This window comes from Panicum virgatum, chromosome 6K (assembly GCF_016808335.1).
Source record: "Panicum virgatum strain AP13 chromosome 6K, P.virgatum_v5, whole genome shotgun sequence".
Classification (NCBI taxonomy): Eukaryota; Viridiplantae; Streptophyta; class Magnoliopsida; order Poales; family Poaceae; genus Panicum; species Panicum virgatum.
Window position 1 is genome coordinate 7,457,118 of NC_053141.1, and position 70,165 is coordinate 7,527,282.

At 45.6% G+C, this 70,165-nt stretch overlaps 6 protein-coding genes and 1 pseudogene across 7 annotated transcripts; 3 read left to right on the forward strand and 4 right to left on the reverse strand.

The window, feature by feature from the left end:
* Nucleotides 1-10,836: 10,836 nt before the first annotated feature.
* Nucleotides 10,837-11,480, forward strand: LOC120713885 (transcription initiation factor TFIID subunit 4-like). Its single transcript, XM_039999851.1, has one exon. It carries the CDS (start codon nt 10,891-10,893, stop codon nt 11,359-11,361), a length of 471 nt encoding a protein of 156 aa, XP_039855785.1. The 5' UTR covers nt 10,837-10,890; the 3' UTR covers nt 11,362-11,480.
* A 6,848-nt stretch (nt 11,481-18,328) lies between these two features.
* On the forward strand, nt 18,329-23,075 carry LOC120713190. Its single transcript, XM_039999195.1, has 6 exons — nt 18,329-18,569; nt 19,173-19,243; nt 21,026-21,646; nt 21,744-21,911; nt 22,252-22,786; nt 22,873-23,075. Exons 1-6 carry the CDS (start codon nt 18,329-18,331, stop codon nt 23,073-23,075), a joined length of 1,839 nt encoding a protein of 612 aa, XP_039855129.1.
* Nucleotides 23,076-23,220: 145 nt separating this feature from the next.
* LOC120713886 lies at nt 23,221-24,788 on the forward strand. Of its 2 annotated transcripts, XM_039999852.1 has the most exons (6): nt 23,221-23,353; nt 23,459-23,557; nt 23,665-23,817; nt 23,918-24,030; nt 24,123-24,195; nt 24,364-24,788. In XM_039999852.1, exons 1-6 carry the CDS (start codon nt 23,258-23,260, stop codon nt 24,589-24,591), a joined length of 762 nt encoding a protein of 253 aa, XP_039855786.1. In that variant the 5' UTR covers nt 23,221-23,257; the 3' UTR covers nt 24,592-24,788. The 2 variants fall into 2 exon arrangements, with proteins under 2 accessions (XP_039855786.1, XP_039855787.1); XM_039999853.1 differs by lacking the exon at nt 23,665-23,817.
* A 798-nt stretch (nt 24,789-25,586) lies between these two features.
* On the reverse strand, nt 25,587-28,800 carry LOC120713191 (protein FAR1-RELATED SEQUENCE 9-like). The gene is made up of 8 exons (XM_039999196.1): nt 28,720-28,800; nt 28,448-28,558; nt 28,289-28,372; nt 28,134-28,199; nt 27,915-28,004; nt 27,638-27,807; nt 26,697-27,373; nt 25,587-26,569 (listed from the first exon to the last, which is right to left on the reverse strand). Exons 1-8 carry the CDS (start codon nt 28,798-28,800, stop codon nt 25,587-25,589), a joined length of 2,262 nt encoding a protein of 753 aa, XP_039855130.1.
* Nucleotides 28,801-35,362: 6,562 nt separating this feature from the next.
* LOC120713887 lies at nt 35,363-37,475 on the reverse strand (annotated as a pseudogene).
* Nucleotides 37,476-43,183: 5,708 nt separating this feature from the next.
* On the reverse strand, nt 43,184-44,962 carry LOC120711528 (anthocyanin 5-aromatic acyltransferase-like). The gene is made up of 2 exons (XM_039997085.1): nt 44,942-44,962; nt 43,184-44,674 (listed from the first exon to the last, which is right to left on the reverse strand). Exon 2 carries the CDS (start codon nt 44,660-44,662, stop codon nt 43,940-43,942), a length of 723 nt encoding a protein of 240 aa, XP_039853019.1. The 5' UTR covers nt 44,663-44,674; nt 44,942-44,962; the 3' UTR covers nt 43,184-43,939.
* Nucleotides 44,963-51,147: 6,185 nt separating this feature from the next.
* LOC120711527 (phenolic glucoside malonyltransferase 1-like) lies at nt 51,148-56,929 on the reverse strand. The gene is made up of 2 exons (XM_039997084.1): nt 55,881-56,929; nt 51,148-52,068 (listed from the first exon to the last, which is right to left on the reverse strand). The coding sequence occupies exons 1-2, from the start codon at nt 56,619-56,621 to the stop codon at nt 51,334-51,336; spliced, it is 1,476 nt and encodes a 491-aa protein (XP_039853018.1). The 5' UTR covers nt 56,622-56,929; the 3' UTR covers nt 51,148-51,333.
* Between the last annotated feature and the right edge of the window lie 13,236 nt (nt 56,930-70,165).

Below are 70,165 nucleotides of genomic sequence, written 5' to 3' on the forward strand. Positions count from 1 at the left end.
TGAAATAAGTAACTTATTAAACAGAACTACTTCCTCATGTTTAACATTCTATTCATTGATTAGTCATGTTCCTCTCTAAGTTGTTTGCTAGAAACAATACATGTATCATGAGTTTCTACTACCTCATTGTGTCTAATAAGTAACTCATTATTTGAGGTCTTAAGCTTAGCATATTCATTTTCAAAAACTTTGTATTTAGATTTGTACTTCTTGATCACTTGTTGGTACTCATCTAGGATGATTTGCACTTCATTAGGAGATAAACCATGTTCACTTTCATCACCAGAGGAGTTGTCATCATCGGTCACCTTAGAGTTACCTCTTGCCATGAGACACATGGGTGGTGGAGGTAGAGATGGCTCATCATCACCATTATCATACATGGCAATTCTCTCTATTTTCTTCTTGGATTCATCATTACTTGAATTATCACTAGAGGATTCCCCATCGGTGATCCACTCACCAAGAAAAGCCTTGATGTCTTCCTTTCTCTTGAAAGACCTCTTCTTCTTGAAGTCCTTCTTCTCATGATTTTTCTTTGAGTGCTTGTTTTGATTGTCATCATCATCTTGCTTCTTGTTGAGCTTTGAGGGTTCCGGACAATCATAGGAGAGATGCCCATATTTGCCACAATTGTAGCATATTTTCTTGGCATTGTCATTACTTCTTCGGGTACGGAATTTGTTCTTCTTTGGATCATAGTTGTACCGTTTCTTGTTTAATCTTGACATCATCTTAGAGGTCTTCCTCATGAGAAGTGCAAGCTCAACATCACCATCCTCATCACTTGAATTTTCACTAGCCTCATCACCACTTGAGCTTGGTGAGGGAGCCTTGCACTTATTCTTCTTCTTGGACTTGTGATCACTCTTAGCTTTGAGTGCAAGATCCTTCTTGGCTTGTGGAGAATCAACTTCTCCCAAGAGGAACATCTCATGAGATCGAATTCTTCCAACCACTTCACCCACTTCAAGTATTGAGAGATCTTTCTTATAGAGTAATGATGTGATAATGTTGTACTTGGGCTTGTGGAGTAAGTGAAGGATCTTCCGGATGATGTCACTATTAGACAAAGGAGAAATTTTAAGAGCGTTAATGTCCTCAACAATCACATTCAATCTAGCATATATTTGTTCAACTAGCTCATTTAGGAACATTTTGAAATCATTAAATTTTTCCTTAAGTACTTAATACTTCTCCTCACGAAACTTTGTAGACCCAACATGAATGGTCTCAAGCTCTTTCTAAATTTTGTGAGCAATTTTCTTGCTATGCGCACGAGCAAATATCTCCTCGTTAAGAGTATCAAACAAAGCATTCTTGACTCTAGCATGATATTTGATTTGGTCTTCATTCCAAACACCAACAATGGGTTTTTCAGTGACCTCCTAACAGATGGTATGAAGAGCCTCAAGGTAACCCGCCATGCAAGCTTTCCAATAGCTATAATTTCTCCCATTAGCTTGAGTGGTCCACTACTCCCCGGGGCCATCTCTAGGAGTCTAAGCCTATTAAAGAGAGCCTAAGCTCTGATACCAATTGAAAGGATCGAGGTCCAAGAAGAGGGGGCTGAATTGGGACTTTTTTAAATTTCTACCGAGTCCTTAACCTAGACTAGTATTGTCCAATCTACAAATTTGAACCCTGTTGACTACAGCACACTAGCAAGAGATTCTTAAGAAGAAAAACACATTAACATGTTCATCTTGCCTAGGGGGAATCACACTAGCATGTAAAAGTTCTAGACAAGAGATCAAACTATCATGCTATTGTCCTAGTCAAACAAACAAGCAAAGAAGAGCAAGATCATAAAAAGAGAAATTAATTGCTTGAATGTAAATGCGAAGGACACGAGACAACCGGATTTTTTCCCGTGGTATCGAGGAGTTGACGCTCCCCCCTAATCCATGTTGGAGCACACACACAAGGGTATTGCTCCCTTGCTTCACCAAGGAGCAAGTGATCATTAAGAATGCTCATTCTCCATCTCCGAAATGGCGAGCTTCACACCGTGTACAAGCTTCTTGTCTTGGGGCTCCCACAAACTCCAAGAGCTCACCAAGAACCTCCCGATCACCAAAACCGTCTAGGTGCCGTCAAATACCAAGAGTAACAAGCTCCTAAGCGTTCACTTGACCTACACTCAGTTGGTCCTAGCTGAAGCACACTTGCTACACTTGCAAAGGTTGATTTCTTCAAGGTTGGAACACAATTAATGCTCTAGATCTTCATCTCATTGCTCAAAGCGCTCACTTAACTTTTCAAGGGTGGTCTCAGGTATTCAATGCATCAAAGGCAGCTTAAATGAGCCAGGGGTGCCCTTATATAGAGTGGAGAGAGTCACATAGCCGTTGGAAGACCACTGCAAAAAAATCGTGACCATCGGAAGAACCGATGGGGCTAAAGTTGATGGCGTCGGTTCAACCGGTCTCTCTGTGTCCAAATAGTAGCCATTGGGGGTTCTGACACAGTATCCAGGCTTGCGTCATTTGCACCGGTGCAAGCTCCGAAGGGGCGTTGGTTCAACCGGTGCTGAAGAAGTTCTTACGTCCATTCAAACAAGCTCTCTAGAATATAGTACATACAATGCACCGATGATTGTTTCTGAAGCGTCGGTTCAACCGGCGCTGAAGACGATTTGAGGTCCACCAAACATACTCTCTGGAACAAAGTACATCTATTACACCGGTGCTTTGTTTGGGACCATCAGTTCAACCGGTGCTATAGAGTATGTTGACTTGATCTCTGCTTGCATCCAAAAGAGATAGACCGACAGGGCGTCAGTTCTTCCACCAAGCGTCGGATGCACCGATGCTAAGGCATCGGTTAAATCGGTGCTAATGTTTTTCTTTGTTTTCAGCTGAATTGACTTGGAGTTGAACGTAACTTCGATTGTTTCTTCTTCCAAGTATTTTGTTGACTTTTTTTACTATTTGAGCTGTTTTTGAGCGAGTGTGCAAGATTTCTAAGACCAACTCAATCTTTAGTCAAGTTACTAACTGAAGAATCTCTCTTAATAGTACGGTCAAGAACTAAAAACTATAAACCCTAACTAAATCAAGTGTCCTTCATCTCCTTGTGACACTTAAGACTAGAAAGGTCCTTAATCTTTGAAATTTAGTTCTTGGCGCGCATGATTGTTTCGAATTGAGGGGTCTCCTTTCACATTTCATATGAGACTCAATCATTGATTTTTCCGTCAAAACACACGTTAGTCACATAAAGATAGTCATTAATCACCGAAACTTACCATTATCACCTATCGACCTAGATGCACTTCAAATCTGAACCCGTTATATCTGAAATCCGCAAATATCGGACCCGAACCAGCCCCGTTGGCATCCGTGCTGCGGCCGATCATCGAGTGACTAGTAAAATTAAATTTTAATTAATATTTGTGGGGTCTCGTCTTTAATCTGCTTCTTTAGGATCACATAGATTTGTTTATTTATTCTAATATTAAATACCTTCCCTCATAAATTATAATTTTCTAATTAACACTGGGACAATTTTTCCAACTTGCTTGGGACAAAAGGCTACGCTATTGTTGTTGTAGGGACCATTTGGTACGGTTTCACCTAAACAGCTTCATTGGTGAAGCCAAAACCAGTGAAGCCAAAAAAAAAATAGTTTTGCCTGACTTTTAGTTCATTTTAGCACGGATTTATAAAACAGCTTGACCTATATTGTTCCAATTTGTGAGAAACAAGTGAAGCTAAAGCTAAAATAGTCATGCCAAATAGACCCGTAGTTCGTCCAAAATATTGGTCTTAATAATTTTTCATACAAAAACAGTTTTCTTTTAGTGGTCATACAAAATCAGTTTTTTTTAGCACATCATACAAAATCAGTTAACAAGTTTGTTTGTGCTTGCGTTAGCAGAGGGAGGCCCACTGCAGGGTGCAGCCCACCGCGGCTCAGCTGGGCGAGCGGCCCAGGAGCGGGCTCTGGCGGCCCAGGCGGGGATTGGCCTTGCGGCCCAGGAGCAAGAGCAGGTGGCCCAGGCGGGTTTGAGCCACTCGCCCTAGGCCCATCGGGCAGCGGGAGACAGCCCAGGTGGACAGGCGGCCGAGCGAGCAGTTCAGGCCTCTGGCAGGCAGCCCACTCACGGTTTGCTCTTTTTCTTCCTTATTAAGCCATTTAATTCCTTCTCATTAGCTTGTGTTAATCTCTAATGTTTAGTTTTTTTGCATGCTTACTTAGCTTTTATTAATTAGCTTTTGTTCCCGCTAATTTTTGCTAGATCATTGCATGTTTAATTGGCTCGTGCTATTTTTTTAAATTATTTGTCTTGCATGCTTAGAGGACCCTTTTGTGGTGATTAGTTTTAATCTTTTTTATGAGTCTCTTGATTGGCCTTTTGTTACACTTTGCTTCCGCTTGATTTTGAGCTTTACTAATCTCTATTTGAATCTTTGCATGCTTAGTTGAGTGAAGCTTTTGTGATAGTGTTGCTCAAGTAAATTGCCTTGTGTTTGCTTCCGCTTAGTCTGGAGCTTTCGACGTTTTGATTAATCTTTGCTTCCATTTTGCTCAAGGCTATGAGATCTCGTCCTAAAGATCAACAAATCTTGAGAATTCGAGGGGAGATCAAGAAGGATTGGGGTTTTCTCAAAAAAATCAAGAACTCCAATTCTGAAGAGCTAGCGATTCCAGAAGGTTTGGCACGAGGCTAGAAGCAGAGGAACCACTACAAAGAGCTCATGGAATCGTCGCAATCGTGTGCACCAAAAACTAAACCAAAATCCATCACAAACGGTCACAAAAACAACGAGATTGGATCGATTCAAAAGCCCAGAGGGCACATGGAGGATGGGGCCTCCTTTCCCAATCAAATCCAATAAAAACTCTCACAGATCCATCGACTAATTCTACTCTAAAGAGAAGAACAGAGGGAGGGAGACACAGGGGCGGCGGCCTGGAGAACAGAGGAGTCCACGAATAGATTACAAAAGCCGCCATTAACCTAACACAAGTGAAGGGGTATTTATACCCACGGGACCGGTCAGACCGGTATGCTGGACCGGTCAGACCGGTTGGTTAGACCAGTCAAACCGGTGCCAGGGATCGGTCAGACCGGTTGGCCTGCAGCACCCCCTGTACACGATCTCATCTGACGCCCAAGGTTCTTTCTTCGAAACGAAGTCTTCTCCGCGATGCCGCAATCTTGATGAAGATCAGGTCCGCGGTTTTGAAGGGTCCGCGAAACCCGGGTAGGTGGCCGGTTTTGAGAAAACCGCCAAAACCTCACGCGCGGGAAGATTCCCGCCTCCACGCCGTGACCCTAGACGCCGTTCCCGCCTCGGCCTTCTGACGGCCCTAGACGCCGCCCGACGCCCGTCACCTCCTCGCCCACAGCGAGGCCCTAGACGCCGTCGATGCCTTCGTGGCCTTGAGCTTGCTGAAAAGCTCATTCACGGTCAGAGTCTCATAGCCTGCAGACTCAATGATCGTGTTCATCTTGAGATCCCACACAAAGCGGTCAAGTGCGTAGAGCAACTTGAGAGCCTTCTCGTGCTCTGTGTACTCAAGGGCACCAGCAGATCTGTTCGCATTGACTTTTTTCACAATCGACTGAAAACGACTGAACATCAAGTCAATGCTCTCACCCGGCTCCTGTGTGAAGTTCTCGTACTCACGCCGGTGAGTCTCGAACAGTCTGGCCTTCACCTGAGGTGTACCCTCGTGGTAGTTCTCAAGGCACGTCCAAATTTTGTGGGCTTCCTGAAAACCCTGGACGCGTGAGAACTCCGCACGAGAAACGCCAGCGAACAAGGCATTGACAGCCTTGGTGTTAGCCTCGTGCTGGGTCACCTGGAGAGGTGTGGTCCGAACAGCAAGTACCTCGTAAAGCTGGTTCGTGGTAATTTCCCAGACATCGGCTCCCATGCTCTGCAGGAAGGCTCTCATGCGAACCTTCCAGTAGGCATAATCCTCGCCGGAAAACACCGGGATCTTACCAAGACTCGCCATGGTCGCCGAGTGGTTTTCGAACCGGTTAAGGTACTGAAAACCTCAACCGAGCTTTGATACCAATTGAGGGACCGAAGCCGGCGACCAGAGGGGGGGTGAATGGGAGCCGATCAAAATTTCTTCCAAAATTCAAACCGTTGGCCTATATCCCGAAAATCACCCAAGCCCTCAAGCGTTCTGGCCAAAGTTTGGTATAGCTATGGAAAAGCTAAACCAACACAAAAGGCCTCGAATGTGCGAGTGAAAACACGAAGCAAATCGGAAGCGAATCGAGAGAAACCGCAGAACTGATCTGCCAGGACTGGTCTGACCGGTGCACTGGACCGGTCTGACCGGTCGCGGCTGTTCAAAAACTAGCAGACCGGTCTGACCGGTCTTGCCTACCGGTCTGACCGGTGGCACCCAGAAAACCCCCGAAAACTTGGATTCAAACGATGAATCTCAACCAAACGACCACGAAAATCGATGAAACTTGGGGGATAGCTTCGCCCCTACCCCGTGAACATATCCCTAAGAGATCTCGTCCTAAAGATCAACAAATCTTGAGAATTCGTGGGGAGATCAAGAAGGATTGGGGTTTTCTAAAAAAATCAAGAACTCCAATTCTGAAGAGCTAGCGATTCCAGAAGGTTTGGCACGAGGCTAGAAGCAGAGGAACCACTACAAAGAGCTCATGGAATCGTCGCAATCGTGTGCACCAAAAACTAAACCAAAATCCATCACAAACGGTCACAAAAACGACGAGATTGGATCGATTCAAAAGCCCAGAGGGCACAAGGAGGATGGGGCCTCCTTTCCCAATCAAATCCAATACAAACTCTCACAAATCCATGGACTAATTCTACTCTAAAGAGAAGAACGGAGGGAGGGAGACACAGGGGCGGCGGCCTGGAGAACAGAGGAGTCCACGAATAGATTACAAAAGCCGCCATTAACCTAACACAAGTGAAGGGGTATTTATACCCGCGGGACCGGTCAAACCGGTATGCTGGACCGGTCAGACCGGTTGGTTAGACCGGTCAGACCGGTGCCAGGGACCGGTCAGACCGGTTGGCCTGCAGCACCCCCTGTACACGATCTCATCTGACGGCCGAGGTTCTTTCTTCGAAACGAAGTCTTCTCCTCGATGCCGCCATCTTGATGAAGATCTGGTCCGCGGTTTTGAAGGGTCCGTGAAACCCGGGTAGGTGGCCGGTTTTGAGAAAACCGCCAAAACCTCACGCGCGGGGAGATTCCCGCCTCCACGCCGTGGCCCTAGACGCCGTTCCCGCCTCGGCCTTCTGACGGCCCTAGACGCCGCCCGACGCCCGTCACCTCCTCGCCCGCAGCGAGGCCCTAGACGCCGTCGACGCCCGTCGCCTCCGTCAGTCCCGAGACCGACGCCCGTGCCTCCACGACTTGGCGTCTTCAACCGCCGTCCGCCTCCTTGGTTTTGTGGCGCAAACCAAGAAACCCGCCTTCCGTCGCCGCTTGCGCCCTCGATCCAGGAGTGGACGCCACAGCTGCCGCCAGGTCCGAGCTGCGGTCCCGGCTGCCCTTCACCGCCGTCCACCGCACGGTCCATCGGCCACAGCACCTCCACGGCAGCTCCCCGTCGACTCTCGATGCCCGTGTACCTGCAATCCAAAGACCAAGCGCACGATCACACCGCACGGTTGACAATTCACTCATCACAAGCAAGGTAGAGTACTCACATTCCTCAGAGAGGCTCTCGTCCTCCTCCTAAAGGGCACGACGACCCTGCCAAGAAGAAGCCCTAGGAAGGCAGCGGCGGCAATGGTGGGAAGCACAACTAATGGCGGCGCTAGCTTCTGATCTTCTTCAACCTTCAACACTGTACCGTAAAGTAGAGTAGCCTTGTAAGAAAGCAAAGCGTCCAACAAATGGTGTTAGATTAGTCGGGCCAAAACAAAACGTTTGTTAGACACTAGGTGTAACTGCTACATATACTAGCTAGGCTACATGTGTCAGTGATCAAAAGAAGCTTTATTTGATCTGTAAAATAATGTAAGCATCCTATCATTTTTGTCCTTGTATGTAGCTCAATGCAATCAAGCATCGTTTTTGTCTCTAGAATGGTCCTCCTCATGAAAGCACTTAATTTGACGACTAAGTATTGGTAAAAAAAATTTAAAATGTCCGATTCTTAATTTGTGTTCGAGTCTTATATTTTGAGCTTGCAGCTTGGTGGTTGAGCTCAAGAGCTGAGAGCTAGCTGGCCGGGGCTCGAACCCTGGTACTGCATGCCTTCAAGCAAAGGCTGGAACTTCGGCCCTTTTCTCTAAAAGGGTTTTATATTTTGAGAAGATGAGGTGCTATATATCATGGTTGAATGAATATACAGTAAAAATAAGTGCGTAAAGTTGGTTATTACGGGAAATTAGGAGCCACACATGTGACCAGCAGTCAAGGTGTCACACACTCATATTTTTCAAAACCGTATATCTAAATCAAAATCCGACAGCAATATTGTGTTCCTTGCGATGAGATCTTCAAAACAAAATCACGTTTAGATTCTTTTTTTGGAACATTTCTTGAATGTGGAATAGATTTTTTGAAGCTAGAACAATTGTTTCACCAATATAAAAAATATTTAGTCTTATGTGATAGTTTGACTGTCAATCACGCATAATATTTACGACCTCAGCCCACTAAGCGTTGAGAAACTTTGTTGTTGGGCCATCCGTTCCTTTTGCACCTCTTTGCGGCCCACTCTCACTCAGTTCATCCTTTAGGCTTGCTAATTTATTGAGACTAGGGTGTCAAGATCCTGATCCAAATCATAGAATCTTGCGATACAACGATCCAATCATGATGATAGGAAAAATCTAACCGACGACGAGTCGCGCTACAGCGCTACCGCGCGACTCATCAGCCCAGCAGGCCGTCGACCTTTTCCACCCATGCATGCCGTGAGTTATCCTGGTCCTACACGGGGTGACACAATATAGACTGTGCATGCGGCCCACGCCTCGCGTCCTCCCTCTCTCCTTGCACGCATTTTTATTGAACGATGCTTGTGCATAAAATATTTTATCTTCTCCATATTACTTTCGTTTGGAGAACCGATTACACCGTTGTATTCTACGCGACGAGACGAACAAAACTAGACCCTACTTGTATATGTTTTGACGATCTTTGTGAACTGGTAGCAACTTATGTGACGATTTGCTCTCTTTCTATAGTAATTTATATGTATATCAGCTTACGGAAGTAACAACTTATGTGCATAACAACTTTTATTTTGTGTCAACTTATATGTATAAGTGTATTGATAGAATTTGTCTGTAGTAACTTATATCTTATATGTGTGGCAACTCATGTGTACAATAGATAGATTTTGTTTTTTGCAACTTTTATTTAAATGGATGACAACTTTTATTTTTATAGCAATTTGTATATAAATTTATGTGTATGACAACTTACTATTTTTTCACTATTTATGTGTATGTGTATGACATTTTGTGTTTGTGACAACTTATGTACGTGACAGATTCTATTTTTGTGACAACTTATGCTTATGACAGATTATGCTTTTGTGGCAATTTATATATAGTTTTTGTGACATTTATCTTATATGTATGGAAACTTATATATGTATATTGTAGTAACTATTTCAATAATATCAAACTCAAATTTACATATAAGTTGCTACTAGTGCAAAACATTTTTAAAATATATACAAGTGAGATCTAGTTTTGTTCGTCTTGTTACATAGAACACAACGGTGCAAACAGTATTTAAAATGGAGATCATATGAACAAGATAAAATATTTTTTATGAACAAATTGCATGTTACAAAAGTTTCATGGACATGCTATATATATGAGTGGGAGAGTGAGCGAGTAAGGTCTGAGAAAGACGCGCGAGGTGGAAAGGATTATGGACAGTTCCATACGGAGAAGCAGTGGAGGGTGTCGCGCGCGACATCTGCACGACCTGTCGCGCGTTAACAGGGTCCATGATGATATCTTTAGTATCCTAATTTTAGTATTCTTTCGATCCTACACGAGAGTTTTGTATGATCCTACAAAATAGGTAGGGTCTTAGTTGATTCCAATTCTAACAAAAGCTTTAAAATAACCCCAAATTAAAATGCGGTTTGAAAATGGCATGAGTACTACTCAGGTTTACAAAATTCTACTAAATTATCAAAAACAATAGGAGAAAGTCTAAATTACTCCCCTCAACTATAGCCAAAGTCTGAATAACCCCCTATAGGATGATCTTACGATCCGATTGTCATACAATTTGACACTGTCAGGCAAAAGAGTTCCTATACTCTGGAATTTGGAACTGATCCTGACAGTCTTTGTTGAAACCACCACGCTAATCTCCAACCCAACCCACAGCAAATTAACTCTGATCCTTGCCATCGTTGGACGCAGCGAGCACGTATATATATGCTGACTAGATCAACAACAATACGACGCAGCGTGCACACGGTACGGCAGATGGATTTTGATGCGAGCGGGAGACGGCCGGGCGCATCAGTGATCATGCATGTCAAAGTGCCGTTTCTGAACCGGTCACTCCAACACCAGGTCACCAGCCAGTGGTTTTGAACCGGTGATAGACACGCATCATGCAGAATTCAACCTGAATCTTGAACTGATGACCCGTTCGGGAAAAAAACAAACGAAAATCTTGAGTTGACCTCGTACATCCGTGCCATGCATCGATCGAGTTCTCCGTGTCTGAACGCACGTGCAGCGCAGGTGACTTTTGCAGCCGTTAAAAGTCAAACGCGACGTGTCCGGCTGTCCCTCTCGCGCTCCGTCGTCCTCTCCGATCATCCGTTACAAATAGGGGCTCGCCATTGGCAGCTGCATGCATCCATGCATCCACTCATCGACACACAAGGGCATCCAATCCCGACCAGAACGAACCACCCAGAGCTCCACCGATCTTGAAGCCATGGCGGCGTCGTCGTCGTCTTCGCGCACCCTCCCGCTCCAGCTCCTGCGGTACGGGACGCCGTCCTCGTCCCGCGTTGGGCTCCGGGCGCACCACCCACCTTCTCCGCCTTCCGTCCGCCTGCGGGCGGCGAGAGGACCGAGGCCCATCGCGGCGGCGGCAGCTTCGCACCACGACTACGCATCAGGATGCGGCGCCGGCGACGACGACGGCATCGCTGCCGCCACGAGTGTAGGGCTGCTGCACCAAGTGGACGAAGACGCTGCTGCGGCGGCCGGGCTGCGGGCGGCGAGGCCCGTAGGCTGCGCTCCGCAGCCTCCCAAGGGGCGCGCCGGCAAGCCCAAGGAAGGCGGCGGCGGGAAGGTTCACGCCGCGCCGACGTCATCGGCGGCGAAGCGAGCACCACGAGCACCGGCGCCGGCAGGTTTGCCCAAGGAAGGATCCGGCGGACAGGGTGGAAAGGTCCACTAATTAACGACAAGGCAAGCAACCAATTGGACGGACTAGATCATATAATAATTAGTGGCTACTAGCACAAGTTTAATTTTCTTTTTTTGTATAAAGCTGAAATGGAATATGAGATTGGAATAAGAATTCCGAGAGGAAATTGGACGTTTAACAAGACGGCGCACATACGATTTATGACTTGAAGTTCTCATGCTCACTGGAAGAGAATGGAATAAAAAAGAAAAGTGAACACTAAACAGACACTCAACATGCATGCTTGATTCGAATTCTATATATAGGGATTCATCTCTAACATTACAAGTAAGTATATATCCTATATACTCAGATCACTTCGATGATCGATCAATTTGCAAGACATAAACTAGGTGCATGCTCTGTAATCTGTACCACAATGCAAGCATATGATCTACCAGGATGGTGACAATATGCCACCTAATTAAGCAGGTGTATTCTACCGCCTCGAACGTCTTAGTTGCTCAAGCTGAAGTTGCATATGTGGATATATCATTGAAGGGGCTGTCAGGCTGAAGCCTTACCGCTTCTTCCTCCCCCGACGCTCGCGTCGCCCCCGCGTGGGCGACTCGAGCAGCGCGGAACCACCAGCCGCCGCCCCCGACGTCCCCTCTCGCCGGGCCGCCGCCGAAGCGAGCCACCGGAAGCCCGTGCTGCTCGCGATGAGGACGGCGGCGGGGTCTCTTCATCGTCCTTCAGTGGTTCCGGGCGGACGCGGCTGCCTGAGCCGTTTGAGGGGGCTCACTAGTGCAGGCCCCCCGCAACGGCGGAGCCCGGATCCGGTGGCTGCATGGCCGGGTGGGTGCGAGATGAGGCGGCGGAGACGTCCCGGCCGGCTCGCTGGAGTGGGCGGCGCCCCGCGACGACGAGGCCCGCGGGCCACGGATCCGGCACTGCAACGGCCGGATCCGGTGGTTGCACGGCCGCGCGCAGGGGCTTGGCCGGGTGCGTGCAGGCTACAGGCCCTGGCTTCGGTGCGAGTTGCAGCGGTGGCACCGGTGGCCTCGAGGCGGCAGACGGCGGCACACGCCTTGTGGGCTGCTGGCGGCAAGGTTTTAAATCTCCGGCTATACCTTCCGCTATCTCCGGCTATAGCTGTTTTAGAAAGATTTAGCTAAGTTTTTTCATGTATAATTTAGCTCTTAACTGCCGCCATAGCACGCTATAGCCGGCTATAGCCTATTTTTGGACATAGATAGCTAAATGGCTTAGCCTGCTATTTAAAACATTGGCTGGCGGTAATGTCGGCACACACGGCGGCGGGTGCCTGAGCCGGAGTTGATGGTCTTCGACAGACTCGACGTACGGCGGTGTTACGCGTGCGGCGGAGCCATGCCCAGCTCTATAGGTTGTCTGATCGGATAGGGTGACGGCCGATGCAGCTATGCGGCTGCTGCGTGCAGCCGGCGCGTCGAAGCCCTTCTGAAGAGCTCCTACAGAGTGGCGGGACAACGGCGACGGTGGTGCTGGTTGGGTGGAGGCCCAGCTTTTTGGTCAACAACCGGCTAGAGGACTTCTTGGGCGAAAGCCATGGCAATGGTGACATCGATTGGCGCCACCTTCCCTGTTGAGAGCAACGTATTCCCCTCTAGCTCTTTCATCCAAGGGTGAAAACCCTGTGACAGTGGCGCCATCGGCGTCACTCCCTTCCTGAAGGCGTCGCGTTTGGATTTCTGTCGTGGCTTCGAAGTCTCCTTTGGCGGTTGCGCTTTGCTTCTCGGCGCCTGGTTGACGCGTGGTGGCGGGTCTTGCAACCTGAAGTCGGAGCTGCTGCATCGGGAATGTGGCTTGGCAACGATGACACGCGGCGAGACTCCTGTCCATGGAAGGCTGGGGCTCCACTAGGGGTTGCAACAGCTGGGGGCAAGGCGTGGGCCTGTGTTTGGAAGTCGGAGCTGCTCTTCACTGGGTGCTTGAGCTTGACAACGATGATCGGTTGCGGGCTTTTACTTTGGAGCAGTTGGTGGATGATCCGTAGGTGGCCTGCTTTGGGAAGTCGGAGCTGCTAGTATCATTGCTTCCATGCTCGGCAACGGTGACTCATGGCAGTGTGTTGTGTTATGCCCAGCAGTGTCGCGTGGGTTGGTTAGCCTCTGGGGTGCTGTTTGGCATCCCGTCGGCTAACTTTCTTGTATATATTAATTTCTTTCATCTTAATTGAGCGGCAGAACTCCTACTTTTGTTTCAAAAAATATATATCATTGAAATGTGAGCCAATTTGGATCCGTTTGGACCTCTTGGTTTTTCTAGCACGAAGTGTAGAAGTCATTGCTTAAGGGGCTGTTTGGTTGGGAGCCCTCCCACGCCATGCCACAGGTGTGGCCGCCATGCAAATTTTGAGCACTGTTTGGTTGACGAGACAAATTAGGCTGCCACAGTTTTTGCAGAGTTAAAACTCGCCACACTCTGTGGCGGTCGATTTGCTCGCCACAAGCTGTGGCGCCGCCGCATATACGGTGGCAAATGATAGCTACCAACTAAACAGCCCCTAAATATAATTATGTTTATCAATTATATATAATGTTGTACTCTCCATTGTCAATACTAAATGATGAAAATGGATGTGGATATGGACTAGTTGTTTGCACTGAACACAAAGCTTACACTAGTATTTAAAATAGACGATTAATTCCTTAATTCCAAACAATGAATACAATTCCAAGATCTTCATTAATTCTTTCTCTAAACAAGGGGTCTAGATCCATCTCCACTATGTTGTGTCCATGATTATATCAATTCCACATTGCTGACCTTTGTTTTATTAATGTAACATAAATCGTATTTCAAACTTAATAATGAAACATTATTCTTGGTTCATATCCCGTTTTTCAATTTATCATATACATAAATAATTATATTACCCAAAAAGTTTATACCCGGCATTCATAAAACATATGATACATACTTTTTTGAACTAGACATTAAAGTCATCAAAAGTGTGTCATTATTTTTCATCAAGACTTCGCGTGTGTGGTTAATATAAAGAGAGCTAGCATTGTCAGCACGCATTGTCAACTCCCTTTGCATATTGGTTTCACCTATTATCACTCAAAGTTTGAACGAGCACAAATCTTTAATCTTGTTGTATCTATTTTACTACTCACGTGACAACAGTGACACCAACCAGACACACTACTAATTAGGATTTATGTTGGCTTCTATGGTTTATGCCCTATTTATAGGAACACAAGGGCCATTCTCATTGTTGGCTAAGTCCATCCTTTTGAACCATTAGCTACAAAGGCCCTGTTTGGTTCCTTGCGCTAGGGAGTACTAGGAAAAATTGACCGCTAATTACGGTGTTAAATAAAGTCAGTTTACAAAACCAACTCCAGAACCCCTGCGCTAGGAACCCTGAAGAATCTAATGAGGTCTTTGACCGCGTGATTAGAAGATGGTACTGTAGCATCACTGTATCCAATCATTAATTAATTACTGTCATTAGATTTGTCGCGAAAAATTATACACATCTCTAAAAAGGTTTTGCAAATAGACTTCATATAGCACTCCATGCATACGAGATTTTTTTTCTCGGCTTGTGTGCGCTAGGAAAACCAAACAAGGCCAAAATATCTTGTAATTAAGTAGAAGTCTTTTAGTAGACACACTGTTTATGGTAGAGTTTCATATATTGCCATGGATATCCATAGTATGAATTTGTAATCCATGTTCTTTGTTCTGTATGTCCTTGTAGAAAAATTATCAGAAATATTTAAAATAATTTCAAATAACTATATATATATATGCATATTGCATAATTAACTCGCAATGCATAGCATGCAATTAGTACTTTTCAAGGAATAACATAATTATTTAGCATGGGATAGTCCTCGCCAAAAAAAATGGCATGTGCGTGTATGAAGTTTTCGAGCCACCAAACCGGCGCTGTCTGGTCGGGCCCACATGCGAAAGGAACGGAGACGACTACACTGATGACGTCTGACCCATTCAACACATTTGCTGATGAGCCGCTGATCCCAGTCAGTCCACGACCACAGCCAGTAGCCCAGTGTACCTACTAGCTAGGTGTGAATAGGTAGCACACGCGTAAGCTTTGACTTGAGACTTTTCTTCTTCTTCTTTTTGAAATCAGACTTGAGACTTTTCTTCATGCATGCAAGATACTATACGAGTACATTCCTGGCTGTGTCTGAACATATAACTTGAACTTGCATTAGTTAGTCAAAGTCAACAAGGGAGCTGAGGCCCCCTTGTGCTGCATGCTCACTGCTCCCATCCCCATCGATCGGTTGCTGTATAAGTAGAGCTCGAGCATCCGCTGCAGGCGTCGGCGCATCCTTCAGATCCATCCATCGCCAGAGACGAGGCGTCGAGGTGAGAGGGATCATCGATTCATCGATCAGTGGTTCAACACGATCGAGAGACCGACCGATCGTCCCATCACCGAGAGATTGAGCCATCATCTAGCTAGCTGCCAGCTCGACCGAGGCCGAGCAAGCCGCACGGCCGCCATGGCGTCGCCGCCGTCTGCGCCGGCTAGCTCGCTGCCGCGGCATCAACTGCTACGGAACGTGCCGTCCAGCATCGGCGTCGTGCTCAACCGCCCTGCTGCGCCACCGCCACTGACCATCGGTCTGGCGAGGATGCCGCGAGGAGTGGATGAGGCGGCGAGAAGAGGCGCCGGCGTTCCTTCTCCCTAGGGAGGCCCGCCCGGTTACCTAGCACCAGGGCTGGCTCTATAATTTTAAGGGCCCCTCGGCGACGAAGAAGATAAGGGCCCGTTTAATAAATTTCTAGTGTCAAAATCACAATATATAGTATCAATAATAAAATATTGCATGTTGAATGTTGAGAAAGTACTAATAAAACAGTATATAAGGGCTGGCTCTATATAGTATGGTAGCATTGAATTAGAAATTTATAACCCTATAATCGTTGAGTGTTGAGAAAATAAGAAAAATATTGCGAAAGTACTAATCGTCGATCGATCATGGTTGTTGATGTGTTGCTTACTGTGATGGTGTTGCTGCCTTGCCCGTCGCTGCTCGCTGAGACTGTGCTGCGGAGAAGAATTAAATGAGATCGCAGCATTCTCTCTAGTCCTCTCCTCTTGACGATTTGCTTGTCGCAGTCCGTAGGGATGCGCACGCATGGCAGGGCCTCGGCGTCTCGCACTTGCGTCTTATGGCGCCCGGCGCCCGGCGGCAAAAAACCAAGCGACGGTACCCTGAAAAACCGGGAGCAGCAGCCTCCCTCGCCCTCACGTCACGTTATGGCCTATATGGGCTTATGGTCTCATGTAGTCATGTTCGTGGGCTGCTCAGGAAGGCAGGTTTGAGTGTTTGCCATAATGAGCTTTCAATTAATTATCTATACTAATACTACTAGTTACATGTATAATCTTGGGCCCCCTAGCTCGATGGGCCCCCGGCGGAAGGCAGCGGCGGGAAAGTCCATGCCACGCCGGCGACGGCGACGCCGATGGCACTCGTGGTGGTGCGACTGCGAGGACCCGTTCGTCCCAGTTCACCGGAAGAAGGCGGCGGCGAACGTGGTGGGATCCTACATGCTGCTGATTCTTGATTACTCCATGATTTCTTCAATTTTGTTGTGTGAAATGACTTGGAAGTTCAGACTAAATTGTCTGAATTTCACTCGGCAGAGAATCCAAAGCAATTATGCGAAACACCCCTCTATATGCATGTTGAGCATTTGGTCTGTCAAAATTTCAAGCATGCAGCTTTGTGTCCCATCTAGTGCGAGCTGAAATTAACTGAGCCGTCTCTAGTGGTTCGATTTGCAAATGGTGCTCTTAGCAGATAAGAGATCAAAAATAAGAACATGAAAAAAAGGCAGACAACGTAACTTTTTTATGTACCAGAAATAATACTGCCACGTTAGGTCAAAACCAACTTTGAACTGGTATAAAGGGGTAATTTATCCTTGGCTGATGAAGGTACTAGGTCTAAGGCGGCAAAATGGATTTTAAAACAAATATCAATTTAAGTTAGTTGGACACTAAATTTGATCTGGTGGCCCGGCCCAGTCCAATTGCAGGTCAAATTTTATCCAGGTTTCTGCTCTCTTTTGAGAAAGGAATTCTTCCAATAGGCCCCAAAATGGGTTGGCCGTTTCTTCCAATACTGGGGCAATTTCTTCCACAGCGTCGCCCCCCGAAGCAAGCAGACAGAGACAGGGCAAACATGTAAGTTTTAGATTTAATCTCACATTAAAAATTGATGGTAGATGAGCACAACATATAAGCTGTCGTTAACCCTCACCATCAACCTAGTCTTGATCAGGATTCACAATGTCGGCCGAAATTTCGCGACATACCAGATATTTCGATTTTATCGGTGGGTCCGAAAGATATTTTATCGGCCAAAATTGATTTTTAAATATTTTTTCATTAAAAAATAAATAAAAAATAAAAAATCCCGATATTTTGGTTTTATCAGCGGGGTCTAGTTTTTTTCTATCGGAATAAAAAACCCCGGTCCTAATGTCTTTTGGGTTGAGGAGCTGCAGTAGAGACACTACTCCTCCATCATCTAATATGAGGGGTATTCTCTTTTTTTTCAAAAAATAAGGTATTTTCTTTTTTCTTAAAAAATATAGGATATCCTGTCATTTTTATGACAGATTAAGAAGGTAAGGAAATGACACATGTACCCCTATATATTTAATGCTTGTTTGGCTGTGACTTTGCTGATTTCATAGTCGGCTGAAAATAATTAGTTTTCAAAATACCCTAAGATACCCTTATAGTTTGTATAAATTTTGAACCTTGACTACTGATTTCTTCTTCCTTTTTTCTCAGATTTTGTTTGTCGTGTCATCTCATCAATGGGCTCACCCAACCATCTGTCTGTCTCTATCCTGCCGTTGCCGCATAAATATTCGTGCACTGCACCTGCAAGGCCAAGGCTGCGGGCCTGCAGCTGCCCCGGGCAGCCACCGCCCCCTCGCTCGCTTGCCAGCGCAGCGAAACGCAGCCATGGCTGCCGCAGCCTCCCCGGCGCGCGCCCTCCTGCTCCTGCTGCAGCCGCGCCGTCAGCTTCTGCCGCTGCGCTTCGCCACGGCGCCGCACGGCCTGGCGGCTCGCCGCTGCTTCTTGCTCCTGCAGCAGCAGCAGCCGCGCCGCTGCTGGGCCGCCGGTGTTGCTCCCTCCCGCAGCGGCTCTGGCAGCTGCGGCGACGGCCACCCGCAGCCGCAGGCGCCTATCGTCACTCCCGAGGGTGCTCCTGCTCCTCCTCTTGATGAGGGGGAGGCGGCGTGCGGGTGCAGCGGCGGCGAGAAGGCAGCCGCAGGCGCGCGGGACGACGACAAGGGAGCGGCTGCGCAGGAGGCGCCGGCGCGGGCGGCTGCGGCGGCGGGAAGGAGAAGGCCGTCGTCGTCCGCTACTCCCAAGCGCCGCCTCGGCGCCACGACGAGGCAAGGCGGCCGCGCGGCTCCGGCGAAGCCCAAGGGGGATAAGGGAGGGCGAGGAGGGCCCCCGCCGCGGGGCGGTGGTGGTCGTCCCAAGGAAGGGAGCGGCGGCGGCGGAGTACACCACTAATCGTAGTCGTCGTCTTAGCTTAGGGAGACGAGAGAGGATTGAAGAGAAGACGCCAACCATGTACTCCGTAAAGAAGATCATCAAGTAGTAAAAGAGTAAAACTAGCTAGCTCCTGGGATTAGATCGCGAGCCACTAGCCCACCAGTACATTTTCTGTCTGGATCAGATGGGATCCCTCAGATTCCAAGATGTTCTTGTACTAGCTACATGCATAAAATTCACGGGGTGGGCTGGGAGTCGGCAAGATGATTAAAATCTTGACTGTATAAGTGTGTGTATCCAGAAATGATTTCACCAATGCAAATGCCAATCGAGAAAGCCTCAAACCTGCAACTGCAACTGATCAATGAGCTGGTATTGCCGATAATGGCCGGAAACAGATTTACTTATAGTATACAGTATACTAGTGTTGCCGAGTGAGGCAGATGGGATTCGTCAGCAAGCAGACAGGACAAACAGGTAGGGCTGATGGCGTCAGGTGAGGCTGCTAGCTGACCTGATGGAGAGAATCCCACCTGGAGTGGGTGGAGAACTACTACGGGCATTGAATATACTCGGCGTGAGAGTTAGTGGCCGAGTTAATCTTCCTCTGGTCCAAGCGTCCCTCCCGCTGACTGCTCTCGATCCGCTGCTGTTCTGATATTGATGGAGCGAGATCGATCGGCCGATGAGACGATGATGAGAGCGAGGACGACGGTGGTTCAGGCCGTAGCTAGCGCTTGTCTGCATCGCCTTGGGTCCTTGTCATCCTGCAGGAATTCATCAATCCCCCCGTGTCTCCCTGACCTCGCGCTACGCATGTGCAGGAGCAGGTGTCAGTCTTGTTGCACTTGCACCGGCTTTGCTGTTCTGGCCACACACACGTACATTATATTGATCTCGATCGATCAAGCAACTGCTGCGCTCAATTTACGGACCGAACTTAATGGAGAAGAAGCGGGACGAGAAAGGAAGGCCGGGCGGCGTCGGAGGTGTAAGGCCTCGCTTGTTTTTTTCGGTTTAAGTCATAGGTGCGTCACATCACATATTTAAATAATAATTAAAAGTATTAAATTAGGGTTTTAGATATATCTGTTAAGTATAACTAATGCACAATTAGTGAATGATTATTGTAACAATTAGTGGTCATATTTTAGACTAATTAAATTTAATAGATTTGTCTCGTGATTAAGTCACCATATATGAAATTAATTTTATATTAAATTAGCATGGCGGATGTGGGCAACAATTCGACGTGACACGGTCCACGGACCACGGCCACGGACGCTGCTGATCCCGGTGATGCCAGGTGCGGCACGCCGTGTCTATTCATCGCGCGCGCTTCTGCGCTCCAATCCATCGCAGAAGGGCTTTCCGTCCGCGCGCCGTTAGTCACCGTTGAGCCTCCCCGTGGCCCTTTAACCTCTCGCGGGCCATTAACCAGGTTGGCCCTTTTTTTTAACCCGGTCGTCGTTCTATCTCGATTCATCCGCCGCCCCCTCCCCCATTCCGGGTCCGCTGTTAGGGTTTCTCTTCTGGTGAATTTCCATTTCCTCTGCGCGTCTTCATGGTGGCACTTGATCTCTTTGCAGCATCTTTCTAGGTTCGTTCCCAGCTTCTCTTGGCTGTTCCCTTTGTTCTTCTTCTCTAGGTCAAGTCCCAGGGAGACGACTTTGTTCCGATTCATTTCTTCGTCTGCTAGTCCAATTTATTTTGAGTCGTGCCATTCTTAGTTCAAGTGCAAATCAAGTCGTCTCCCTCTTTGAATGCAAGTTTTATGTTTATTAGCTAGAGCTATCATCTGGATCCCGTACTTCTTTTTGCTTAGGATTGTTTTTTCTCATACATGTAATTAGTTGAAAATCTTCGCCCCAATCCCCTTATTTTTGTGTATCCAATTAGAGATCTCCTTTTTTTGATTTTACATGTATGTAGTTAGGTTGCTGTGTTACAAACATCCCCCATGTGCAGTTTGAGAATGTCTGGGTAAACACCCCCTTGTGCAGAGTGATTGTATGGGTTACAAATATTCATGTGTTACAAAGAATTCATGCGAGTAATATTTTTAACTTTTTTCATGTGTTTACAGTTTACTAACATAGTTTTTCTTATATCATATTTCTAATTTATTCCAAGGTTTTTCCATTTTATTTTTAGGGTGTTTTGTCTAGTATGACAATAGCTATGGATCGTGTCAAGTATCGCTTCTCTACCCAACGTTTTCAAAAAGTCATAGATTCTCTTTCAGAAGATCAGAAAGGTTTCTTGGCGAAGAATGGTTTTGAAAAGTTTCTAGGTTTTCGCAAGTTCACATTGCCTATGCCTTTCCTTGAATGGGTCATGGGGCAGGTTGTTACTGATCTCTCCCAATTCAAGCACATATTGAAATCTTTCAAGTTCACAAGATACATGGTTCAACAAATAATTGGAATACCTTCTGGAGAGATCCCGATCATTCTGCATTCTGGTGGTGTCAAAATTTCTGACAAACTTTCCATCCGTGATGCTGTTCGTAACCTTCTCGATCAACATGATGATGAATCATTTATTAAATGGTTCATGCTTGTTGCTCTTTCTACCATCATTTGCCCTTCTACTCAGAACTTTGTTAACATCAACTATCTTCCATATCTCTTGGATGTTTCCCAAATCAACACTTTTGATTGGAGCACTCATGTGCTGAACTACATTTTATCTGAGGTTAAAAAATACCAAGGTTTCATCTCTTCAAAAGATGATGGGAAGATATACGTTGGCTCTTGCCTCCCACTCCTTGCTGTAAGTTTTTTATTTTCATTTCTTACTGTTTTTTCCCAGTCTGGTTCACACTCTTCTTTTACCTGTTCTACATCATAAAATCTTCTTATTCCTGCAGATTGCCTACATGGATTTCATCGACTTCAGCCATGAATATGCCAATCATCACAATTTTTGCTATGATGTTCCAAGAATTTGTAATGTTAGATCAGAGGACTTCCTTTTCGCTGCCAATGTGGATAGAAATCTATCAAACCCAGGTCGCCCTTCGTATGGAATTCTTGAGGTAAGCGACATACATTCTTTATTCTCGATGGTAATCGGTCATATGATTATTACATTACTTCAGTTTTTGTTTTACACCTACACACTGCCAACCTCTTATTATTCATAGATAGTTTTTTATTTATTCAATTGTTTATGCAGTTTCATAGTCTGATATCTTCACCATACTTCGAAGAGCCTCTTACTGATGGACCTATTGAACATGATTATTCTATAAGCTCAGATTTTTTTTTCCAGCCTCACATCATGAATCTGTTGCCCCTTTTCAAGTGAGTTTTTCCCCCTTTTCATATGTCCCCTTTTTTATGTCCAGTTTTATTGATTTATATCATTTTTCGTAGATCATCCCAAGTATTGAAGGATTGATAGATAAGCATTGCAATCTTCTAAAAAATTATGTTTCTGCTGGCATTGTTGACAAGGGTGAAACAGTTTATTCGGACTTCGCGAATCAGTTTGGTTCTGTTTTCTCAAATCGACTGTCTCTACTCTCTTCTGAGATACTTGCACACATTGAGTCTGTCAAGTATGCCACTAATTCAGAGGAAACTGATAAGCTTACAAACGATTCAGGATCTCTTCATATCCATTGCCACAGTGAGAATGTTGCTGTTTCTGAATCAACTCCCACTGAAAATGATACACATCATGATTTGTCCAATATACAGCAAGAAACTGATAATCTTGTCGATCATACTGATGAAGAGAGACTTGTTTCAAGTTCGTTTAATCATGATCGCCAAAAATCATGCTCTAATACTCAAGCAACGCTGAATGATGATATTAATTGTCCAAGCACCCCAACATTCACTGATCAAATGGAAGGTGTCGGCGGTTTTGAACAAGACATTGAGCCATCGGTTATGAATGACACAGGTTTACCTGTCATATTTAATTCTTTGTCTTATTTCATTTTTTATTTGTGTATGCTTCTTAATTTTCCCTGGTCCCCTTTTTTTCAGCCCCTTGTGGTATTAATCCAAAAAGAAAGTGCAGAATGGGTTCATCTACAATTGATAAGAAGAAAAGGAAGAAGAGGGCAGCTATCCCCTCAGTTCATGTTAACTCCCCTGTCAAAATCAAGTTGACTGATGAAATGGAACTTTCATATATCAAGTATGTTCGTTCACAAAACATTGATCCAATTGAGAATGACCCATCGTAAGGCCACACACCCCCTGTCTCCCCTTTTGTTTCACATCAATTTAATTTCAATGTATAACTCATCTATTATTTTTTTATTCTCATCTTTGCAGCCCAACTTTTGTCTCAATCGATGGATTTGAATGTTCATATGATTCATTTCGTCTTTCTCTTCAGCCCAGAGGTTTTGTATCCAATGATTTAATGGCAGTTTTTGTGCAATACTTCAATGATGATCACAAGCTTAATACTGAAAACATTTATGATCGTAACAAAGTTGCTTTCACACCTTTTTTAGTGGTACTACTCTTCTACCTATTTTTTTATCTCAAATTTTCTGCACGCACAAATCTTAGTTTTTTAATGTCTTCATATACTGAATTTTTTTCACATTTCTTGGAGCAGGAAAAACTCATGCTTGATGCTAAGACATATATTCCAGAGTCCAATGAGCCAGAACTGACAAGGATCAATGAACAAATGGACATCGCAAATGCTGATCTGGTACCTTTCTTTAATTCTTGCTTTCTTTTTCCAATTTTTGTATGATGTTTTTTTCGTCATTTAACTTTCTAAGTTTTCTTATCATGTAATTTATTTTTTGTTGACAGTTATTGTTCCCCTTGATACTCAATGAACATTGGATCCTCATATGCATCAACTACCTTGTCAAGAAAGTCCACTTTTTTGATCCAGCAATTCGAGCTTCAAACTCTGAATCCGTATTGCCTGCAAATTCAATAAAATTTGCTACAAACAATGTGGTATTTGTCTTTTTTGTCCTGTCAGCTTGATGCAAGTGTTCACTTTCAATTCTGTTTTCATTTTTCTTATTAGTTTCATTTTGGTCACTTTGCATTTCAGGTTATCAATTTCCAAAGAACTTGCAAAGTTGCTGAAATTTTTGACAGAGACTTGCAGAATTATGAATTACAAGTTCCAAGATGTCCAAAGCACTCCAACTCACCATTTCAAAAGTATGTAGCTTTAGTTTCTTCTTTTAACAAAACATACCAGGGAATACATCCATGGTAAACTTTTTTAATTTTTTAATTTTTTTTGTGTCCAGGTTTGATTCAGGCATCTTTGCTATGCTGCTTATGTACAACTGGAATGGTTCGGTGATTAAGATATTTGACCACGTAAGTACTCATTCATTGAATTATTTTTAATAATCAACATAGTGTTTTTTTAACAATCTTTTGACCAAATTATCTCTTACCAGCGTTTCTATATTGTTTTTGAATCATGCTTCCCTCTTTAAGAAGTAATAAGCTGACTTTCAATTTCATTTTATTTTCCCAAAACAGACTGAAGCAACTAAATTCAGGAAGCTCATCGCTTACAAGTTGATGAATTCAGATCTTAATGAAGCTGCAATAAAGAACAACCAAACCGAAGATCAGCCTTTATATCTTCTATTCCATCCCCCTACAGAAATTTTGCTTTTTGGGATAGCTGTAGCAATCAAAATATGTGTCAAAACTAATGTAATCTGTACCCAAGTTAAACTTGGATTTTTTTTGAGGGTGGTATAACATGGAAATCAGAGCTCAAGTACATTGCTACCCCTGCACCCTCTATGCTGGGCAGTGCTTGGATGTTCTAGTTTTCGGAAGTTGCTTGTTCAATGCTATTTTTTAAAGTTTCTGTTTCTGGAAACTAAACATTCCGTATGTAATCAGTTACTAATCTAATTTCTGTTTGTAATAATCATCCGACTTTGGTTGACAAAGGATCGATGTCCCCTGGGTTTCTATTTCTCTTTTCCAGAGCTGCGTTCACCTGCAAATTTGTTTCCCATTGTGTGTTAATTACCTGACATAAGGTGCAGATCAATGATTCAATTCTTTTTTGAATTTCAACTTGTATGCGTTCACATTGGCTTCCTTTTTGTCCCCTCGAACATTGGAGTCAGTGCTTTAACACCTCTTATAGCATCAAGTACTGACAATTAGTTAGATAACCATTCTGATCAGTTTTGCTCCTCAGGCAAAAGGAAGAGGAGAAACACCGAGTTTTCAGGCCAGCTAAAGGTTGGAGACTTCAATACGTGGTGCACATCTCTTCTAGTTATGGGTGAAGGATTATTAGTAACTGGATTTATTTTTCAACATTGCTGACTGATTAGTCAACTGTTAGTGTGTCAAAGATTCGGAGTCTTTTTTCACGCCGCTTGATTTTAGCCAACTGCACTGATTCCATTGCGATAACTAATAAGAAAAATCAGAAATAACTTTGTAGTCACAAGATGAGATGTCTTCAAGGAGCTTCAATTTTCAACAGTTATAGCTGATCAGCCAACTGCACTATTTCTCCATCAATTCTAATAACTTTGTAGTCACACACACAACCACATGTCTGTTTTTGTTTGCAACACGTAGACAATAACTACTTAAAGAAGACGAAGGTCAATTCATAATTAACCCCCCTCCCACATTTGAGCAACAACAATTTATTTAACTTAATTCATAATCATATTTCTATCATAGCTAATAAAGTCTCAAGAATCACTTTTCTTTTGGAGCACCATCTACTTCACTAGCATTTGCTTCTGTCTTGCCTTTTTTTTTGGAGGCTGCTTGCTGATCTGCTTTTTCTTGGGAGTAGCATTCTCCTTCATTTTTGCCGCCTTCTCCTTGGCTGCCTTCTCCTTTTGAATTTTTTGCATTGAACTTTTCTCAGCCGGCCGACACAACCTGTGGCCCTTATCGACACTAACAGCTTCTACAATTGCTGGGTCTTTGTACACAACTAAATCAGTTGATTGAGAAGCATTTTCTTCACATTCCATTCTGTCAAAAATCATTTGAACTTCCTTCATAAACTTCTCACTTCTTTCAGAATCTTTGCAAACTTTCGAGCACATTTCCGACAAGGAATTCATCATCATAGCATGCCTAAATATTGGGTCATCTCCACAATCTACTATTTGTTCAAGTCCTTTAAGCTTATGCCTTTTCAATTCTTCTTCCAAATAGCTTTTAGTCCATCTTTGCTTGATGTAGTTATCTGGAATTTTGTGGATACCAAGCTGTGTAAATAACCTGAGCACATGGCAGCAAACTATCCCATCCATGTTGTACTTTTTGCAAATACAATTGAATGAATTGTAGTTCTGGTCAACTTCAATTGTAAAAGTCTTCCTATAGAACTCAATATCTTTATGCTGGATAAGCCTATGAACATTATATTTCACATCCTTTTCTACCTCTTCAATAGAGTACGCTCCAGAATTGTGAACTTCTTTTTGAAATTTCAGATATATGCTTCCCGTGTAAACCTCTGCAGCATGCCTCTCAATCATTTGCATAGAAGCAAAAACCGGCTCCTGAACATTTGATTCAAATCTGTCCCTCCGCTCAATTTCAGCTTGTTCCTCCTGAAATATCTCACATTGCTGAAGGAATGTTTCTATGCTATCCTTTCTCAAAACATAATCCTTAAATGATGAATTGGTGCTTTCACTTCTACCCGTGGTCTTGATGAATGGACAGAACACGTCCATGAAGTAAGCTGGTACCCACATATGTCTATTTTTCCACATCAATTTCAGGGATGAATTTTCTTGCAGACCATATTTTTCTATGATGGCTGTCCACCCTTCATCAAATTCCTCTCTACTTATGGACTCATATATCACCTTCTCTAATTCTTTTTCCGAGATTTTCTATGTCTTTCAATAAGGTTCCAAGATTCTCTCTAGCATTCCTCATGATATGCCAAAAGCAATTTCTATGAACTTCTGTCCCAAAAACTTCAAATATTGCCTTCTTCATAGCAGCATCTTGATCTGTAATTATAATTTCTGGTCTTCTACCATCCATTACTTCCAGCAGTACATTAAATAGCCAAGAGAAAGTTTCTGCAGTTTGATTTTCTAGCAATGCATATCCAAAAACCACAGTTCTCCCATGACCATTAATCCCAACCAAAGGAGCAAAAGGCATATTATACTTATTTGTGCTGAAAGTAGTATCAAAAGAAATGAAATCTCCATACAGCTTGTAGTTTAGTCTTGAAGACGCATCAGTCCAGAAAATACTTCTAACCGTGTTGTCGTCATCTGTTCTCATAGTGTAGTAGAAACCAGGATGTTGCTTTTGCATTTTCTTCACGTAGTTCATGGTGCTATCTATATCTGTATTTCTCATCTTTTGCTTTCTATCAGCTTGCTTCAGATTTTTAAGCTGTGTTCTCCCAAAATTCATGTTCTTGAAGCTGCCTTTCATCTTTCTAAATATTTGCATTATTCTCCTTGGCTTTATTCTAGCTTCTTGGAGAATTCTTGAAAATTTTTTCTCCTCAACAGTCATATATCTATGATTAATGAAGAATTTGGTCAAAGAAGGGCTGCTCACTAAATCATGATTATGCACAAGATCTACATCACTGAACTTCCATCTGCCTTGCTGCAACACTACAATGATCCTCATCTTGCAACCGGTTCCCTTAACATAGGATCTTTTCCTTTTCTTGTGTGGATTCTTTGGCTCTGCTGCTTTCTTACTTTTATTGCACATCAAAAAAAATTTCTTATTTTTGTAGTTTCTCCCCTTAAAAACTGCAAATCCATTCACTTGCCCATATATATTCACGAATCTGTGAGCATCATCCAGCGTGTCAAAACTCATTCCAATCTCTGGTTTCTTGGTACCTTCAGCCTCATCTGGGTTGGGAAACAAATATTCTTCATCTTCGGCAACAGCATCTTCCCCTTCTTCATCTGTTAGAAAACCACCCTCTGCGGAATCCTGAATACAAAGTATTTTTTCAATATTCACTTTCACTTCCAAAATAGTAAGGTAATTATTTCAATCTACAGATGGAATCATTTAAGTTTTCACCCCCCCCCAATTACCTCTGAATCATAGTGCTCTCCATCATTGTACAAGCCAGCTAATTCACATCTTTCCTCATTATAGATATCAGCAATTGCAATCATGGGATCCTAAATAATATTTGAGTAGTTTAAGTCATAACATAGTTCCATAGTCATCACACACAAAAAAATATTGATAAAGCTTTTTTTCACTTCAACTCCATTCATATTTTCTGATATAGAACCATAAGCACATACCGATTGGTTCACCATATCACTCTGTGCTGAAACATCATTTCTTGAACTTGCATTATCATCCAACTTCTGCATGTACAATTTTATTGAAATAACAACTACCAAACTCAATGCAGTTTTCATGACAACATCATTTGAGAACAAAATTTAAGTTTTACCTTCTTTAGTTCAGATACCACACTCTCAAACTTCTTTCCAATATTTGTTGTTTTCTGCATAGAAGAGTCTTCCAATCCAGTATCCTGAGAAGAAAATTATTTAGACAGACATAATATCTATTTTTGGCTGGTATCTATACAATGTTAAATTTGTCTTACCTTGGTTATTGGATTCAAATCATAAACATCTGGATCCTGATTCTTTAAGCTAGTTTCATATTCATGCCTTGTCGCAGCTGTAACACTGTTGATTGAACCAGATAAACATACCTAACATAAATAATAATATGTCAAACTCTATACAGATTGTTCTTGTACAACTTCTGTTTTTAGGCACGAGTACTAGATTACTTGCAATTCGATCTATTAGTAAAGTATCAGCAATTTTCGAAACAGGAAAGGCGCAACACAGAGAAACAAAGCGTTCTAACCTTTGTAGATTTCGAAGTTTCAATCTCCAAATCTGATGTTCGACTGAAGCCCAATCTTGCATCAATCAAATCGCCCCCCATTCTCTTCAGATGATCCCCCCACGCCGGCGGCGCGCGGCGGTCTTCTCTTTTTTTTCTGTTGACTTCAATAGGATTGGTTTCTTTCCCCTTTCTCAAGCCGTCTAAAGGTAAGGGTAGTTTGGTCCTTTTTTGTTTTTTTATTGAACCGGTATGCAGAGTAACTCGACCCACATCATTTTTTTAGAAGAGCCTCTTGCCACTCTTTCTTCCAACAGAGATGAGACTACTCAAAAGCTCCCCACCCATGGCTCCAGATTTCTGAAGTTAACAGCAAGTAAACTTCTTTCTTTTTTCGAACTCCATCCCTCCCTGCATCATGGATCCGCCCTTTTGTTTTTTCATCTTTGGGTCCCCTGCTTTTTTGGTCCGCCACTAGAAGAAAACTTTCATTGCTCTGATCTGCGTTTCCCAAATTCAGAATACCATTTTCTATATTCCAAATCTGTAAGACCATTTTTCATTGGCACACTAACTAGTTCCTACAAGTCGATTGAAGAATTCTAGGCCCCATAACCCAAAACTGAGTCTGGTTCACTTCTAGGGTTCTAACATTTCTTTTAAACATTACTTTTTGGAATTCATGGTGTGCTGTAATTAGATGATAGCGTTTAGGGTTCCAGACTTTTTTTTACACGGTGTGCTAATTTACAGATTCACATTACTGTTGGAATTCATCAGTAAGAGACTCTTATATTTTACAGCTTACCCAATCTATGAAATTCAACTGTAGATGTTTTTCTGGGACCACTAATATTTTTTTTCAATTAAAACTGAAATCTACTAACTTATCTTATTCTAGACTGATCATTCTTTTTTTCAGGTGTCATCTAGAGTAATTAAAATGGGGAGTACCAGTAAAAGTTCTTTTAAAGTTCCAGCAATTCCACCCTCAAAAAGATTGGATCAGGTACTCTTGCCCGAAATTTCAAATCACCGACTTCAAGTCAGATTATCGGTGTTTCTACAAATATAATTACAAGTGCTACATCTTTAATCTGTCTTTTTCAATGTTTTTCTAGGATCTAAACATGATGAACTCCACTTTCAAATTAATGCATGTTATCGGCCAGTTAAATGATGATCAGAAACAAGTTGTATCAAATGTTGGTTTTTCAACCATTCTGGATCTTTGTTGTTCATCAGTTCCAAAGAATCTCGTGTTATGGCTGGCAGATAGATTTGACACTGCATCTAATACAGTCAATCTTCCAAATGGTTTATCATTCACAATTAATTCTGCTGTAGTCAAATCAATTCTTGGTATCCCCATGAGCAATGAAACAATACCATGCTGTAGAAATGAAGAAGCTTATCAGTTTATCAAACTACAATTCAATTCAGCTGGAAGAACACCTTCTATCGATGAGTTAGTGTCTATTATAACACCAGACTTCAAGGGAGAAAATTTTGCAAGAGCTTTCGTCTTGTTGGCATTGTCTTCATTTCTTTGCCCCAACACTAAGAATGTTTGCAGCTCCAAATACTACTCTGCTGTCATTGTTGTTGATGAAATTATTCAACTAGACTGGTGCTCATTGGTTCTGCAGTGGTTAAATTCTTCTTTGAAAAAGTATCAGAATATGAAGAGTAACGGACAAAGCATTCCAACTGGTGGTTGTGTCCTTCTCTTAGTGGTAAGTACTTACATCTTAGAGAACAATAATACAGATTCCTAACAATGATCTATAAATCATTCCACACGCAAAAAATTTAATTACCGTGTGTTTTTAGGTGGCTTATCTTGAGTTTCTCTATTCCTCTGAATTCAATTTCGGAATGCCACCCCCAAGATTGAAATTCTGGTCAACAACTGTCATACAAACATTCACACTACTTGATGCACAGCCTGGTTCAAATAATCAATTTGGCAGATTACCAGTAAGCCAAAGAACATTGTCTTCTACTAATAATTATTGTTACTCTTTTTACATTTCAGTTCATTGACTTCATTCCTCTTTTTTCTGCTAGGTAAAACATCTCTGTTGCACCCCTTCCAAAGAATGTTTTAATGAAGAGAATCATTACTCAGTTTTTGGAATTGCATCACCTAGCTCGCCACCACCGTACAAGCTACTAGGACTTATTGGAACAAAAACTAGCACTTATTCCCAGAGTCCTCAGCCCTAACCTTAACCTCGTTGCTTGAACTTTGAGGAGCTCACATCACAGGTGATCAATCGGCGAGTTTGGGTGTGTTTATTATTCTAGTTTGATTCAACGCCATGTCACGTGGACCCGCTTCATATTCCTTCTTGCTTGACTTTTGATCAACTACCGTTTTCTTTTTTCCTTGATTGGAACTTGGAAGTTGGAAGACACTTTGAGTACGTAAGGAGTAAGTTGTTTCAGACCTCGCTCCAATAATTTACCTAAGGATGATTAATTACTTCATGTCACTCTAGCTTTCCTCTGCAAATCCTGATGAATCTTGCCCAACATGGATCCATAACTAGGTTGTGCGCGCTCATGTTAGCGCGGAGTTTGCTCGCGTGGTAATTATAAGATGTATGTATGTGTCACGAAACATGGACACGTTTGAGATAATTTAAAAACACACATAAAAGTCCATCAATATGTCCGTGTCATCGGTAGCTATTGGATCATGTACATCTTTGTGATGGAGCACATAGCTAAATGATTCTTAATTTCTCTCTAGAACTTCAATGCTAGTAACATAAAAATATAGTAACGTTAGTTACATACCTACATAGTGTGGTACGGCATACTGTGTGATGCAAACATTATACTAAGATTACAAAAATTAACGGAAAGTATGCACCTCGTGGAGGTCCAGTCGTTGGACATATACGCAAGACGTATACTAATTCTTTATAGGGCTATAAATGAAAGGAACGGCCTGACAAGGAATATTGTTGGTGGTAGACTGTGGTGTGCTTGTCTCCATGTTATTAGAATAACCATTGGCAAAAATAAAAAAAAACAACTGCGGCAAATAAAGATGTTTTTATATAAATTACAAACTAACCAATAGACTCTTGCTAATACCAATATCACCAATCATATTATAATCAACATGTCACAGCTATTGCCAGAAATTATCACTTTTGAGTGTAAAACATGCAAAAATCTTATTATTATTACTAATTAGAGGAACCTTTTGGAGCCTAATCCTCACAAAGACGCACAAAAAGGATAAATTCTAAAAGCTCTCTAAAAATAGACATATCTAGTCATCAATTCGATATACTCTATTTATTATTGATAATAATAGTTGTTTGGTCTGTTCCGTTTTCTAAAAGACATTATCCACATTTGTCATTATGAAAGTAGTTGGAAGTATCTCTAGTATGTATCTAAATTACCCACCTATGTGAATCTATTGTTATAAAAAATAACCAAAAATCACCCCCTAATTTTCATCTAAATCACATGTCTATGCTATTATATTAAATAATTTAAAGTGGAACTGTAAATTTGAATTTCAATTACCCGCCTTCATTGTCTTTTTATGAAATACCCGCCTTCATTGTTATCATAGATAACTTATTAGAGTAACCATAAATCTGTATCTAAATTGTTACATATCATTCTCTACAACAAAAACATAACTCAATGCATACATGCAAGATGTGGGTCAGAGCAGATATGCATCTATGTACGATATTATCAGCATATGATTTTCCATATCAACTACACATAGCTCAAGCTAATATTTCAGTTAAACACATGTCAAACGCACATGGAGCTACCATGAGGCGGAAAAAAAAATTAATGGTGGTGACAAACTATACAGAGTAATTGGTAACTAAAGTATATCACGACCAGATAAAAATAAGAAAGTATCTAATATGAGTATTATTGTGGTAATATATGAACAAAATGGTGCCAAATTTCTAACACTCATATTCCCTAAAAATTACTAATCCATGCAGAAACGTGGGATAATGGATTAATATTTAGTCATTAATACCAAACCAAGCTATTAATTAGGGATATTTAGCACCGACAGGAGAGTAATGAGAAGACAGGGAATTTAGTGGACTATTATTGATAGTACTCTCTTTTTAGTTTTGCTCTAAATCAAACCTCTCTGTGTTTAACTAATTTATGAAAATACACCAATATTTACAACATCAAATTATTTTAATGAAATCCACAGTAAAATGTCTTGATATTGGATTTGCTTGGTCTTATATATGTTAAAATATTTTTCAATAAACTTAGTGAAAGTTACAAATTTTGATTAGAGAGTGCAAGGTCAAATCTGGAACGCAGACAGTACTCCTTCATCCTACGCAGTCTGACTAATCGATACCATGAGATCAGACAATCCTCGAGTTTGGTGCGCGCACTTTACCTAATCCATCGATCAGATTCAACGCTTGTACGCGTGGTGCATGCAGTTGCTTGATCCCCAGCGGTTGATGCGTTGAAACGAACCATCTGCATATACCTCGTTGGCGGCATGCGTGTGACCAGTCTTACAGGTATGCTCTGCTGCCTGCACTAAATCGCTAGCCTTATAAATTACAAATCTACCCTCACTAGTTGGGCAAGTTGTAAAGCAAGCGGCTGCAGATATATAAGTAGGAAGCACATGATGTGAGATTACGATGGGTGATGATGAGTAACCCTCCATGAAAGATCCCGTTTGGATCCATGGACTGAACTTTGGGCCTAAAGTTTATAAGTCCATTAGATGATTCAAACAAGTGGACTGAAATGTAGACTAAAATTTAGTCCATTAGCCCCTCCCCCCCCCCCCCCCCGGCACACACCCCCACCCACCCCAACCTAATTTGAACCTAAACTAACCAGAGAACTGCAGAAATACCGAATTACCTCACACTATGTGCATGCAGGTACAGCAACAACATAATCTAAGGGCAAAAAAAAAACTCTATATTTCCTTATGTAATCCACCTAAGGTTTAGTGTATAGACTGAAACAGATATGGAATAAAGTTTAGTCACCTATTGGTACATTAGTCGCCTAAAATTTTGTCTGAACTAAAGTTTATTTCTAGGTGATCTAAACGGGGCCTAACTTGTTTTCTAGAAAGAAAAAGAAGGCTAATGTTGGAATCTCGCACACCACGCAAATTAGATGATTATTGGCTGGGCATGTGTTAGGATGGGTTTATCTTTTTGGTAGTGATGGACAAATAATGTAAATATAAGGATAAGCTGGTGCCATGCCCCGCGTGTATGTTGTGAAACGAGGGGTGATGATAAAGAGTCTAAAAATTCTAAGAATCAAGATTAATAAGTGCGTATTTTACATATCTTTAAGAAGAAGATGAACAAATACTAAGCTTAAATGAGAGCCATGATCCATTACGTACCGCTGGCGATGCATGATTGGATCTTGATATGATGGGGACAACACACGCCACTTCCTTCGCTCATCTCATCTGCCATCTTCTCCTAGAATCATGTTCTTGCGTCAACAGAGAAATCATCGCATGTTCATAATGCTAGTGGCGGAGCTAAACTTTTGTGTGTGGGGGGGGGAGCTAATTTTCCCTTCTCCTTCCTTCCTCCTCGGTTCTTCTTCTTCCTTCTCCTTTTCGTCTTTCTCTTCTTCATTCATGGTTGAAAATTCTTCGGGGGCTCCATTGGATCCATGAGGATAGGGAGGCTCCATCCCCCTGCCCCCACGCTGGATCTGCCCCTGTCTGCAACTACACCTTGGATCTTGGTACGATCATGTCTATTGAATCTATTATTGCAACGCAAACATCACACAATTTATTGGCGGACTGGAGAAAACACTGATACGGTCGCTTGCACGGTCAGACGTCCAACGATCACTGGTCCAGGCCCATGGGCGTGTGCGGCCGCACGGGGGCCCCACTTAACCAATCAGCCAATTCCTGTCCTATTCCTAACTGGCCGGATTGCAATTGGAACAGACTGATGGATGCCCGCACGCCCCGAGCCAAAAACGAAAGGCCCACCGATTGGCAGCCGCCTGGCGCTTGCCGAGTTGCCAATTCATCTTCACCTTCACGACGCCGTCACGACTCACACTCGAAGCGGCAGCGGTGCTGCCGGCGAGACAGAAGCGATGACCATCGGAACACTGGGCTGGCGGCAGCCGGCAGGCAACGATCGCGACGCAACAAGGTGTGGTGGCCGACGACATGAGGCACCGGGGCAGGCAGCCGACGTGGCGACGTATTCTTATTCTGCAAGCAATTGATACCGGCTCAAGGAGAAGGTAAATAGGTATTTTTTTTATTCTCCAACTGTATTGATCATGAGAGTAATTTGAACCAAATTGTATTAGGAGTAATTTGAACTAAAGGGTTTGGGGGCAAAATGAACTAAACGATAGTTTATGAATTATTCAGTCCTTAACTATAGTTCATAGAAGTAATTTGGACTTCTTATTCTTCAACTGTATTGATCTACATGTGCTAGTATCCTTTGAATCTTCAATAGTTAAATTATATTTTTTGTAAATAGTCTTTTGGTGTTACAAAGATCGATTGAAGCCATGTCTTCTACAAATCGATCTAGAAAATATGATACTGGCAGCCGAAAGCATAAAAAGAAGCAGAGAATTGATGATTTAACTTAATCTTTAAAAGGAGCTATGTATATGTTTATCAAACAAGAATGACAAATAGACCACACTTTAGAGTTTTGCACAGAGCTCCGGTTTACACTGGCACGGTCCTAACTTCAGCTCGGCGGCGCCGGAGGAGCGGCCATCGAGGATGTGCGCCACTGCGCCTTGAACTCCTCCATGCGCGTGGGGTCCAGCGACACGGACACCTGCACCTCGCCGTCCCCCCTCCCACCGAAGACCACCATCTCCCCGTCGTGGTTCATGGACACATGCTCCACGCGCGCCGGCCGCCCGAACCCGAAGTCCGACGCCTCGTACATGCTGAACCGCTGGCTCCCTGCCACATTGCACATCCGCTGGAACGACAGCGACAGCCAGCCACCGCCGCCGGCCTCTATCTCCGCCACCGCCGACTGGATGGTCCTGCACGCGCCAAGGAGGCCGCGGTCGCCGCCGAGGAGGTCCCCGGCGTCGGCCGTCGCCAGGCAGCACTTGATGCAGTTGCCAAGGTAGCCGTCCCCCCATGGGCAGATCCAGGCGCGCGCGCGCAGGTCCATCAGGAAGACTAGGTACGTGTCGTCCCCGGCGACGAGACCCTTGGCGCGAATGAACGCCATCCAGCCCAACGTCGACACTGGCTTCTTCTTGGCGGTGCTGTCGCCGGCGGTGAGCGCGCGTCGATGCGGCTCTTCACGGACCGGATGTCGTCGTCGGCGAGGTAGAACGTGCGGCGCTCCGGCCGGAAGCGCTGGCTGAAGTCGTAGTCCGTCGCCGTGTTGGTCTGCATGCAAAAGCGGTTTCCGTGAGCAAACCTGTTCAAGGCTGCACGCCGACACGGATATGGTAAGCATAGGGGTCGGTACCACCCGGCGGCGCCACCGAGCTTGCCACCACCCACCGGCTGTCCCACCTTGCCTGGCCGGGGGCGCTACCACGCCGCCAGGCGAATCGCCACTGCCGCCGCCTTCACCTATAAAGCCGCCGGGCCTTGCACCCGAGGAACCCGAATCCCTAATACCCGCTGCCCGCCACACCACCACTCCCGTCCGCCGGCGACCTCGCCAGCGACCGCTCCCACCTACCAACCACCCCTTGCCGACGCCGAGGATGCTAAGGACGCTGGGTGGGTACCGATTCCTAGGCTGACGAGACTTTTGGCGGCTGCCCGCACGCGGCGTGCACCATTGGTGATTAGATTACCAGCGCTGTCTGTGCTTGTGGAAGAAAGTAATGGAGATTGTTCGACAACTAAGCACTAACATGGTGCATACCACTGGGAGATTAGGCACGATCTTCCTGAGCATCTCGCGGGCGAAATGGTCGCCGTTGGGGACGTGGACGGCCACCCGGTCGTAGTGCGGCACGCGGAGGGCCTTGGTGACCGGCGATGCCTCGCGCGCGGCGGCCGCCCACGCGCCCACGAAGTGCCAGACGGCCTGGCCGTCGGCGACGGCGTGCTGCACGGAGAGGCCGACCGCGAGGCCGCGGCCACCGGGGAGGCGCGTTGCCTGCACGGATAGCACGTGCGCCGGGAGCTTCCGCGTGTCGTGGTCTGGGACGAGCGCCAGGAATGCCGAGATGTCGTGCGCCTCGTCACCCGCCAACTGGCGCACGTCTATGCCGCCGCCGTTTGTGGACGCCTCGGCCTCGAGGAAGTCCACCGCGGGGTCGCTGGCGCAATCCACGACGAGGTCCGCGGTTCGACGTACGGCAGCCTCCCAGGACGCAGATTCAGTGGCATTGCCCCGTGACATTTCCCGTAACATTGAGTCACTCACATGTGGGACTCACGTAGGCCCAGAATACAAAGGTCTCACGTGTCAGTGACTCAATGTCACGGAGGCAATGTCACTTAATCTCAGTCCAGCCTCCCCGTGAGCGGCGGGTAGAGCGCCAACATGGCGGCGAGCGAGTCCTTAAGCCGCCGCGGGAAACTCGTCATCCGCGCTGTCACTGCCTGCTAGCAGGTCGTAGAGTAAGACCGTCTGGCTGGGCGGCAACATGACACATGGGGCGTCGAAGAAGGACAGCTTTACGCGCGCATCGCCGGTGCTGCTCCCGGCCGGCCCCGGCGCCTGCGCGATGCCCGACACTACTGCGAGCACCCGCACCGCCGCCGCCGCGCTGGCCTCACCCATCGATCCTCGCCGCACCCGCATCTCCAGCGAGCTATGACGTCGTGCCGATCCTTGGACTCTACCTCTGCCTCCGCCGTTCGCCGCCTCCAACTCCGCTGGCTCCCGCTGCCATTCGCTGCCTCGGTCGGCGGAGCCTTTCTCCCCGGCGTCTCTACCTCTGCCTCAATCATGTCACTGCCTGGATGGTAAGACCAAATGTATGGTACATCTGGACCGCTTTTCTTTGTTGGATATGATGCATCAGTTCAGCAATTGATGTTTTGTCCTATAGTCTGAATAATGCGACTTCAGAAATGGTACCATATATATGTTGTATAAATTATAAGCACTATAGTTGACTGCTTGTGATCGAGATGCTAACCGCCTATTATGCCATACTTATGTCAACTATGTATCATGTTTATCGTTTTGCAGGGATCCATTCCATGAACCAAATGGTTGATAGGAAAACAAACTCATATATACAGGATTCGGAAACCATCTGCAGCAATTTTAGGGGAGTCAAAAACAAGAGAATGCAACTAGTTTGGGGGAGTAAACTTCCTATGAAAATAAACATTTTTATTTGGCTGGGTATCCAAAGTAGACTCCTCACCGGGTCTGTTTGAAAGAGAAGAAAATGGAAAGGGGACGATAATTGTGACCTGTGCAGAGTTTCTGAAACTACCGAGCACATCTTCTTTCGCTGCTGCATGGGCTCGGTTTGTCTGGGTCAGCTTCAAAGGAAGCGTTGGGTGGAATAGGATCCCTGTGGAGATGAACGACTTCTTAGAAAACTGGACCCCTTTGGAGACTCCGAGATACAAATTTAAACTGTTCCTCTTTGTAATAGTGTTCTGGGTGCTTTGCAAAGCTTGCAACAAGATGGTGGTGTGTGTTGGGGGGGGGGGGGGGTTGCTTATAAGTAATCCGGCTGAACTGATCTTTCAGATTATTTCTTGTATATAGAAATGGGGTGCACTTCTTCGAGCTAGCTGTTGATAAGAAGACGTTCGAAGGGCAGAAGTTTCAACTTGCTGCTTTGGTGGACTCGTTTCTACAAACTCCAAGATATAGTTGCGACTCTTTTATGTGATCTGTACTTCGTAGCTACTTTTGTGTCTAGTTTTGGTCCAAGAGTCTTCTTCGCTTTGTTTTCGCTCGATACTGTAAACCGGTTTCCCCAGCTTGGTTGTACCGCAACTTATTATGTTTTCTATAAAAGCAGGGTGGTTCCTTTGTCAAAACAACTTCAGAAAAATGTGAAATAGGCGGAATTTTTTATAAAAAAACTTTACCAGCTAAACTATGCTCAATATTTGGTAAATTTTCATTTTCAACCGGACAAGGATTAGTGCTTGTAACAAAAATGACTAGATAAGTTTCACTTATCATGTTTCCTAGAGCTTCCTAGGCCAGAACACAATCCCATGGTATGGTAATTAAGTTTTTTCTATTTTCTTTCTAAATCGGTTTAGTTTCTGTATAAATAAACTTACAATTTGACAATCTTATAGTACCTATTTTAACCGTTAGATTTCAAATCCAACGGACAAGATCGACTCCATCTAACCCTACCCTACCCACCTCTCTCTCTCACACACCCCTCCACCCCCAACCCCACCCAGTTGGCCGCCCCCACCTGCACACCAGTTCGCCTACTCCATTCCAAGATGGATCTATTGAGCTCCTTGCTAACTTGCTCCTCCCATCCTCGTCTCGTTTGAGGTCTCTTGCCGGCGTGAAGTGGTGAGGCGGACTTCCACTCGTATTGACTTCCACTCTTTTGTATTTTGTGGACTAATGTGTATTTGCAAGATGCAACCCATCTTACATAGAGTAGTTACCTTTTTAAATTGTGTAGCAAAACAAAATCATTTAATTTTGAATGATTGATCTCCTCTTTCTAGACTGATGCCATTTCGACTGTGACACATATTGAAGCCTAAGGAAGCAGCAATCCTCTCACTTAGCGTTTGCCATGTCTGCTTCTTATATCAGGAATTACTATATGCTAAATAAACAGTGTTGTTGATGTATCTGTTTGCATTCGAAGTTCAAAACTTCAAATATCGTGTTTCGAAGATCTATGTTTTGGGTACAAATTAAATTTCATCATCTTTTGTAGTGCCCCGCCCAGCTCCACCATCTTTGGTAGCTCCAGACTCCGGATCCACTGCCGGTGAGCTCCATCAGCTAACCAACATCGTCGATTGTCCCGCCCCAAGGCACCCCACCGGAATAGGTATGTCACACCAAACCTAAATCTTCAATTCCAAACTCTGGATCCCCTGCCGCTAATCCAAAATTCTTTTGTATTGTGTTGATTAATGTGTATTTGCAAGATGCAACCCACCCTACATAGAGTAGTTATCTTTTTTAATTGTGTGGCAAATAAAAATTATTTACTTTTGGATGATTGATCTCCTCTTTCTAGACCGGCGCCCAACTCCGACATGCCATTTTGACCACGACACACATATGAGTCAAGCCTAAAGGAAGCAGCAATCCTGTCCCTTGGTGTTTGCCAGGTTTGCCTATTATATCAGGAATTCCTATATGCTAAATAAACAGTTTTCTTGATGTACTGTTTGCATTCCAAGTTCAAAAACTTCAAATATCGGGTTTTGAAGATCTATGTTTTTGGTACAAATTTCATCTTTTTTTTTTGCAAATCTGATACTCTGACACCCAGGTTTAATTTTGATTGACGTGATCAAGTTGAAACATTTTGTGTTGGATTCTGTGCTCAAAAGCAACCGTCTTATTTTATTTGTATCTATGCATGGTATTGGACAAAGACAGATGACGCCCGCGATGCCGCAGGCCCGCAGCCCAGGCGAGCCCGCTGTGCACATCGCCCATGCTCCTCCATCGCCGCCGCCCTGAATCAGCAACCAGCATGCACCGGGGGCTGGTTGTCCGGCCGACGCAACCCCTCCGAGTCACGCCGGGATGAGAACGATGGCACGTCACTTGCCGACGAGATCCTCCTTTTCATCTTCGCCACCTTCCTCGAGATCGCCGACCTCGTCCGCTGCGCCGCCACCTGCAGGCGCTGGCGCCGCCTGGTGTCCGGCGAGGCCGCCTTCATCTGCAGCGGCTTGCGACGCCCTGGCCCTGGCGGCAAATTCCTGCCGCCGCTCGCCGTCGGCTTCTTTTACCAGCTTGGTGAGGCCGCAACACGCTTTGTCCCCATGGCTTCCGCGTCGCGCCGGTTCCCCGTCCTCCGGGAGCCGTCACTGTCGCTGAGCACGCTCGCCGGCGGCGGGCTGCCCGACTCCTCCCGCATTGTGGCCTCCAGGAACGGCCTCCTCGTCGTCGACCTCCGAAGCGGCAAACACACCAGGGCCCTCAAGCAATGTTTTAAATAGCGGGCTAAGACATTTAGCTATCTATGTCCAAAAACAAGCTATAGCCGGCTATAGCGGTAGCAAAGAGCTAAATTATACATGAAAAAACTTAGCTAAATCTCTCTAAAACAGTTATAGCCGGAGATAGCGGAAGCTATAGCCGGAGATTTAAAACCTTGCCCCTCAAGTTCTGCGTCTACAACCCCATGACCGGCGCAGCGCGCGTCCTGCCGCCCCTAACCGGCAAGGACGGCGTCGGGCACTTCGCGTGCACGGTGCTCACCGCCGACGACTACCAGTACCAGGTCCAGGACGGCGTCGCCATCACGCCGCCGCCGCCGCGGCTATCCTCCCCGCACTACCGCCTGCTCGTGCTGTACAACCGGCGCGACTTCACCGCGATCCGGAGCTACTCGTCGAAGGACGGCAGCTGGAGCCCGGAGCGCAGGGTGACCGGCGCCCAGCTCGGCAAGAGGCAGATGCGCCTGACGCGCGGCGGCGTCGTGGCCGGCGGCGGCAGCGTGTCGTACTGGTTCACGACGGGCGCCGTGTTCGAGCTGCGCCTCGATACGCTGGAAGCGACGACGGTGAGCCTGCCTACGCGGGGAGGAGGAGCCCGAGCCTTCACGATCCGGAACACCGCGCTGGGCACGACGCCGGAGGGGAGGCTCTGCGTCGTCCAGTTTGCCTTGCCGTTTCTCCTGCCGGTGCAGGGTGGTGAGCAGCATGATACCGTTGGAGCGCATGTGTTCAGCTATGGCGACCATGACGGCGGCAGCAGGACGCTGCAGAAGGACAACTACTTTCCGGTTAAGTACAGAGCCCGAGCAGATGCGCGTAGCAACGCCATGGTGAAGCTGCAGTGGTTTTGTGAGAAGAGCGGGGTCATCTTCTTCACCGCCGGTGAGTTCACCGACCCGAGAGGCGACCTGTATGCTGTGAGGCTAGACACTCAGATGGTTGAGAAGGTGGCGAGCGATGAAGGGGATGGTGGCCGGTGGCTGTGGGGCAACCTTTATGGTTACGAGATGGATCAGGCGGCATACCTGGCGTCCCTTGCTGAGCCAAAAAAGGAGGATTAGAGGAGTCGTTGTTCCTGGTACTTTCATGTTGCCTTTGCTAGCTAAAAAGATAAGTATACCTTGAACTGCATTGCAGGGTACTATGCTGGTATCTTTGTTTTTCATTTTTCATATTAAGACTGACTGTAGTTCGTTTTTCTTATTAAGACTGAATCTGAATGTCACTCTTTGGTTTTCGTATTAAGACTGATCTAGTGTGATCAGTCCATTATAAAAATAGGGGAACTGAACTCCTTTATCGGTGGTCTTACTTGAAACTGGTGGTCAGAGTTATGCAGTGTTTTCTATTTGAAATTGGACTGTGTGTACCAGCTTGTCATTTTTCATAGTCTGTTGGCTGTATAAATTATGCAGTGTTTTCATATGTAGGTACTCCGTGAACTATCGAGCCAATTTATGGCTAATAATTCCAATTTCAGTCCAGTGTACACACCACAAATGATAGAAACACTTCAATTTTACATATACAGTTATTAAAATTATCAACAGATTGCCTCATAATTTATACAGCCAACAGACTATATACAATATTCCTTTCATCATTTGGGGTATCCTACTAGTATCTGTCTTTGCAAAGTTACTGTCATTGGAATTTACTGAAATTCAGATTTCTGTAAAGACATTCAGTATTCTGATTTCTGAACCATGATGCCATTGTGTTTGCCTCTAACCTGAGAGTAATTGTTTTGTGTTCTCACGTCTATTGGTTAATTAATGGATGCTGTTAGGTCTCAACGACTTCTTACTGATTCTAGTGTATACAGCTGTGGAATGGTTTAAAACAAACAGTAATGCTGGGAATAAGACGTCAGATACTGGTGGATTTATCGGACGCTTCAATTCTGATGACTTGCACTAAAAAAAATAGAAGCAGGAGCTCGCCCTCCCATTTCATTGACTTCCAGGTCAAATCGCCTCAGCTCAATCTCGTCCCCTTCTTCATCAATGGGTGCTTAGGCCGTGTTTAGATAAAACGCAAAAAAAAATTTCGACGGAATCTTGCTAATTTGAAGTATTAAATGGAGTTTATTTACAAAACTTTTTACACATATGGGTTGTAAATCGCGAGACGAATCTAATGATGCTAATTAATCCATGATTAATCCATAATTAACGGATGGTTACTGTAGCATCCATGTTGCAAATCATGTATTAAGTAGGCTCATTAGATTCGTCTCGCGATTTACAGCCCATCCATGTAAAAAGTTTTATAAATAGACTTCATTTCGTACTCCATCCATGTAAAAAATTGATACATTTTTTAGATTAAAAACTGATTTTTTTGTGGGGGGGGGGATTAAAAACTGATTCATAAAAACATCGAAAAACATGACAGGCCCGTATCGAACAGCCCGCTATGAATGAATGGTTGAATGCTGGGTTCGTCGCGTGCCCCGTACAGTCGCAGTCGGCCCAACCTGTCCACGCCAACCACTGGGCTTGCTCTTTCCTAATTGTCTACGGCATGCTCCTGCTGCTTGGTCGAGATCATCCAGGAGGCATGAGTTTTGGCAGTTGACACTGACGATCGACAAACGTCTGCGCATCCGACAACAGCAGATACGTCAATGATGACGACACCACCCTTGGGCGAGCTCCGCTAGGTCCTATCCTAGCCTGCCAAAGGGCCGTCCGTCATCAGAAGCTTCGACAGGCGATACAAATCATGATCGGCCAATCCGTCTGCATCATATCCTATCCGTGCGTGGCGACAACACATGCTTCCTTCTCATCTCATCTTCTGCGATCTGCCATCTACCTGGGACACAACGATGCTCAGCAACCCTAGGCTCTCCCCCAAATCAACCACGCAGAGGCAGTTCTTCATCAGTTCATGTCGCCGTCGTCCTTGGCTCCTTGCGTCCACAAATAAACTGTTCATGATACTACTGATGCGGCTAGTAATTCTTGACATGATCGTGTGTGTCGAATCGATTATTACAACGCAAAGATGGAACAATCTAACGGAGAAATTAACACAGCTACGGTAACGGTTGCTTGATTGCATGGTTGACGTCGTCGTCGATCCGCCTCCATCAATTCAGTTCGATCAGCTCGCCGCCGCCGGAGCGGCGGAGCGGTGGCCGAGGACGTGCGCCCTGAACTCCTCCATGCGCGCGGGGTCCAGCGACACGGACACCTGCACCTCGCCGTCCTCCCTCCCGCCGACGAGCACCATCTCCCCGTCGTGGTTCATGGACACAAGCTCCACGCGCGCCGGCCGCCCGAACCCGAAGTCCGACGCCTTGTACACGCGGAACCGCGGGCTCGCCACCACGTTGCACAGCCGCTGGAATGGCAGGGTCATCATCCTCTGGAGCCACCGCTCCGTGCCGGCCAGCGGCGCCGCCTCCATCTCCGCCACCGCCGCCTGGATGGCCCTGCACGCGCCCAGGAGCCCGCGGTCGCCGCCGAGGAGGTCCCCGGCGTCGGCCGTCGCCAGGCACCCCTTGATGCAGTTGCCGAGGTAGCCGTCGCCCACGGGCGGGTCCAGCCGCGCGCGCAGGTCCGCCAGGAAGACCAGGTACGTGTCGCCCCCGGCGGCGAGACCCTTGGCGCGCACGAACGCCGTCCAGCCCAGCGCCGCCAGCGCCACGAACGTCGACACCGGCTTCTTCTTCTTGGTGGTGGTGGTGGTGGCGCTGTCGCCGGCGGCAGCATCGGCGGCGGCGGCGAGCGCGTCGATGCGGTGCTTCAGGGACCGGATGTCGTCGGCGGCGAGGTAGAAGGTGCGCCGCCCCAGCCGGAAGCGCTGGCTGAAGTCGTAGTCCATCGCCGTGTTGGTCTGCTTGTAAAAGCGGTTTCCGTGAGCAAACCCGTTCACGGTCGCACGCACACGGCGTGCGCCATTGGTGATTGCCTGAACCGCTTCACCACGTCTGTGTTTGCAGAAGAAAGCAATGGAGATCGACAGCTAAACACTAATAATGTCTTTGTATATATATTTATATATAAGTATATATGTGTATATATAAGTTAGTTGTAGCATCGACAACAAAAAAAAACGATCTCGGATCGGATCTATGGATGAGAGGTTAGATACGGAGCGTACCACGGGGAGGTTAGGCGCGACCATACTTATGTCAACTATGTATCATGTTTATCGTTTTGCAGGGATCCATTCCATGAACCAAATGGTTGATAGGAAAACAAACTCATATATACAGGATTCGGAAACCATCTGCAGCAATTTTAGGGGAGTCAAAAACAAGAGAATGCAACTAGTTTGGGGAAGTAAACTTCCTATGAAAATAAACGTTTTTATTTGGCTGGGTATCCAAAGTAGACTCCTCACCGGGTCTGTTTGAAAGAGAAGAAAATGGAAAGGGGACGATAATTGTGACCTGTGCAGAGTTTCTGAAACCACCGAGCACATCTTCTTTCGCTGCTGCATGGGCTCGGTTTTTCTGGGTCAGCTTCAAAGGAAGCGTTGGGGTGGAATAGGATCCCTGTGGAGATGAACGACTTCTTAGAAAACTGGACCCCTTTGGAGACTCCGAGATACAAATTTAAACTGTTCCTCTTTGTAATAGTGTTCTGGGTGCTTTGGAAAGCTTGCAACAAGATGGTGGTGTGTGTGTGTGTGTTGGGGGGGGGGGGGGGGGCGTTGCTTATAAGTAATCCGGCTGAACTGATCTTTCAGATTATTTCTTGTATATAGAAATGGGGTGCACTTCTTCGAGCTAGCTGTTGATAAGAAGACGTTCGAAGGGCAGAAGTTTCAACTTGCTGCTTTGGTGGACTCGTTTCTACAAACTCCAAGATATAGTTGCGACTCTTTTATGTGATCTGTACTTCGTAGCTACTTTTGTGTCTAGTTTTGGTCCAAGAGTCTTGTTTCGCTTTGTTTTCGCTCGATACTGTAAACTGGTTTCCCCAGCTTGGTTGTACCGCAACTTATTATGTTTTCTATAAAAGCAGGGTGGTTCCTTTGTCAAAACAACTTCAGAAAAATGTGAAATAGGCGGAAATTTTTATAAAAAAACTTTACCAGCTAAACTATGCTCAATATTTGGTAAATTTTCATTTTCAACCGGACAAGGATTAGTGCTTGTAACAAAAATGACTAGATAAGTTTCACTTATCATGTTTCCTAGAGCTTCCTAGGCCAGAACACAATCCCATGGTATGGTAATTAATTTTTTTCTATTTTCTTTCTAAATCGGTTTAGTTTCTGTATAAATAAACTTACAATTTGACAATCTTATAGTACCTATTTTAACCGTTAGATTTCAAATCCAACGGACAAGATCAACTCCATCTAACCCTACCCTGCCCACCTCTCTCTCTCTCTCATTCGATCTCTTTCACACCCCTCCACCCCCAACCCCACTCAGTTGGCCGCCCCCACCCGCACACCAGTTCGCCTACTCCATTCCAAGATGGATCTATTGAGCTCCTTGCCAACTTGCTCCTCCCATCCTCATCTTGTTTGAGGTCTCCTGCCGGCGTGAAGTGGTGAGGCGGACTTCCACTCGTATTGCCTTCTTTAACTCCGATTAGCTCCTCCGCCCCACCCTACTCCACCATCTTTGGTAGAGCCCCACCCAGATCCGCCATCTTTGGTAGCTCCAGACACTGGATCCACTGCCGGTGGACGCCACCGGCTAACCAACATCGTCGATTGTCTCCCCCCAAGCTAGCCCACCAGAATAGGTATGTCTCGGCTCCGAACCCTAAATCTTCAATTCCAAACTCTGGATCCCCTACCCCTAATCCAAAATTCTTTTGTATTTTGTGGACTAATGTGTATTTGCAAGATGCAACCCATCTTACATAGAGTAGTTACCTTTTTAAATTGTGTAGCAAATCAAAATCATTTAATTTTGAATGATTGATCTCCTCTTTCTAGACTGATGCCATTTCGACTGTGACACATATTGAAGCCTAAGGAAGCAGCAATCCTCTCACTTAGCGTTTGCCATGTCTGCTTCTTATATCAGGAATTACTATATGCTAAATAAACAGTGTTGTTGATGTATCTGTTTGCATTCGAAGTTCAAAACTTCAAATATCGTGTTTCGAAGATCTATGTTTTGGGTACAAATTAAATTTCATCATCTTTTGTAGTGCCCTGCCCAGCTCCACCATCTTTGGTAGCTCCAGACTCCGGATCCACTGCAGGTGAGCACCATCAGCTAACCAACATCGTCGATTGTCCCGCCCCAAGGTACCCCACCGGAATAGGTATGTCACACCAAACCTAAATCTTCAATTCCAAACTCTGGATCCCCTGCCGCTAATCCAAAATTCTTTTGTATTGTGTTGATTAATGTGTATTTGCAAGATGCAACCCACCCAACATAGAGTAGTTATCTTTTTTAATTGTGTGGAAAATAAAAATTATTTACTTTTGGATGATTGATCTCCTCTTTCTAGACCGGCGCCCAACTCCGACATGCCATTTTGACCACGACACACATATGAGTCAAGCCTAAGGAAGCAGCAATCCTGTCCCTTGGTGTTTGCCAGGTTTGCCTATTATATCAGGAATTCCTATATGCTAAATAAACAGTTTTCTTGATGTACTGTTTGCATTCCAAGTTCAAAAACTTCAAATATCGGGTTTTGAAGATCTATGTTTTTGGTACAAATTTCATCATTTTTTTTGCAAATCTGATACTCTGACACCCAGGTTTAATTTTGATTGACGTGATCAAGTTGAAACATTTTGTGTTGGATTCTGTGCTCAAAAGCAACCGTCTTATTTTATTTGTATCTATGCATGGTATTGGACAAAGACAGATGACGCCCGCGATGCCGCAGCCCAAGCGAGCCCGCTGTGCACATCGCCCATGCTCCTCCATCGCCGCCGCTACGAATCAGCAACCAGCATGCACCGGGGGCTGGTTGTCCGGCCGACGCAACCCCTCCGAGTCACGCCGGGATGAGAACGATGGCACGTCACTTGCCGACGAGATCCTCCTTTTCATCTTCGCACCTTCCTCGAGATCGCCGACCTCGTCCGCTGCGCCGCCACCTGCAGGCGCTGGCGCCGCCTGGTGTCCGGCGAGGCCGCCTTCATCTGCAGCGGCTTGCGACGCCCTGGCCCTGGCGGCAAATTCCTGCCGCCGCTCGCCGTCGGCTTCTTTTACCAGCTTGGTGCCGCCGCAACACGCTTTGTCCCCATGGCTTCCGCGTCGCGCCGGTTCCCCGTCCTCCGGGAGCCGTCACTGTCGCTGAGCACGCTCGCCGGCGGCGGGCTGCCCGACTCCTCCCGCATTGTGGCCTCCAGGAACGGCCTCCTCGTCGTCGACCTCCGAAGCGGCAAACACACCAGGGCCCTCAAGCTCTGCGTCTACAACCCCATGACCGGCGCAGCGCGCGTCCTGCCGCCCCTAACCGGCAAGGACGGCGTCGGGCACTTCGCGTGCACGGTGCTCACCGCCGACGACTACCAGTACCAGGTCCAGGACGGCGTCGCCATCACGCCGCCGCCGCGGCGGCTATCCTCTCCGCACTACCGCCTGCTCGTGCTGTACAACCGGCGCGACTTCACCGCGATCCGGAGCTACTCGTCGAAGGACGGCAGCTGGAGCCCGGAGCGCAGGGTGACCGGCGCCCAGCTCGGCAAGAGGCAGATGCGCCTGACGCGCGGCGGCGTCGTGGCCGGCGGCGCGCAGCGTGTCGTACTGGTTCACGACGGGCGCCGTGTTCGAGCTGCGCCTCGATACGCTGGAAGCGACGACGGTGAGCCTGCCTACGCGGGGAGGAGGAGCCCGAGCCTTCACGATCCGGAACACCGCGCTGGGCACGACGCCGGAGGGGAGGCTCTGCGTCGTCCAGTTTGGCTTGCCATTTCTCCTGCCGGTGCAGGGTGGTGAGCAGCATGATACCGTTGGAGTGCATGTGTTCAGCTATGGCGACCATGACTGCGGCAGCAGGACGCTGCAGAAGGACAACTACTTTCCGGTTAAGTACAGAGCCCGAGCAGATGCGCGTAGCAACGCCATGCATGGTGAAGCTGCAGTGGTTTTGTGAGAAGAGCGGGGTCATCTTCTTCACCGCCGGTGAGTTCACCGACCCGAGAGGCGACCTGTATGCTGTGAGGCTAGACACTCAGATGGTTGAGAAGGTGGCGAGCGATGAAGGGGATGGTGGCCGGTGGCTGTGGGGCAACCTTTATGGTTACGAGATGGATCAGGCGGCATACCTGGCGTCCCTTGCTGAGCCAAAAAAGGAGGATTAGAGGAGTCGTTGTTCCTGGTACTTTCATGTTGCCTTTGCTAGCTAAAAAGATAAGTATACCTTGAACTGCATTGCAGGGTACTATGCTGGTATCTTTGTTTTTCATTTTTCATATTAAGACTGACTGTAGTTCGTTTTTCTTATTAAGACTGAATCTGAATGTCACTCTTTGGTTTTCGTATTAAGACTGATCTAGTGTGATCAGTCCATTATAAAAATAGGCGAACTGAACTCCTTTATCGGTGGTCTTACTTGAAACTGGTGGTCAGAGTTATGCAGTGTTTTCTATTTGAAATTGGACTGTGTGTACCAGCTTGTCATTTTTCATAGTCTGTTGGCTGTATAAATTATGCAGTGTTTTCATATGTAGGTACTCCGTGAACTATCCAGCCAATTTATGGCTAATAATTCCAATTTCAGTCCAGTGTACACACCACAAATGATAGAAACACTTCAATTTTACATATACAGTTATTAAAATTATCAACAGATTGCCTCATAATTTATACAGCCAACAGACTATATACAATATTCCTTTCATCATTTGGGGTATCCTACTAGTATCTGTCTTTGCAAAGTTACTGTCATTGGAATTTACTGAAATTCAGATTTCTGTAAAGACATTCAGTATTCTGATTTCTGAACCATGATGCCATTGTGTTTGCCTCTAACCTGAGAGTAATTGTTTTGTGTTCTCACGTCTATTGGTTAATTAATGGATGCTGTTAGGTCTGAACGACTTCTTACTGATTCTAGTGTATACAGCTGTGGAATGGTTTAAAACAAACAGTAATGCTGGGAATAAGACGTCAGATACTGGTTGATTTATCGGACGCTTCAATTCTGATGACTTGCACTAAAAAAAACAGAAGCAGGAGCTCGCCATCCCATTTCATTGACTTCCAGGTCAAATCGCCGCAGCTCAATCTCGTCCCCTTCTTCATCAATGGGTGCTCAGCGTGTTTGCCTAGGCTGCCGGCTTGCTAGTGTAGTCCTTGGAACTTGGCTAGCAAGACGGCTGAGAAACCAGAGTACCGGAAGCATTTGTTTCTGTTTTGCAGAGGTTCGTGGGCCAGTTTGGGTCGCTCATACCTACACGGTGGGCTGCTGTTGCGTCCAAGAATGTGTTTTTGTTGGAGAGCGAAGTAGAATGAAATGGTTCCATTCCTGATTTTAAGAATGAGATGGTTCCTATACAACTATTTGATTGGAGGATCATTTGGTTGGAGGGACGAGGAGAATAGGATGACGGATTATTTCCACTTCGTTAGCCTTGGTTTGTGGGTCCCGTATGTCAGCTAGCCACCCAATGTCTTTTTTATCGCAGCATTGCTCGATTGGTCTCTCTCTTGTGCTCCATGTGTGTATTCGTAGAGATAAGTAAGCAGACATTTACGTGAGCGTTTTCACATGTACAGTGTGTTTCGAAAAAATTGATACATTTTTTAGATTAAAAACTGATTTTTTTTTTTGTGGGGGTGCGGGTGGGGGGGGGGATTAAAAACTGATTCATAAAAAATCGAAAAACATGACAGGCCCGTATCGAACAGCCCGCTATGAATGAATGGTTGAATGCTGGGTTCGTCGCGTGCCCCGTACAGTCGCAGTCGGCCCAACCTGTCCACGCCAACCACTGGGCTTGCTCTTTCCTAATTGTCTACGGCATGCTCCTGCTGCCTGGTCGAGATCATCCCGGAGGCATGAGTTTTGACAGTTGACACTGACGATCGACAAACGTCTGCGCATCCGACAACAGCAGATACGTCAACGATGACGACACCACCCTTGGGCGAGCTCCGCTAGGTCCTATCCTAGCCTGCCAAAGCCCAAAGGGCCGTCCGTCATCAGAAGCTTCGACAGGCGATACAAATCATGATCGGCCAATCCGTCTGCATCATATCCTATCCGTGCCTGGCGACAACACATGCTTCCTTCTCATCTCATCTTCTGCGATCTGCCATCTACCTGGGACACAACGATGCTCAGCAACCCTAGGCTCTCCCCCAAATCAACCACGCAGAGGCAGTTCTTCATCAGTTCATGTCGCCGTCGTCCTTGGCTCCTTGCGTCGACAAATAAACTGTTCATGATACTACTGATGCGGCTAGCAATTCTTGACATGATCGTGTGTGTCGAATCGATTATTACAACGCAAAGATGGAACAATCTAACGGAGAAATTAACACTGCTACGGTAACGGTTGCTTGACTGCATGGTTGACGTCGTCGTCGATCCGCCTCCATCAATTCAGTTCGATCAGCTCGCCGCCGCCGGAGCGGCGGAGCGGTGGCCGAGGACGTGCGCCTTGAACTCCTCCATGCGCGCGGGGTCCAGCGACACGGACACCTGCACCTCGCCGTCCTCCCTTCCGCCGACGAGCACCATCTCCCCGTCGTGGTTCATGGACACAAGCTCCACGCGCGCCGGCCGCCCGAACCCGAAGTCCGACGCCTCGTACACGCGGAACCGCGGGCTCGCCGCCACGTTGCACAGCCGCTGGAACGGCAGCGTCATCATCCTCTGGAGCCACCGCTCCGTGCCGGCCAGCGGCGCCGCCTCCATCTCCGCCACCGCCGCCTGGATGGCCCGGCACGCGGCCAGGAGCCCGCGGTCGCCGCCGAGGAGGTCCCCGGCGTCGGCCATCGCTAGGCACCCCTTGATGCAGTTGCCGAGGTAGCCGTCGCCCACGGGCGGGTCCAGCCGCGCGCGCAGGTCCGCCAGGAAGACCAGGTACGTGTCGTCCCCGGCGGCGAGAGCCTTGGCGCGCACGAACGCCGTCCAGCCCAGCGCCGCCAGCGCCACGAACGTCGACACCGGCTTCTTCTTCTTGGTGGTGGTGGTGGTGGCGCTGTCGCCGGCGGCAGCATCGTTGGCGGCGGCGAGCGCATCGATGCGGTGCTTCAGGGACCGGATGTCGTCGGCGGCGAGGTAGAAGGTGCGGCGGCCCAGCCGGAAGCGCTGGCTGAAGTCGTAGTCCATCGCCGTGTTGGTCTGCATGCAAAAACGGTTTCCGTGAGCAAACAAACCCATTCACGGGTGCACGCACACGGCGTGCGCCATTGGTGATTGCCTGAGCCGCTTCACCACGTCTGTGTTTGCAGAAGAAAGCAATGGAGATCGACAGCTAAACACTAACAATGTCTTTGTATATATATTTATATATAAGTATATATGTATTCATATAAGTTGTATATATAGCATATATATAAATATATGTATATATATGTTGTAGCATCGACAACCAGAACGTAAAGTCTAAGAAGCGACGGGTCGCGCCAGCGACCTATCGCGCGACACTCGTGGACGCCGGCCTGGCCCAATAGGCGTAGCTGAGAGCTGGGCTGCGGCCTTTTTATCCTGTCACATGCACAAAATGGTTCCCCTCCCCCAGACCTCGCAATCGGTGGTGCGGTTCCTTGCCTACCGCATCTCGACGACTGGCGGCGGCGGCGGCGGCGCTCGTAGACCAGGATCTACGGCAGGACTATGATGACCAGCGACGCGGCTTCGACGGACAGTAGCGCGCCTCAAGGTGCCTTCTCTTCTCTGTGAAAACGACATGCGCCCGATGGATGGGGAAGAAGAGGGCGGCCACGGGGCTGATGCACGCGTTTTGTGGGGGATGGGGGGTAGGATTTTTTCCCCAGTCCCTCCATTTCGATAGCAAGAGGATGGTGCCGATGGTGAGCTCTAAAGGACCATGTCGGTGAGGGGTTAGTAAACCTGGATTGGATTGAAGATTCGGCATGTTTACTTCATGGAACCTCCATGTTTTGTGCTAAAACTGCTAACCGGAAGCTTCATGGCTCCTCCATGAATTCCTGCTCAGTTCTCACGTTCACTAGACTTTATGTAGTAGGCTAGTAGTGGTCAGATTTGTCCCCATTTTGTTTTTAGTTGGCACTGGAACCATTTTTTGGATCGGACTAATGATATTAGAGTCTATTGAGCTTTTGTTTGGCAATTATACATTACATCTCATGCTTGTCAGCAAACCGAATTGCTTTTTTTAGGATTATATTTTCGTAGCAGTGGATTTTAGTATTACATTCATTGGAATTTGTCTCCTAGGAATGCTGCTAGAGAGGACCAATAAAAATGAGAGGGTTTTTTTAAATAGCTTTGAACAATGAGGTTTGTGTTTTTTTGCGTGTCTTTTTTGGACAATAAATTAGATGTGTCGAAGTTTTATGGTACAACTGTATCAACTTAAGAAATTCGTAATATCAAATTATATTCTGTTTTTACATGTAATTCTTGGTACCTATCAACTTATGCAATTTTGTAATCTCAAATTAAGTTATATGAGGTATCAAGTTTTTTTTTTCTACATGTAGGTATATGGTAGACCTAGATTCTGTGCTTTTTTAGACTGCAATTGAGCTCGGAGTTATGGCACACCTGTATCAACTTAATTATTTTTTTAATCTCAATTTAACTTTTTAAAGGTATCAAGTTATTTTATATGTCATGTCTCAACTTATATCAAATGTGTCACACCTTTCTTTTATCATAGATGCACACAACACTCCCTTATTTTGTATCCTTTCATGAGGTAGCAAACTAGGAACGACTAGGCAGATTATTTGAGAACACAACAAACTGACGCCAACCCACTTGTATATTCATACATTTTGAATTGTTGTAGCAATACTTAGTATTTTGGCATGCACTAAATTTCCAGTATGGCAAGATACTGATTCAAACCCATCCAATAGAGCCTTCTAGAATTTTAGAGATATGTTTTTGTTTGGATCAGCATGTAGCAACTTATTCAGAGCATAGACCTTGTCATTTTCTGTTATTTTTGAATCATCATGTATCAAATTATGCATATTATATCATAAGAACTTGTGTAAAGTATCCTCAGCCTGTAAAAATCACACCCACCAGCTAGTGATACTTAGCTATTAAGTGCACTTTTGTCTATATCATTTTACCCTTTTCAGTATGGTACGGGAGTGCAAAGAAGTTGCCGCTCCAAAGAGAACAACTAGATCTTATTCCAGAATGAAAAAGTTAGAGGGCTCCCAGAACTTAGAACATGAGGTTGGAATAGTAAAGGTGAAAGACAAGCTGCATGTAATCCCTATTTTTACATGTAGGGGAACTAGATATGTGTGTTGATTCTTTCTTAAACCGTGGGTGCCTGGAATATATAATGCCATATATAGGAAGTTTATTATAGTCTGTACCAAAAATCTATGTAGTAGAATATGTGGTAACTTTGTTATCTTTTTTAACTAGCAACTTATGTAGAAACCTATGTAGCATGTTATAGTTTGTACTAGGAACTTATATACCAAGCTATATGGCAACTTTTGGTCCTTTTCTCCCACACCATCAAAAAGTATTTCATGCTTAAATTATTTTCTATGCACCTTTTTCTTTTTTTCAGGATGTTAATTTTCAACATGGTAGGGGGAGATACAAACTTGAACTTGGTGAACCAGCTCCCTTCCCAAGCAGAAGGACTAGTGCTTATTTTAGAATTCATAGACTGAAGAGGGGAGCTCATGTAGCCTAGATGTTATATATGAGAGTTAATGGATGACCAAGCGGCAAAGAGTAAAACGAGGATAAAATTGCAATGAACAGAAGATGTTACAATAGATAATTTGCCAACATTTACTTCATAAGTTGGTATATGATCTCGATGTTACTTGACTTTTGCAGATGTTGTAAATCTTTTTATACATTACAAGTTACTCCGTAGGTTTTATATAACTTGTGATATTTAATTTAATATAAGTTGCTACATACTTATTAGGGTCCATATATAATTTGATATACTATAACAACATTTAGATTGTTGATCAATCTACATATATAATTTTTGCTACTAGACATTCATCTTTTACATAAGTTAATACACTATCTCTACATAAGTTGTTATTATTTTTTGTAAGGCATAACAAATGGAAGTTGTAATACTTTCTCTACATAGATCAATACTAACAAGTTGATACAAAGTATCTATGTAATTTAAGGTGGTAATAGACATAAACTATTGCATTGTACAAAACAAAGTTACCCTGTACATATATAAATTTGTATTAAACAAGTTGTTATACATTTGTATATAAGTTGTCATTGTGCAGACAACATAAGTAGATAGTTGCATAAAACAGTTTTAAAATATATCAAATATGAATCTTATATCGTAGTTATTGTCGTAAAGGACACAATGATGCAAATAAATTTGAAACGGATCCTTGATGATAGAAATATACTAATTTGAAGGAAGCATCATCTCTATATAAGTTGTAACAGAGTAAAAATTATCACATATTCTATACATAATTTGATATTAATAAGTTGATATAAAAACTCTATATAAATTATACAAGTTACGACACTGTAACATATGTCTATATATACTTCTATTATACATGTAGAACAAGTTATTATTTGTAAGATATAATATAAATTGTCACACGGGTTGTCATATGTTGTGATTACATACTCAACATAAATTGACAGTTGTATAAAATAGTTTTAAAATATATCAAATGTGGATATAGTTTTGTAGATCTCTTTGCAAGGATATTATGGTGCAAACGGATTTAAAATATAATTCTTGACGAGAGAGTTATGCTCAAATACGTGTAGTTCTTAATGTCGACATCAGCGATGATGTAAGCCTGAAAGCGACATTTTATGGTTACCTGGCTCCGTCTGCAGTGGATTTTCATTTTTACTAGATAGGTGGCACCCTACGATTGCTCGAAAAGGAAAGGGTAGCAGGTCGCGCGGTCGCATATAGCGCGACCCGTCGCGCCGAAGTTAGATACGGTGCGTACCACGGGGAGGTTAGGCGCGACCTTCCTGAGCATCTCGCGGGCGAACTCGTCGCCGTTGGGGACGTGGACGGCCGCCCGGTCGTAGTGCGGCGGGCCGAGCACCTTGGTGACCGGCGACCCCTCGCGCGCGGCGGCGGCCCACGCGCCGACGAAGCGCCAGACGGCCTGGCCGTCGGCGACGGCGTGGTGCACGGAGAGCCCCAGCGCGAGGCCGCGGCCGCCGGGGAGGCGCGTGGCCTGCACGGACAGCACGGGCGCCGGGAGCACCCTGGTGTCGTGGCCCGGGACGAGGGCCAGGAACGCCGGGATGTCGTGCGCCTCGTCGCCCGCCAGCCGGCGCACGTCCATGCCGCCGCCGCCGTCGTCGTCGGGCGCCGCCGCCTCGGCCTCGACGAAGGCCACCCCGGGGTCGCCGCCGGCGGCGCAGTCCACGACGACGTCCCCGGTCTCGGCGACGTAGGCGAGGTTCCCGGCCAGCGGGCGGTAGAGCGCCAGCGTGGCGGCGAGGGCGTCCTTGAGCCGCCTCACCGCCGCAGGGAACTCGTCCGCGCCGTCGCCGCCTGGCAGGTCGTAGAGGAAGACCCGCTGGATGGGCGGCAGCACGACCCACGCCGTGTCGAAGAAGGACAGCTTCACCCGCGCCTCGCCGGCGCCGCCGCCGCTCCCAGCATCATCAGCCGGCGCGACGCGCGACACCGCGAGCACCCGCACCGCCGCCCCCGCCGCGCCGGCCTCGCCCATCGATCGATCCTCGCCGACGGGTACGTACTAGAGTCGTGGTGTCGTGCCGATCAAGAGGTGTTTGTTGCGAGGAGGCGGAGAAGTTGGATGGCGCTTGCTGGTTCGTGTCGCGGCCTAGCCAGCTGCGGGCTTTGCAATATATGTAGCGCGAGCCGAGGCGGCGGCCAGGATAGATGGCAGCAAGGCCAAAGAGGAGAGATGTATGGTAACTCGGGCCGTGTTTTGTTGCGCGTTGTAAAATTTTTGAAAAATCATCTTTCTACATTTGAAGTACTAAACATAGATTAATCATAAAAATAATTACAGAACTCGTCTGTAAATCGCGAGACGAATCTAATGAGCCTAATTAATCCGTCATTAGAGGTTATTTACTGTAGCATTAGTGTAGCAATTTAGCATCTAATTACAGCCTAATTAGGTTCATTAGATTTGTCTCGCCATTTACAGACAGCAGTCGCAATGTGTTTTTTATTTCGTCTAGATTTAAGTTTCCATGCAGTTGCCGGAAAAAATTTTGGAATTTTGATTTTTTTTTTAACTAAACACGGCCTCTAACTCCTACTCGTCTACTTGTTGGTAAAGTCAATCAGATTCCCGGGTCTCCCCGATGGTCACGACCGGGGATCCCGAATCGGACGGACTTGGACGCGCGCCGTTGTTGGAGGCGCGTGTCGCCGTGTCGTCGCCTTCAGACGGCGATCGGCCACACTTGCACTTGAACTTGGACACGTCCGCGCGCGCGCGACGGGCCGGCGAGCACGTCGAGTGCGTGAGCCGCGGATCGTTGTACAAGGCACGTCTCTCCCGCTGCGTCCGTGCAGCGGCCGCAAGCCGGGCCGGCCGGCCTCCCGGCTCGGAGCCGCCGCCGCCACGGCAGAACGGCTCGCAGCAGGCTAGCAAGCTAGCTAGAAGCCTACAACTAACTAGCCCTCCAGACGTGTGTTCCTTTTGGAAGGTAGCGACCGGAGGAGGATCCAGCCGGGAGCCGATCGAGATCGACCGCCGGAAAGCGACGGCGGCGGACAAACCAAGCGGCGTACGGCGACCGCCGTGTGCGTCGCGCGCGCGCGGCCGGAGATTCTACATGAAGAAGTGTTAGACGGCAGCCGATAGTTCTCCCATCAACATTGATAAATTGTGAAATCTAATAAAACCCCATAAAAGATCGGGGCCGGGAATGTTTTTCGCGAAATTTTAGGCTATGGATTAATTTATAGAAACTTTAGTGTATTATTACTTAGTTAGAATGTAGGGGCCGCGGGTTGATCGTCATGATTTTGGGAGCTTTTTTGCAAAGTTTTGGGTGTGAGTACATTTTTAGGAATTTTAGGGCTTTTTTTAAAAGTCTATGGAGCATGGGTTAATTGATGTAGAGCTTAGATTTGTAAAAAATGTATGGATCGTGGGTTGGTTGTCATAAAGTTACCTGAGAGGTAGTTGGATCGAGAGAGTTCTCGTAAAATTGCTGAAGAGGTGGCTTGAATAAATGGTATTTATGAATTAACTGAGTGTGGGCTGGACTATATATTAATTTTGATAAAGTTCAAGGAGTTTTTTATAAAATGAAGTGTAGGCTGAAATTAATTGAGTGTGGGCTGGACTATATAAATGAGTTGAGTATAATTGACAATAAAGTTACTATGTTTTTTTTCCAAAGGTAGGGATTATCTGGTATATTCTATTATAGGCAGTGTTATAGCCCATTATGCAGTATGTAAATGTGTGAGGCGATTTAACCCGTCAACGATATACATTAAGCGGGTTGGTTCTGTAGAAGTCTTGGTGTGTTTTTTGTGGATTTGTTGTTCGTGGAGTGCAAATTGATTTCACCAAAGCTCATAGGGTTTTATGTGGAGTGACGTAGATAGAGTGCGAGTTGATTTTATTAGATTTCAGAGGTTTTCTTTAAAAAACTGTAGTAGGCCCCACATATAATTGGTTCCGTGGGCCCCACATACGGTGGGACCCACTTGTGGGTCCCGTGAGTCCACAGTGGGGCCCACTTGGGTCCTACGGGGCCCACGGTGGGGCCCATATGTGGGACCCATATGTTGGATCAATCTGAGCCATTCACGCGCGATCCGACGCCCGAGATATTTCAGCCTATGTGGCGCAATGTGGGGGCAGAAATCCCCCACCCCCTTAGTATATTCTATTATGGGCAGTGTTATAGCCCATTATACAGTGTGTAAATGTGTGAGGCGATTTAACCCGTCAACGATATACATTAAGCGGGTTGGTTTTGCAGAAGTCTTGGGGTGTTTTATGTGGATTTGTTATTCGTGGAGTGTAAATTGATTTCACCAAAGCTCATAGGATTTTATGTGGAGCGACGTAGATAGAGTGCGAGTTGATTTCATCAGACTTCGGAGGTTTTTTTAAAAATTGTAGTAGGCCCCACACATAATTAGTTCCGTGGGCCCCACATACGGTGGGACCCACTTGTGGGTCCCGTGAGTCCACAGTGGGGCCCACTTGTGGGTCATGTGGGTCCACAGTTGGGCCCACTTGTGGGACCCACATTGTTGGGTCCTAGGGGCCCACGGTGGGGCCCATAACCCACTTGTGGGTCCCGTGAGTCCACAGTGGGCCCACTTGTGGGTCACGTGGGTCCACAGTGGGGCCCACTTGTGGGACCCACATTGTTGGGTCCTACGGGGCCCACGGTGGGGCCCATAACCCACTTGTGGGTCACGTGGGTCCACAGTGGGGCCCACTTGTGGGACCCACATTGTTGGGTCCTACGGGGCCCACGGTGGGGCCCATATGTGGGACCCATATGTTGGATCAATCCGAGCCATTTACGCGCGATCCGACGACCGAGATATTTCAGCCTACGTGGGGGCAGAAATCCCCCTCTTAGGTCTTTTAAAGATAGGTTGGGGAGGCCACCGCCGGCGAGTATGTCAGAGATGACGGCATGTGGCTTCTGCTACAACATGCAAACGACAAGAAGGGGGCAGAAAGACAGGCATTAAGGGCTCCTTTAGTTGTGGGATGTAAAATTTTTGAAATAGAATTTTTATCACATTTAAAGTACTAAATATAGACTAATTATAAAATTAATTACAGAATTCGTCTGTAAACTACGAAATGAATTTAATGAGCCTAATTAATCCGACATTTTTGACATTTCTCATGCTCTATAAATCGAACGAGATCCTCAGAACTTATGCATACTATAAGCTAGGTCCAATGGAGCATGCAGCCATGCACTGCACACCAATGTAAGAATTAAAAGAACCGCCGCCTCGAACGTAGCTAATAATAACAAAACTGTCCTTTCTTCTTCTGTAGGAAAGGAAAACAAAAACAAAAACACATGACGGCTTAGAAGGTTCCAGCGATGGACAAAAAAAAAATAAAACTCATCACGGCAAGATAGCTGCTCGTCCATACATGCATCATGTCAAGGAGCTAGAACACTAGACGGTACGGTGGCGGGCCTGTCGTTCTAGAACATCTAGCCAAATCTAAAATTTTCTTCTCCTTGCTTGGGAGAAGAAAGAAAACTCATATCGTGATGGGGTTATTGTTATTTATTTACAGATGTATATTCTAGAATATACGGCTTAATTAGAGCATCTCCAGCCCAGTGACTAAATAGGCCTCTATCTCTTCTTTTAGTCTCCCAAGTGGAAAAAACAACTCCAGCCGGACCCCTAAACGGGCTACCATTTTGTAGAGGCCACCAAATTTTGGCCCAAGGCCCCTAGAACTGGAGACCCTCTATTTCCACCCAACACAGGGGCCCCACTTCTTTTTTCCTCTTTCCCCTCTCCTCTGGTTCGCTCGCTCGCGACACGGGGATCTGGTGGCTCCCGCGCCGTCCGCCGCCGCCACCATCCAGCCTCGCCGTCGCCGGAGATCCTCGCCCGTTGCCGGTAGACTCCCCGCCATGGACGGATCCGTCCCTCTGGGGACGGACGGCCGGCTTGGGGCACCGACAGCGACGGGCCGAGCCAGACCAGGCCGCTGCCGCGATTGGCCGGGGTGCCGCTGCCGCGCTGCATCTCCGGCGACAGGCGCACTCCCCGGCCGGCCGCGCCTACCTCGGCATCCAAGAAACACCGGTCGACATTCGTGGCACCCACACGGCCAGAAGGTCCTCGTCCCGGCAGCATCCTACCTCGCCAGAACCACGACGTCGGGGTCGATCCCGGCAGCGTCCGGCCACGCCAGGTCCCCGACGCCGTGCTCGCACCCGGCGCCTTGCTGCCTCGCCAGCTCTTCCAATAGCCTCCACCCGGGCCCCTCCTACCTGCTCCCCTGCGCCATGAAGCACCATATCGCGGCTCTGTGTTCACTGACGCCGGCAGGAAGGCCCAAACACCGAGCTTCTCCAAGCCGGCACAACTTCCGTCGCACCAAGCCCAGAAGACGTCAAGGGAAGCCGCCGCCACCACCTCGGACACCCGAAGAGCCGCCTCAATGACTTCACTCCAGGACGACGGCGTCTACTTCAGCTCCTCCTCGATGCCATTGTATGACTGGAGCCCTACCCTGACTGCCGACAACACCATGCAGGTAGGAGCAACTCCACCTGGTTCTTTGATATTGTTTGCTTTAACCAGACAGGCATTGATTGGTGATATATCATTTAGTTCTCATGTTTTAGAATGCCCTGGATCATTCATGTTTAGTTCTATGCAATTAGTGAAATTGATCAAGCCTAACTTTGAAATCTGGAATATCATTTTATTTGCTTTGGGTGTTACCTATACTGGTAGTTGGCCCATACCTGCTAGCCTATATTTTGCTACTTTAGCTTGCTTAGCAGCCTAAAATATGAAACACAATGTTACACATAGAATCTGTGTACACGGTGCACCCTGTAATCTGCATGTCCTGAGCTAGTGGATATACATTTTGTGTTAGAATCAATTATTCAAATTGAACCGATGTCATAATCATTCTCACTTGGTTCAAAAAATGGTTTTCTTTGTTGTCAAGATTACTGTGACCATATGATAGAAACAACACATTTCCTTAATATTTTGTCTGACAGCGGGAATTACAGTTTCCTTCAGAATTCTGGTTGTGAATCAGTTGTATTATATTTGCTAGTAAGTAGTAATCTATTCCATGTATTATCTTTCCATTATAAGACCCAATGGACAGTTCTCAGCCATTGGTGGACATGCTGACACAAGACTCTGAAGCCGATCTGGAGGTTCTCACACAAGCACCAATCCCAAATAGTGGCACTAGCAGAGGGCAGAGAGGAAACTACAATCACAATGAAGACATCCAGTTGTGTTGGTCTTGGATGGCCATAACATTTGGCCCAAGAATAGGAAGTGATCAACCAAAAAGCACATATTGGAATCGGATAGCAAAACACTATCATGAGAACAAGACTTTTGTCTCTGATAGAAATGGTACCTCCCTTGAAAAAAGGTGGAATGGCATCCAAAGGGAATGCATTCGGTTTCAAGAATGCATCGAGAAGATAGAACGTCTCCGTCCAAGTGGCGTTCCGCATACAGAATATGTAAGTTCGTAAATTCATGACTTCATCAAATGCTTCTCATTCTCTAATTGTTGATTTCATCTTTGTTGCATATCAATTTAGCGCAAAAATCCTATGATGAGACCAAAGGTTTTCCTTACTTTCACTATTGGATGGAGGTCCGCCATACCAAGATGTTTCAATCAGTATATGAAGCAATGAAACAAGCCCAAGGAAAGAGGCAAAGCAAGTCTACGACCTGTTGACGCAAAAATCAACACACTGGAATCCGAGGGCAAGTGTTCGCCAAGCACGGAAAGTCAACCAAGCGTGCCAGTCAATTTGACCAGAAATTGACAAAGCAGAAAATAAGATCAAATTCGAGAGCGTATCGGCTGGGATTCCGAATATCTCTCAGACAAGCGTATCGGCAAGCTCTGCCGATACAGTAGACGACAAAAAAGATATTGAATGCAAGCGTATGATAAATAAGCGCGTCGGCAGGATCAGCCGATGCACTAAATGACAAAACAGGCTTTGGGTAGCCGATTTGCGTGTATATAATAAGATCTAAGCTGCGAATGTACAACTTAGATGATGCAAACTAAAAACAAATCTAAATCGGCTCTTGAGATAACACGAGTGTTACTGCAAAATCTAAAGCCGATCTATTATGTTTTTAGAAGATAGATCTGATAATGGTCAAAAAGCATAGGAAAACCTATAAATCTAGCCGATATCGATAATTGGTGAATAAATCTAGACGAGACGACAGCGATGCGCCTGAAAGTCAAAGCCTAGATGAACTCGATAACTTTTGAATAGGTTTGAACGAAGCCACAGCGATGCGTCCGGTAGCTAAAGCTCAAATATACTTGATAAAACAAAAACTCATCAGCAAACCAAGTCGCTCGAATGTGAGGTGTCCTTGATCAACTTGAAAGAACTCATCGAAAAGAAAAAGAAAAGGCGAAGTTGCAGAAAAAGTGCAAAGAAATTGTAAAGTTTTGTTGTATTGGATGTGTATCAAGTTTCTCCGGTCCCTTACAACTTATATTTATAGCCTAGTACTACCAAGTCCTAGCCGATTACGGCGAATATTACCTGACTTAAAAGAAAAGACTACATAAAGATAAACTACTTTAAATATTACAACCGAATCACCAAAATTTTCGTAGAGTCCGGTTCCTCTCCTCCTTTCTTGACTTCATCGGCAACTCTCATCGGCCAAGCACCAGAGCTAGCGGATCATCATCTTCGAAGCATATTCCCCTGGTCCATTGGACGGACTCCATTGGCTGATTTCAACTCAGTGCATCTTTTGTTTTCTTCCAAATCGGCCACTTTTCCTTCATAAAAATCACCTCATTTGACACGTATCAAAAAACGGTATCAACACATGCCCCCCAGTTTCAGAGTAATGGATCTATTGCTCCGAAATTAATGTCAATCATTATCGCCAACGTTCAAATATATCTTCATTTCCCAAATAGACGACATATCGAATTCCCATTTTGCCCTCAGGCAAAGGTTATAAATATCTCCATCTTCCTTTTCGCTGGCACACTTCCTTAGCACCTCTGCCTTCTCTCTTACTCAAGAACACATCTGTTCTGCCGCCTCCATCGCAGCCTCCTAGGGTTTCAAGGATCTAAGTCCAAGAACCACTCTTTCCGGCAATGGCGTCCATCTCTGAGATCCCAGAGGTATGTCTCTTTTCCCATCAACTCTTTTGCTCTTCACCCCCTTCCGATTTCTTCAGTCGCATTTCTCATTTCCACCATTATTTTCAGAATCTTAGGGGCAATATGATCATCCCACTAGAGAATTAACCCAGCATGATTTGTCTAGGCCCCATGGGAAATCCAGATCCGACTAGCATAATCAACCTAGAAACGAGCAGGATTCCCCTCAAATCTTCCAACATGAATCTGGATTGGACTCAGGCCTTTAGATCTTGGCCAAGCGTTACTCCCGGATGGAGGAACTGGTTTCGTAGAATAGCCAATGTTCAGAGAACCAACTGGGAAGAATATGACATTAGTCAATGCCTGAATCTGTCTTTATCGGAGATGATTAGAAATGAGCCGATGCAAATATCGGCCTCTTACTTTTGGTCTGACACCGTCAATGCGTTCATGTTTAACCATGGGCCAATGATACCTACTCTGATGGATGTTGTGATGCTCACTGGCCTGAATATCCATTTGCTAGAAAAAGCATCTTTCAAGATTGAAACAAAAAGCATCGGCGGATGGAAAGGATATATCGGCAAGAATATGAAGACCGGACCAGTATCTGTCTGGGAGCATACTGTCTTTCTCAACATGTGGCTTGAGAAATTCATCTTCTATGGCAAAGCAGTCGGCCCAACAAGCAATAACCTTAAGTTGGCAGAAACTCTGGCCACTGGCAATCCTGTCCCCCTCGGCAAGCTCCTTCTGGGGTCGGTTTATCATTTACTCCATCAAGTATCATCCAAACTCAGAAAGAACCAGCCGATCACCAACTTGGGAGGCCCCTAGTGGTTCATTCAATTGTGGCTGCACATGTACATGCACAAAACCATGACAGTTTAATTGTCAGAGATAGAATTCCCATCAGAAAACTTCTCTGAAGAAGAAGAAACCGTCACTCGCCGATGCACATCATTTGGTGAAGCAGCTATCTTGATTGCCAATGATCCCAAGACCCTTGGCATTACTGACTTTTTCAAGTCCTTCTACAATGGGTTCCCAGAAATCTCCACTATCTGGTTTGCATATCAGGATGAAAAAGTCATGTATGAAAACCCCTTCAAGTTCCAGCTCGAATCATGGAAAACTGATGAAGAAGCCACCAAGATTATGAAGGAAATAATCTCCTCAAGAATTCTGCCGATCAACTTCACAGCTGGCAAAGATATCCCTAGCTATGAATTCTATAATCCATCAGTAGCAGCCAGACAACTGGGATTTGGCCAAGTGCCCCCCTCTCTCTTCTTTGTCGGCAAAGTCCAACTTAGAGGAGCTCTCAGCGGCGCTCTCTCTTACAGTCGGCTGAAAGACCTGGAGCCTGATGTAGACACGGCACTTCTAGCTGACTGGCAAATTGCACCCTTTGTCACCACCCCCTTCACTCAGTGGTGGTCAGAATGGTAAGAGCATATCTTCTGCAAATCTGCCAATCTTTACTGCACTGTCCTGAATGGAAACTATCAGGCAGCCGAAAACGAGGTACGAAACCAAACTCATCTCTTCTGCTGCATCATAATGCTTTCCATTCATCTCTAACATTTTTCTGAATAGGGCGATGATGTTGACCCTCCGACCATCAGCGGAAGCGGTCAGCCGATCCATTATGCGCTGCCAGCCGATAAGCCCAATATCGGCCATGGCACTCCAACTCTGGCAGATGTGGCCACTAAGAAGAAACGCAAGTTACCAATTACCAAGGTTACAAGTCGCAAGAAGAAGAAATCCCCAGGCCAATCCTCAGCAGCAGCAACACCCCAAACAGGTGCTTTGATCGACCTTCCCTCTTCTTCTTCAAATTCTTGAATAAGGGCCGATTCGATAGCACGCTCATCAGCCGATAAATATATTTTAAATGGCTTGTGCTTTTGGGGAGGAACTAACACCGGAGGATTCACCAAATAATGTCTGATCTCATCTAATGCCTTCTGATGCTCCTCTCCCCATACAAATTTCTGATCGGCCTTCAACTTCAGTGAAGAACTGAACGGCTGAATTTTCCCAGACAGATTGGATATAAATCTTCGAATAAAATTAATCTTGCCGATCAATGACTGAAGTTCAACTTTTGTCGTAGGGGCTTCGACTTTGTCGATGGCTGATATAGTCTTCTGACTAATTTCAATCCCTCGCTCATGTACCATAAAACCCAAGAATTCCGAATATCTCTCAGACAAACGTAACGGCAAGCTCTGCCAATACAGTAGACGGCAAAAAGATATTGAATGCAAGCGTATGATAAATAAGCGCGTCGGCAGGATCAGCCGATGCACTAAACGACAAAACAGGCTTTGGGTAGCCGATTTGCGTGTATATAACAAGATCTAAGCTGCGAATGTACAACTTAGATGATGCAAACTAAAAACAAATCTAAATCGGTTCTTGAGGTAACACGAGTGTTACTGCAAAATCTAAAGCCGATCTATTATGTTTTTAGAAGATAGATCTGATAATGGCCAAAAAGCATAGGAAAACCCATAAATCTAGCCGATATCGATAATTGGCAAATAAATCTAGACGAGACGACAGTGATGCGCCCGAAAGTCAAAGCCTAGATGAACTCGATAACTTTTGAATAGATTTGAACGAACCCGGTAGCTAAAGCTCAAATATACTCGGTAAAACGAAAACTCACCAGCAAACCAAGTCGCTGGAATGTGAGGCGTTCTTGATCAACTTGAAAGAACTCGTCGAAAAGAAAAAGAAAAGGCGAAGTCGCCGAAAAAGTGCAAAGGAATTGTAAAGTTTTGTTATATTGGATGTGTATCAAGTTTCTCCGGTCCCTTACAACTTATATTTATAGCATAGCACTACCAAGTCCTAGCCGATTACGGCGAATATTACTTGACTTAAAAGAAAAGACTACCTAAAGAAAAGCTACTTCAAATATTACAATCGAATTACCAAGATTTTCGTAGAGTCCGGGTCCTCTCCTCCTTTCTTGACTTCATCGGCAACTCTCATCGGCCAAGCACCAGAGCTAGTGGATCAGCATCTTCGAAGCATACTCCCCTGGTCCATCGGACGGACTCCATTGGCCGATTTCAACTCTGTGCTTCTTTTGTTTTCTTCTAAATCGGTCACTTTCCCTTCATAAAAATCACCTACTTTGACACGTGTCAAAAAACGGTGTCAACACAACCCCATCGCAAGAAGCACAAGAAGATGACCGTGAACCTTCCAAGCGACCTCCAGACCGCAAACAATCAAAACAGAAACAAAAGAGGAACGATGGAGAAGATGAATATGCCGTGCAACTTGCAACCTTTAGAAGATGAATATGCCGTGCAACTTGCAACCTTTATACAAATAAAGTCAGAAGAACATTAGAAACGCGAAGAAAGATGGAAAGCTGAGAAGGACCTCGAAGAGCGGAATTTGCTATGGGATCAAGAACAAAAGAATATGTTCTGTAACACCTCCTACATGGATGAAAGTCAAAGAGCATATGTCAAGGCAATGAGGCAACAAATAGCAACAGCCAATGAAGCATTACTCAAGGCATCGGGGGGAGGTTCCACAAGTGAGCAGGGCAGCGGAGGGGACGCTGAGGAAGCTCAGGGCAGCGGAGGGGATGCTGAGGAAGCTGAGTCTCTCATGTGAAGATCATTTTTTTTCAGTTACTGTCATAATTATGTTGATCTCTGAAACTGTAATTTCAGTTATTTGCTTGAGATATTCAGTACGAACCTTGTAGACTTGGCGAGGCTGCATGCAGCATGCTGTATGGTTGTTATTTGAATTGCAGTACACTGTGCATATGTGCCACTGTGTTCAGTTTTGTGTATATGTGCCACTGCCATTGAAGCAGATTATCATCTACCCCGCATATTAAGGTAAAAGTCTTATGAACAAGGCACAAGTGTTGTCTTTTATTTATAATCTAGTCTGGAGCATGTTTTGCAATCAGTGTCCATCCATATTTTTTGAATCAGTTGGTAATTCAGTGGTTGCAGCTTATCATATATTTTTACAGTGGTCTGTTCTGTACATAAACATGGCATATCAGCAAAATGAAAGGATTTAGGATTGATTCCCTTTTTTCTGCAGTTTTCTGTTACATCTCCCTTGAATGATGCCAGTGAGCATTAGCTTTGAGAATGATAAATGGTACATATATAAATAGAAGTGAAAAGGATTTAGGTATTGTTCCTTGATATTTTTCACTGTCATTTGTTTGTTCTGTACATAAATTTCATGTCAATGGGCTAGCATAAGGAAGTCTGAATTTGAAGTACATAAATTCCCCCAGCCGGGAATGGAACTTCTTTATGAATAGGAAGTCTGAATTTGATAGCCTCATGCCGTCAGTGTTATGCCTGGTTCAGAAACCTTGATGCTAAAAACTGCTGGAAAAGATGTAGAAGTAGAACAGCATCTGAACCTGCAAAAGATGCTGCTGCAAGTGATGTTAAGTTGCCAGTAGGCACACACACGGTCCTTGATGATACTCTGCTATGCAGATTTTGTTTAGCAACCTCACTGACGAGGTCACTAAAAAAACACTAACTTTTTTTCTCAAGTTTGTGACTACTACACACAGTATTTTTCTCAAGTTTGCCGGTGGACAAAATCTACCAAAAGGCAATATAGAGATGAAGCTTGTGACTACTACTAATGCTACTGTAAAAATCAATCAGCAGTTTGTGAGTTGTGAAACTAAAAGCTGAACCAGATACTTTCAGAAACTGAACCAGATGCTTTCAGAACTTGATATTTGAGTGAGAAAATGTGATAAGCTCCTGCTTCCACTCACTACACACAGTTTTTTCCAACCTGATGAAAATCAACTTCAGAAGTGAACCAAAATAAGTAACAAGATTCCATTTTATTTGATGCACGGTAGCATCTTATTTGTTTGCTACAAGTACAACACTAGAGGCAATGCTATGTTTGCTACAAGTACAACACAAGAATTATACTGTGTCTTCAAAAAACCTTGGCCTCCATGCATTTCCACTTCAGGAACAACAGAAATATCGACATTGTTAACCGAAGCAGTCTCAGCATCTCGTTTGTGCTGCTAAAAGACCTAAATGTCTTACAGAACCAAAGCCGCACACATCCTTTGGCTTGGGGATCCAACCAGAAGAAAAAAAATAATAGAAAGAAACAAGAAGCTCATGACAAGCTGTCTGGCCCTCAGATCGATCCATCTTCATTGTCTCGCTGATCCCAGGCCTGTGGCTTCAGATCTCTTCATGATCCTCAGCTTCTTGCAAGTGCTAGTGAACATCCTGCAGAAATATAGTAAAGACGGCCATCAGCACAGAAAACCATTAGATCCTGAGAAAAATTCAGCATATACTGACAGTGTTGCCTTTTCACATTCAGAAGCCAGGCCAAGCTGTATTTCTACTTGTAGTTTGGACAGGACATGACAGACAATAGTGCAGTTTTGACAGTTTTGGACAGGACAAGCCGGCTCCTGGCAGTAGTTAAAGTCCCCATCCTCTTCTCGCTCATCCTCTATTATCATGTTGTGTAAGATAACACAACACATCATTATGTACCAGAGATAATCTTCGCTCCACCATCTAGCAGGGCCTCGAATCATGGCGAATCGTGATTGTAGTACCCCGAAGGCTCGTTCTACGTCCTTCCTGTAAGATTCTTGCATTGTTGTGAAATGCACCTTCTTGTTACCTTGCGGGTTGCGAAAAGCTTTCACAAGTGGTGCCCATGCGGGGTATATCCCGTCAGCAAGGTAATACCCCATGGTGTACTTGTTTCCGTTTACCATATATTCCACTTGTGGAGTTGTCCCAGAAACCACTCTGTCGAATAGTGGCGACCGACGTAGCACGTTGATGTCATTGAATGAACCAGGAAGTCCAAAGAAGGCGTGCCAAATCCACAGATCTTGTGATGCAACAGCTTCCAAGATCAAAGTTGGCCCATTCTTATGGCCTGTGTAAACACCTTGCCAAGCAACCGGGCACTTTTCCCACCTCCAATGCATGCAGTCTATGGATCCAAGCATCCCTGGGAATCCTCTCTCCTTGTTAATGGCTAGCAATCTGGCTGTGTCTTGGGCATTGGGGGCCCTCAGGTATTCTTCACTGAAGATGTTAACAACTGCTTTCACAAAATGCTTGAAAGACTCAATTATGGTGCTTTCACCCATTCTGACTGAATCATCCAAGAAATCAGTTGACACACCGTGTGCAAGCATCCGAAAGGGTGCAACAACCTTCTGAATAGCAGATGCACCCAGACGACCCACTGCATCAGCCTTCTGGCGGAAATACTCGTCGTGAGCCTCGACTGCAGCTACTATCCTCAAGAAAAGTGCCCTTGACATCCGATACCTCCTTCTGAAATGCTTTCCATTGTAAACAGGCTTGTCAGTGAAGTAA

What these genes read in the sequence shown, in the direction of transcription:
- LOC120713886 (XM_039999852.1), top strand. Translation starts at nt 23,258, where the DNA reads ATGGCAGTTTTTGTGCAATACTTCAATGATGATCACAAGCTTAATACT. An exon ending in ACATCGCAAATGCTGATCTG is followed by an intron (nt 23,558 to 23,664) that starts GTACCTTTCTTT and finishes TTTTGTTGACAG; the next exon opens with TTATTGTTCCCCTTGATACT. An exon ending in TGATTAAGATATTTGACCAC is followed by an intron (nt 24,196 to 24,363) that starts GTAAGTACTCAT and finishes TTCCCAAAACAG; the next exon opens with ACTGAAGCAACTAAATTCAG.
- LOC120711528 (XM_039997085.1), bottom strand. Translation starts at nt 44,662, where the DNA reads ATGGACTACGACTTCAGCCAGCGCTTCCGGCTGGGGCGGCGCACCTTC.
- LOC120711527 (XM_039997084.1), bottom strand. Translation starts at nt 56,621, where the DNA reads ATGGGCGAGGCCGGCGCGGCGGGGGCGGCGGTGCGGGTGCTCGCGGTG. An exon ending in TCGCGCCTAACCTCCCCGTG is followed by an intron (nt 52,069 to 55,880) that starts GTACGCACCGTA and finishes TTTTGCATGCAG; the next exon opens with ACCAACACGGCGATGGACTA.
- LOC120713885 (XM_039999851.1), top strand. Translation starts at nt 10,891, where the DNA reads ATGGCGGCGTCGTCGTCGTCTTCGCGCACCCTCCCGCTCCAGCTCCTG.
- LOC120713190 (XM_039999195.1), top strand. Translation starts at nt 18,329, where the DNA reads ATGGCTGCCGCAGCCTCCCCGGCGCGCGCCCTCCTGCTCCTGCTGCAG. An exon ending in CTTGCCTCCCACTCCTTGCT is followed by an intron (nt 21,647 to 21,743) that starts GTAAGTTTTTTA and finishes TTATTCCTGCAG; the next exon opens with ATTGCCTACATGGATTTCAT. An exon ending in CTTCGTATGGAATTCTTGAG is followed by an intron (nt 21,912 to 22,251) that starts GTAAGCGACATA and finishes CATTTTTCGTAG; the next exon opens with ATCATCCCAAGTATTGAAGG.
- LOC120713191 (XM_039999196.1), bottom strand. Translation starts at nt 28,800, where the DNA reads ATGGGGGGCGATTTGATTGATGCAAGATTGGGCTTCAGTCGAACATCA. An exon ending in AAACTTCGAAATCTACAAAG is followed by an intron (nt 28,559 to 28,719) that starts GTTAGAACGCTT and finishes TATTTATGTTAG; the next exon opens with GTATGTTTATCTGGTTCAAT. An exon ending in CGGAAAAAGAATTAGAGAAG is followed by an intron (nt 26,570 to 26,696) that starts GTGATATATGAG and finishes TGTGGGTACCAG; the next exon opens with CTTACTTCATGGACGTGTTC.